This window comes from Protopterus annectens, chromosome 6.part0 (genome assembly GCF_019279795.1).
Source record: "Protopterus annectens isolate FY-2018-M chromosome 6.part0, PAN1.0, whole genome shotgun sequence".
Classification (NCBI taxonomy): Eukaryota; Metazoa; Chordata; order Ceratodontiformes; family Protopteridae; genus Protopterus; species Protopterus annectens.
Genome location: NC_056737.1, coordinates 1678514538 through 1678586626, shown reverse-complemented (window position 1 = coordinate 1678586626; position 72089 = coordinate 1678514538).

Below are 72089 nucleotides of genomic sequence, written 5' to 3'. Positions count from 1 at the left end.
GCATAAAGTACAAGTTCTACACAGCGGATGTCATGGAGGGAGGTGCAATAATGTGTGTACATGCAAGGTTAAGTGATGCAAAAGAAGTCAACCCTTGGATGAATGAAACAGACTGTCTTCTGAGATCATTGGGGATGAAAAAAGGTAACTGAAGTCAAACATACAGGATCTAGCTGTGTGCGATCTTTCATTTTGACAGATCTTTGACAAAGAAACTGTGTAGATAAAGCTCAAATGTTAGGCAATTATATGTGATAAATCCTACCAAATGAATTGAGTTAACAGTCACAGCTGTGGTATTATCTATTGCTTTGACTGATAGATTATTAGGCGGTTTTAAATGCTTTGCATAAAATATGACCTCAGAGTTACCTTAGCTCTTAACATATTTACTTATAAATCAGGTACAAAGTAAAAATTAATGTGGGGTGAAGACCCAAAATCAGAGATAATTTTTAAATATTACTCTAATTCACTTAAAATGTTAATAGAACAACAGAAAATAGGAAATCTTGCCTTAACTGGATGAATGAATGTCTTTTCAGCATCAAACGTTAATATAAAACAAGGTCCTTTTATTTGTTTGTGTCTTTCGGCTTTTCCCGGTTAGGGGGTCGCCACAGTGGAACTCCGGTCCGCTAATGATTGGCAGTAGATTTTTTACGTGCTGGCTTGCCGGGCCTAACGCACAACCTTCAACGAAGGAACGCCCATTTATTCTAATATTCTATCATCAGCAATGCTGTTCTAATTTGTCAAATGTTTGCCCCAGTTATACAAACCCATACTTTTCAGAATGGAAGATCTTAGGTTGTAGTTGCTGCATCTACAATATCCAGTCTGCAGAATAAATCTTATACTCAGCATCAAAGTGGGATATTGAGCTATAACATGGCATTTTCAGCTGGGGTGTACCTGGTTTAAGTATAACTACAGTGGCTGCATGCTACCATAATTCTGGTAATCTGTAAGCCTTCCATACACTTCTATAAGACACCAGTAAGTCCTTTTGTATTTATTTTCCCACAGATTTTAAAAAACATTGTTCCTAAATTATTTCAGTTTTGCAGTTTAGTTTCTTACTATTAGGGTACTACATCCATCCACAACCCCTTTTCCCATTTTTGCACACGGGGTTAGAGTATCACTTCAACAGTTACAATCATCTAGAGACAGGTTTACACCACTGGGTGGCTAGCCCTGCCATGCATGGTAGTTCTTCCACACCATATACTCACACACACACACACACACACACACACACACACACACACACACACACACACACACACACACACACACACACACACACACACACACACACACACACACACACACACACACACACACACACACTCTCTCTCACACCTATGGCCAATTTAGTGTCCCATCCACCTACTCTATGTCTTTGGAATGTGGGAGGAAAGCAGATAAAAAAATCTGCGTGATGCACATACGGCAGCTGCACGGCTCATAAATCAACACATCCAAAGCAAAGAAAAGCCAGCAGTAAAGGTGGAAACCCACAATTTAATGCATAAGATAAAAAATAAAAAAAATCACATAACAAGGTAGAGGGTGATAAGCCCAACTACCTGCTCCAAACCGGTTTCGGCTGTAATAGCTTTCTTCAGTGAGTAACCATGAGCAAACAAAAATCCACTCATATATATATATGGTAGTACATACAACAGTTCATTAGTGCAATCATAATTGGTCATTAAACCCAGGTGGGAACAAAGCCCCTAACTTAATAATCCATTTGCGTTCCTTGAAATTAAGTATATCATCCCATTCTGATTTGTCCCTACATTTACCTACAATACAATCTAGAACAGTAAAATAAAAAGATGCAATATTGTATTTGCACACATGTTTGTACAAAGCAGGACGGAAAGGTCTAGAAGTTTGCCCCACATAGAATGAGGATCATGAACAGGTGACTAAATAGACAACCCACTCTGTGCTACAGTTAGCCCAAAAATTAATGTTGAAAACTACTGATGTGTTGCGACTACGGAATTCCCTCATTTTCTGAACCCTATTGCAATGAGTACAATGACCACATGGCATGCAGCCTGTCAGTAGGCCACCTGTGAGTGTACATTGAGTGGGAACCATAGAACTAGGTCCCACCCTCTTATAATGGCTAAAGGGGGAACCCAATGTACGTCCTCTCCTAAATGAAAAAGAGCATCTATCACCCAAAAAAGGGTGTAATCTCTCCACGACCATAAGAATGTTCCAATGTCTACTGATTATATTCATAAACCCCCGTGTATTGCATCCATATGTGGTCGCCAGATGAACCAAAGGATTAGAAAAACCTCTTGGTTTGTCCTTGTATTGTAGCAATTTAATTCTGTCTTGAATGGAAGCCCAGTGACAAGCAGTGCTAATTGTACCAGAAGGATAACCTCTCTCACGAAAATGTTGTATCATATCATCCTTAGTATCTTTAAATGTTTGCTGGCTTGAACAAATCCTTTTAATCCTGAGGAATTGTGATTTGGGGATATTCCAGATGATATGTTGGGGGTGGAAGCTAGTGGCATGCAAAAGTGAGTTATACTCGGGGAATTTCCTGAAAACCTGTGTGGCTAAGGTATCATCAGGATTCCTGCTAACCTCAACGTCAAGGAAAATAATTTTTGATATATGAAAATTCAGTTTAAACTCAATTCCCCATTTATTGTCATTGAGATAGCCAATAAACTCATGTAAGTATGATTCATCTGACCTCCACACCACTCAACAATCATCCAGATATCGCCTCCAAATATCTATTTCATCAATATATAAATTATGACTGGAGTCATAAATTATAACCTCCTCAATGCAGGCCATAAATAGGTCCATATAAATGGGTGCGAAAGAGGCACCCATTGCTGTACCCTTGACCTGCAAAAAACATTGGTCCTGGAAGTAGAATACATTCCTCATAAGAACATATTCAGCCAGGCATACTAAAAAAGTATTAAAGCCTGGTTGGTATAAACCAGATCTTCCCAACCAAAATTCCAAAGCCAGCAAACTTGCCCAGTGGGGAATATTCGTATAGAGAGAGGTTACATCGAAGGTACAAATCAGCTAATGAGGCTCCAATTGCATGTCAGATATAATATCCAAAAACTGAGTTGTATCCTGAATTCTGGCCCATACCATAGATAGTAGTGGTTTGAGATAATGTGTTAAATATTCAGAAAATGGTTCAGTGATGGATCCCCGCCCTGATTCTATTGGTCTACCAGGGGGACATCTAGCGTCCTTATGTATTTTAGGTAGTAAGTAAAAGTACTGTTTATTCGGGGATGAAACCAGCAACTGGTATCTAACAGAATCAGTAATAATGCCCTCTTCCTTGGCTTGAGTCAAAAAAGAATCAATCTTGGTCTTAAAATGACTGGTTGGATCCAATGGCATAGCCATATAATACCTGTTATCACCCAGTTGTCTTAATGCTTCTTCATTGTAATTAATCCAATCCTGAACCACTATCGCACCACCCTTATCTGCTGGTACAATGACACTTTCCTTGTTATTCTTAAGATCCTCTATACATTTACCTCCTCCTTGGAAAGATTGTTATAAGATTCCTGAAAATCCCTGAGGTTATAATGTAAATCTTTTAGGACATTGGCCTGAAAATTGGATACTATATGTGACATAGGTGGAGTAAAAGTAGACCTTTTAAGTCTAAACTCTGGAACTTCCTGAGTGGTATTATTTTCAAAAAACAATTTAAGATTAAGCAAACAACAAATTTGACCATATCCTATGATAAAGTATATTCTGGAACAAAAAAGCCGGGGACAAAATTAAGACCTTTATTTAAAACTTTAATTTGTAAATCGGAGAAGTGTACAGAGGAAATATTGTATACATTCATATAGTCAGCTAATGTTCGAACATCAGTTGTAACAGACCCTCCAAACCCTCTACCGGTTTGGCGTTTCTTGTGCTTCCTCCCCCCTCGTCTGTACCTGAACCGAAAGGGTGTGACAAACTCCTTCCTTTGGTATCAGGTGAGGTATCTGTGTGGTTACCCTCCCCTTTAGTATTAGAGGAAGTCTCATCCCCTGATGTGTAACTCAATGACTCTGAATTTCATTTCAAAATAGATTTGGGTCTCTTTGTCTTGGGGGCTAAGGGTTTATTATTCGGAAGACTGAAAGTGACATTCCTAGGCATATCAAATGGTTTGCCTCTTTCATAATCCCCTATGTCCCTTTGAAACTTTTTCAATTTTTTTATCCTTTAATATTTGTTCAAGCTTATACCGCAGTGGTGGTGCTGCGGTAGTGTTGTCGCCTCACAGTTAGATGTTGGCTGTTCGATTCTCAGTTGGAGTGTCTTCTGTGTGGCGACATGCATGAATGGGCATTTCTTCATTGAAGGTTGTGTGTTAGGCTTGGCAAGCCAGCACATAAAACTCTACTGCCAATCATTAGTGGACCAGAGTTCCGCTGTGGTGACCCCTAACCGGGAAAAGCCAAAAGACACAAACAAATATTTGTTCAAGCTTAAGTAACTCTGTGGTTAACTGGTTAACCCGAGAGGAAAAAGACCCGCTTGGCTCAAATTTATTGACCTCCACACAAAGTGTTTCCACCTCCTGAATCCCTTGTTTGACAGCGTGTTCATAAAAAACAGCTAAAGCATCCACAAATCCCATGGATGCAGATTGTTGAATCTGTGTCCATTCATCAGTTAACTGTTCATCAATATTATATGCCAGGGGCTGTACCTTCACCCTCAGACCCCATGGTGTGATCTTTTTAAGTTGATAAGCCTTGAGTAGGCATAAATGCCAAACAATGGTCCAGAGACCCTTCATGCTTTTACCCAACTTAAAAAACAAAGTTTCACATTGTGTGTCCGGGTCGTGAATCACCCCCGTGGCGTGGATTGGTTATTCACATCAGATAAACCTAAACCAGAAACAGATTCAAACTCCAAAGAACAATAGAATCCTGCACCAAGGCCTCTCCACCAAACAAGCACAAAGTATATCCAAAAAACTGGCAAGAGACTCCACGACAAAAGCAGAAGAGGCAAGACTTACTTAACCAGAATTTATTAAAATGCATACACAGTAAGCAGTTTCAGGCAAACATGCCCTTCATCAGACCCGAGGCCAAGCCTTTAATGACTGGAGTCAAGGCCATGTTGCAAAAAATATATATATAAAATAAAAAATAAAATAAACAATACTAAGGGACTAGTCAACTGTGCCTACAACAGTAATGAGACCAAAATCTCCAATCAAAAACAAACCATTTAAAAAAATATGTATATATAGTTTAGACACAAAAATAGGTCCAAAATAGATAACATAATACTCATGTTCTGTCAATTCCACAGGGTATAAAAGTGCACAGATTGTTTCATTGGTATATATATTGAGGCAAAAATAGACCACAAAGCTCCAAAAAAGAGCTTGATCCCTATAAGCCCCAGTGATACTGATGATACCTTAGCCACATGGGTTTTCAGGAAATTCCCTGAGTATAACTCACTTTTGCATGCCACTAGCTTCTACCCCCGACATATCATCCGGAATATCCCTAAATCACAATTCCTCAGGATTAAAAGGATTTGTTCAAGCCAGCAAACATTTGAAGATACTAGGGATGATTTGATAAAACGTTTTTGTGAGAGAGGTTACCCTTCTGGTACAATTAGCACTGCTTGTCACTGGGCTTCCATTCAAGACAGAACTAAATTGTTACAATACAAGGACAAACCAAGAAGTTTTTCTAATCCTTTGGTTCATCTGGTAACCACATATGGATGCAATACACGGGGGTTTATGAATATAATCGATAGACATTGGAACATTCTTATGGCCGAGGAGAGATTACACCCTTTTTTGGGTGATAGATGCTCTTTTCCATTCAGGAGAGGACGTACATTGGGTTTCCTCTTTAGCCATTATAAGAGGATGGGGCCTAGTTCTATGGTTCCCACTCAACATACACTCACAGGTGGCCCATTGATAGGCTGCATGCCATGTGGTCATTGTACTCATTGCAATAGGGTTGAGAAAACGAAGGAATTCAGTAATCACAACACATCAGTAGTTTTCAACATTAATTTTTGGGCTAACAGAGTGGGTTGTCTATTTAGTCACCTGTTCATGCTCCTCATTCTATGTGGGACAAACTTCTAGACCTTTCCGTCTCAGGATTGGGGAGTACCTTAGTGATATCAGGAATAAACGTCCTACTAATGCTTTGCACAAACATGTGTGCAAATACAATACTGCATCTTTTTATTTTACTGTTATAGATTGTATTGTAGGTAAATGCAGGGACAAATCAGGATGGCATGATATACTTAATTTCAAGGAACGCAAATGGAATATTAAGTTAGGGGCTTTGTTCCCACCTGGGCTTAATGACCAATTATGAATGCACTAATGAATTGTTGTATGTACTACCATATATATATATGAGTGGATTTTTGTTTGCTCATGTTTACTCACTGAAGAAGGCTATTATAGCCGAAACCGGTTTGGGGCAGCTAGTTGGGCTTATTACCCTCTACCTTGTTATGTGATTTTTTTTATTTTTTATCTTATGCATTAAATTGTGGGTTTCCACCTTTACTGCTGGCTTTTCTTTGCTTAGGAAAGCAGATCACCCTGAGGAAACCCACACAAACACAGAGAGGACATGCAGGCTCCACACAGAAGGCACACCAGCTAAGAATTGAACCAGGAACCTCTTGCTATGAGGCGATAACACTATGGAGCTACATCTGACTACCAAATTCTAAAACAGGTCTGTCTTATAAAACTTACACAAAGAAAGGTAATGCTTTAAATTGAATATACTGATAGTGTAATTTTGGGATGTTGATAAGTACATCAACATGGCATAAATCATGTTTAACTAACAGTACTCAGTACCAGTGTATATAGCATCAGTGATTAGGCCTTTCTCCTAAAAGATTTTTGCAATTCATCTATTGTAGATATGGCCATTATTGCAGAAGCATGGTGGAAGGATATAGTGTGGGCACTAGTTTTTGAGGGGTCTAATACTTTTCACTGTCAAAGGTGCATTACAGTGGGCACTGGTGAGGGATGTGTTATGATCCAGGTGGACTATTTTAAAATTATCAAGACACATAATTATGACAACATGGCAAACTTTACAGATTACATCTGCCTAACTTTATAAGTCAAAAGGGTTGTTACATCAACGGTAGACATTTACAGAACACCCATATCTAGAAATTAAGACCCTGAAGATGTGATCACTTTTATTTGTTCTGCAAATGTCCAGTACAGAATCATAGAATGTGATTGAAATGTATCATGATTAAGACAGGAAGTCATTAATAAATCATTCAGTCTGAAGAAAAATGTCAGCACTTTCTTTGAAAATAAAGCATGACACTTACTGGATAAACAAACCAGGCTCTGCATCATCCTAGAAATAATATTCTAGACAATATTAGGACAGATCTCTTTAGAATGCTTCTTCTGCAACAGGCATTGACCACTACACATCTGAAGTTTGAATTTAAACTTGTTGGATATATATAAAAGTTATTAGAATTGTAATTGTCGCATTATTTTTTTAATTTATAGTTAATTTTTGGGGAATGAATTCTCCCACCAAATGGGGAGACTATTAATAATTGGTTAAATAATTAAAAGTATGAAGAGATATGAATATACTTTAACATAATTTTGGGAAGGGACAGCATTATACAGCCTGGATGTGCAATATAAGAAAGGGATGCAAATATTTGTAAGGCTGACATTGAGACAGCAACAGGCAATGAATATTGTGTTGTTTTACTTTCTTTAACTACTCTAGCAACCTCCTCTGTTGATACTACTAGGCTATCTAAATATTTAATGGTCACAGATTATGAAAAGAAATATGGATTAAATGGTTAGCGTCTCATGGGGTCACTCTTTAAAGATAAAAGCATGCATGAAAAGTAGAATAGAAGAAAATAATATATTTACAAGTTTAATGCAATAACGACAAGTCAATTATTGGCAAAAAAATGTTTAATCCTAATAGAAACAGCAGCAGTAAGACTACAGCTATGAATAAACATAGCAGCACGTAATTAAACAGCTGGATAGTAGGAATTAATGCGTTTCTTTTAAATCTCAGATAATTACTTAGATAAGTAAATTAAATAGCAGCACATAATTAAAGAGATGGATAGTAGGAATTGATATGTTTTTAAAATCTAAAATGTTTACTTAGATAAGTAAATTAAAGTCAGTGCATACTGTTATCAGTGGATGAATTAAGAGAAATTGATAAGCAGTGCGAAGGATAACAAGAAGGCATTTTCAAATGCATACTTAAATGGAGAATTTCCAATTCATCGATAAAATATTTTACTGATGAGCACTAGATATGTTGTTAACTTTTATGATTCAAAGGCCAGTATTGCAATCTGCTTGGCAAAAGCAGAAAAGGTAGACTTTTTTATGGTCACTGGGGAAGAAGTTATATAGAAAATTAGACTCTGCAAAAGATTTAGGCAAGAATGGAATTACAAATAAAGACATGCCTGTTTTTCTTTTGTTTGGAGTAAGGATTGAATTTACTGGCATAACATGGCACGCATCACTTCCTGACATTATTTTTTTTTCTGCTAAGAGAGAGAATCCTCAAACAGTCCCATATAGATATATATATATATATATATATATATATATATATATATATATATATATATATACATATAATATATATATATACATACACACACACACACACACACACACACACACACACACACACACACACACACACACATATATATATATATATATATATGTATGGGATCTGGACACATGCTCGACTAGCATATGTCCGAATCACAAAACATTGAACAAACATACACGAAAGCGCTTAACATCGACAAATGCTTCCATGTATGTGTGCCTGTTTTGTAGATCGGACTAGAGTGCAGGTAAGGGAAAATTCCCTTTTCCCCTCTGTAGTGCGATCTCGGAGTGTGAATAATAAAGTAGGTGGTGTGGCGGGTGCCGGGGGGGGCAAAACCCCCCTGCAGAAACGTTGATTTTTTTTTTTGAACTACACATACATGGAAGTGCTTTTCGATGTTAAGCACTTTCGTGTATGTGTGTTCGATGTTTAGTGATTCGGACATATGCTAGTCGAGCATGTGTCCTAGACCTATATATATATATATATATATATATATATATATATATATATATATCTTAGATGTTCCTCCTACTATCCTAATAAATGCCTAGACTGCATCTTTAATCTGCTAAAGTCTCTAACTTCTCAACAAACTCCTGATATGTTTGACTTTGACTCTTGATAATTAAAGGGTGCAATATTAAGGCAGCACAGACTAGGAAGTGGGGCAGTAACAGACCAAGATTAACATACAAAGGGATATGATAGATCTGTATGTGCTGCATCAAATCCTTCGATCTTATAAACCAGTGACTCTAACAGTATAGCCTATCAGCTTTATTATATGCCTTAGCTGACTGTGAGCAGTATGTGTATAAATAAAGAAGATTGATCTGTAAGCCATAAATCCTCCACAATACTCTTCAGCAATGATATATAGCAATATATGTGAAGTATAATATTTAATGTTAATTTGTTAATACAGTTTAATTACTTTTGTATAAATGTAAATCTGCCTATGTCACAACTGATAATTCCATAAAGGTCTTTAAAAAAAACATTTGCAAGATGGCAGATTATCTTACACGACAATTAACATCGCTTCCAGAATTATATATCTTACTACTCAATTAATGAAACAACAATCAATCAATAAACTCTGGAGCTGGACTCAGAGGAATATAAAGCGAGGTTATTATAACTCTTTCTCTATCTAAATAACTTAAATGACATCCAACAACCCATACCATCCAAAAAAACATTCAAAACTTTCTTATCAATTGACTGGGTGTCCAAAATTCCTACCCTACTCAACTTGTCTAAAGAATATGACAAAGTACTATCACTTTATTTTGCAGACAGATTCAATGGAGTTTAGTGTAATTCTTGATATAACTACAACAAACTTTTGCTTCTTCTTCTGTACGAGAGTCTGGTTTCCTTTTATGGGACTTCTAAAACCCTTGCTAACAATTACTGAGTAATTTCTGTACAGAGAAAGAAGAAAGGTAATTGCATTATATCCCCAAATGCAGCAAGCAATTACTCATTGAAGATGATCTGGGCAGCGTGCAAACTGACAAGAACCATAAATACTTTGAACTATAAAAAATCAAGGAAACTATTTAAATGTGGATGGACGTTGATATACAGACTTTATTAATGACAACACAGTAATAAAAAGCTTAAATAAACCAGTAAAATTATATACAAGTCTATGTACAAATAAAGCTTATACTTTTTATTTAGGGGTCCAAAACTCACACATTGTCAGCCCACACAGAAAGAGAGGAATGGCTCATATAAACTCTGAACTAGAATCTCCCTTGGGACTACAGAAGGATATTACTTCCCCCAAAAAAGCATTCAGTCATCAGCAACTTACATCAATCAACCTGTGTTTATAGGTTCATAGGTTCATAGGTAGGTACTAGGCTATTGGCCCTAGGGCCTATATAAGCCTAGCCAAAAAATGTACCCTGGCTTTCGCCACCCAAGAAAATTATTTTCCTGTGCCCCTGTCGAGCAGAGCCACAGAAGTGATCCCTGGGGTGAATTTCCCATTTCCCATCCAATCATCAAAATTTTTCTTGAAGAGTGCTAATGAGGAGCTCTGTTTGACGTAGATAGGTAGTCTGTTCCAGCATATGGGAAGCCTCTGGGACAGGACTCTATCCCTCCAGCATGTTCTGTTTATTGTGGTGACAAGGTTTTGGTCCCTAGAGCATGTAGCTCAGAGGGATTGGGATTTCTTTAAGTGGAGCATGTCCAACAGCTCTGGGTTTTACATAGCTTTGTGTGTTAGGCAGAGATTGCCCCCGAGTAGGTGATATGTGATGGAGTAAAGCTGTAGTTTTTTGAGAAGGTCTGCGTAGGACATCTGTTTGAGGCCTGTAATCCTCTTTGTGAGGTATTTCTGTGGTCTTTCCAGTTGTTGTAGATGTCTTGTGAGGTACATAACAAAAGGAGCGTTGTACTCTATAATGGGTCTAATGAGTGATGAGGAGAGGGGAACAATGACCTCTTTTTTTCTGGATGAGAATCCTTTTGTGATGAGATGAGCCACGTAGAAGGATTTCCTGACCACTGTGGCGATGTGATTATCAAAGGAGAGACTACTGTCCACTTGTGTCCCAAGGTCTCTTAATACATTTTCGGCATTAAGTAGACTACCAGCTATGTGGTAGTTCATGGGTACAGAGTTTTTACCAAAGGGGATGACAATACACTTTTTGGCATTGAGCTTCAGGCCATGGCTTTGACACCAGGTATCTGTCTCAGTGAGGCCCTTTTGTAGTTTGTCCACATCATTAGGAGTTTCGAATATAGCTCCTAGTTTGCAGTCATATGCAAACTTTGTTAGCCAAAGACCTTCTGTGTTAGCCTGCACTTCAGAGAAGTAGATACCAAACAGGCGAGGACCCAGGACTGAACCCTGTGGTACTCCACTTGTCACTGGTCTGAAGTCGGATTTGGAATCCGCTACTTTCATAGTGTGGGTTCTGTCTGTGAGCCAGTTGGCAACCCATCTTGTGACAAAGGGATTTATACCTAGTTTAGTGAGCTTATCTATAATTCCAGAGTGGGGGATGGTGTTGAAAGCCTTGGCGAGATTCTAGATAAGCTGTGTGAACCATTTTACCCTCATCTATGACTTTGGTGACTGCTTCAAAGAAGTCAGTCAGGTTTAGGAGACATGATCTGCCTTTTACAAATCCAAACTGGGTAGGGTCCAGAGTTTGGAGATTACCAATGTCTTTGTTTGGCTCGTCAGGCTAATGGGGCGGTAGTTCCTGGGGTTTGTCGTGGCTCCCCCTTTGTGGAGTGGGATAACCATCACGGTGCGCCATTCAGTGGGTACAAAGCCTGAGATGAGGCTATGATTGAACATGGTACTTAGGTAGGGTACCAGTTCATTCTGTAGTTCGTGTAGAACGCAGCCTGGGATATTGTCAGGTCCCATGGATGCTGTGTTCTTGGCTTTGGAGAGTGTGTTTTTTACCTGTGCAGCCGTGATTATAGGAACTTTGCATTCTTCCGGTATAGAGATGGGCCAAATAGACTTTCTATGTGTTTACTGTTGTGCCCCCTCTTCCCTGCCTCTATATACCTTATATATTTATATATTAGCAACTTAAAATGTTGCTTCTCCATCTGCTAGTCTGGACAATGATCAGGAAAGGGGTCTAAGTATTTATATGTGATGCAATTAATACGTTTACAGCTATAACCCCAAATGCCCATGTATGTTGCCTCCTTCAGGTTTGACTAAATGGTGGGTAACTACTGTGGATATCCCCCCGCTATCACTTAACTCAGCCCTGGACCAACCTGTTATGACATTCTTGCCTACAAAGCTGATTTTGCTATGTTCTACTCTTTGGTCACAGTACTGCTTACATGGGCTGCATTTTCCCTACCACACCTGCAGGTCATCAAAGTCTAACCACATACAACACTTAATTCAATGCAGCTTAAATATGAGAACATGATTTAACTGAAAAAGTAAAGCAAAAGCTGCTCTACTTGTTAAGTATTTTTAAGCTTACAATTTATTATGTCTAACCTCCAGGCAAAAGGTGTTCCTCAGCAAGTACAGATAAACTTAACACCTCATAGCTGTGAGTACTTATAGGAAAGTGTTAATTATAGAGTGAATATAGTGATGTCCCAGCAAAAAAAAAAAAACAAAAAACACACACACATATATATATATATATATATATATATATATATATATATATATATCCTGAAATGTAACTATCTTGCCATTACATACTGAAGGTTTCCCTGTAAAAAGTGTACAATAACAGTATGTGACTGAAACATAAACATTTCAGAAGTGCAGTATTGAACGACATGAAGACCATTCTGCATGATTTAATTGCACTGTGAGTGAGACGTGCATTTGACAAAGGAGATTAGGACATCTTCACTATGAGCACTAAAACTGTTTCCCGGTGTCAGAATTAATGTTTCAAACTCATGCTCATAGATATATTGTTTAAGAATAACATCTAGTTTTGGACCCCCCCCCATACTTCTATGCCATATAAAAATGATTCAACCACCGTTGCTATTGATCTAGCTTCTTACTGTATTAGTGATAGCATACTTAGCCCTCTGTGATCATCTGTTGTTGTAGCATAGTGTCTTAATAACCTTGTAACCTGTTGTGAAAACGTCTTTCTCATTTAAATGTGTGACTGACTCTCAAGAGGCATCTCAATAGACAGGTCATGATGTAAAATTCTGTAACAGCTGGATAGCAAATCACTCAAGCCACACAAATTCCCTGATTCAGGGCAAGTCATGGTAAAAAGAGTGACTATTTGTGCATAGTCCTGCACATATAATTGGAAATTTGACCTAAACCGAAGCAGCCTAATAGACTACAATAACTGTAAGAGAGAGAAGTCCTCACACAAATATACTTTTATGTTAAAAATACATACTCGGCTGAAATTGCTATCACATGGCTTTTTAAATAGCTATAGGGCTCAAACAATAAACCACCTTGCCGTCCCAAAAGGTTTAGTCAGTACACTGCACTGCTGTCTTCTTTTCAGTAAATCTGTGCTTACCATGCATTTTATGAACTACTTCTGCATTTGTATTTAGTGTAAGAAGAATGGAGCAGCTGTCCTCTACCTCAGTGCCTCTTACATGTCCTTGCCTTGGTAAAATCTTCTCATGACATGTTGGGAAAAGTAACATTTTGAATTCCAGTATGTACGTTGTTACCAATAACACATGATAGTATGAAATAGAACATTTCATCTTATTTTTCTTCAGCATCTGTAAGGGAGGTCTAAATCATTTCCTGTGCTTCCTCACTAACTCTGATAGGGATAGTTTAGACTTCTTCACAACAATGAAGAAGTTTCCCATGCTGTGTTAAGTATTTCATTTTTTTTCCCAAAAAGACAAAAATCTGGCTACAACTAGTTGAGAAACCATACAGTTGGTTTGATTAGGGCTTATATTTCTGCATGTATTCTATATGGATTTGCCCCAGGGGATTTCTTCATGAACTTTTTGAGCATTTCCAGAATAAGTAACACCATTTTCTTCCCACCACTGACAATTGGTAGTCCAAATATTTAGAAACTGGAGTACCTCAGTCCATTTTCTATATCGTCTAATGCTTGCAAAAATAATTGATTTTATATTATAGAAGTCATTTCTGGTTCTATGTCTTCTGGCCTCCTCTCATGCTCCACATCCCCAATCACTCAGTTCTGCTTAGCCAGGAATACTTCAATTTCTCTGTGTTGAACTAATGTCTACAACTTGAAATGTAAAAATGTTTCATGTTTCGCCATTGTTAAGCTGAGATCTGCCAGCAGTAATGTCCTCTACTTTGAAAACACAGCGATGTTACTAGCTTCAGCTACTTTCCTATGTACTTTTTAACAACGTGATAGATGTTAGAATTATTCTTCCTCCATTTCAGATAACAGCATATTTCTATTGCTCTTGAAAGTGGAAGAATGAATAAAATGAGTATTTTTCTGTTTTAATTTACTTTGAATTACTCAATTAATTTCTTAACTGTATACATGAACTGGTAATCATAGACCCTTTTCAACCATGACTTGAACCATAATGGTAGGGATAAATACAGTATTTATGGCTCCTTGAAAGCAGTCTGTCAGCATAAGAACACCAGCGCTGACATGGGAAAAGTATACAAACTCCACAGAAACAGTGACTTGAGATAATGATTGAACCCTGAAGCTGTGAAACAGCGCTCTTAACCTGTAACCTGCTGTGTTCTTTTATTTTCTTACTTGTATGGCACTGTTTTCTTTCCTTCTTTCTTTCATCAAATGGTAATGCTCCTTTCATTTTGTATCATCTGTGAGATTCATGAACACTATATGATATTTATGTGTTAGTGAGATGTGCAGCAGTGCTAATTACGTATGCATGCCGTGCATCACTCGTACATGAATACAAGCACGTTTTCATGGCCAACAACAGTGTTGGTGGCCAGGAAAATGTGCTGAGCAGCACGAGCGCACACAGCAAACAAACAAACTTGGCTCTGGGCAAACCTGTTAAGCTTGCAGACAGCAAGTAGAGCTACATAGGGCAAGTAATGAAAACTGTACACTGTGCACCTTAATCAAACATATCAATACAGTAATAAGCAAGATGAGAGGGGAAACGGCAAGGGCAACTACAATACATGGGTTATCAGACAGAACATGTGTACCGTGGACGATGTGCACAATAATCAAAATGATATATACAGAAATATGCAAGAGAGGAGGGTAAATGTTTAAATCTAGTAAGATATTTAATGTGAAGGTGCTTGTGTCACAAAAATACTTTAGTAATAATAAAATTGTGCAATGCATGTGTCATAATAATTAATGGTGGTCACACTTCCTGAGCAAATGTGGATATTATAGGATGTGACGATTACACAAATTAACATACATTGTAACAGAAGGGAATTACATTACATATGAATGTCATTAACATGCTGAGTTGAGATGACAGTTTGCAAGGACAGTACATACATTATGGCATATTTATTTATTATTTATTTATTTATTTTACATTTGTTTACTGGGAAAGTCCCACTTGGAACTAAGCCAATTTTCAGCAGAGGCCCAGGGAGAAATGCTCCAATTGCATGTTTTTGTAATATAACATGTTGGAAAATAGGAATGTCTCAGAAGCCACAATCTTCTTTTGCAAGAATTGAGCCATTCCTATTTTCCAGCATGTTATATTGATGAAATGCACACTGTGCAAATATCCCATAATGTATGTACTGTCCTTGCAAACTGTCATATTAATACTGACCTGTGCATTAACTCTGTATGCCACAGATGTAAACCTAATACATGTATGAGGAGAATCACATTTGAAGGGAATTGTGCACTTTGATATTCTAATGGTTATGTATCCTACATGTAGGTGTGTGTGTGGTGTTACAAATGTGGGAATAGAATGTGACATACGTAATACTCTTGCCTAAGGCACTCCTGCCTGATACAGTTATTATGCCAACAAATAACAACAGATGCAAATCCCACAACAGAGCTGCATATTGTTGGAATCTGCCACATGAGGTGGGTATTGTAACAAACAAATTATAATGTGTGAAGTAAAAAAGATCCCTGAAAATGAATGTCATTTCAGCATGTCAGACTGATGGCAATGAAATGAGCATGCTCATGTACACACATTTGTGATCAGTCCTATATCACTGTTCTGTGGTCAATGAAGGCTTCTCTGTATGCTTGTACACATACCACACAAGAACTGGTACACACTTGTCTACACCACAGTACACAATGAATGTACCAAAGTAGCACTCTCACCATGACATTTGCAGAACAAATGACTACAGCCATGAAAATAAAGGTATGTTCACATGTGTTCATACAACATATCAAGGGAAAAGACTGATGTGATGTAATGGTTGTTATGTGATGTCAGTACATTCACACAAAATTAATTCCTATGCTAGAACTGAATATCAAGCTGTACAAGTCCTCCAAAGAGCAATATGGCTATTAATCACATTCACCACAGTGGAAGTGTTATCACAGCTGTTGAACTCCACCGATATGAAGTCATTCAGTCAGCTGTACTTTATATAACTGTGATGACTGGGGAGAGATGGGCGAAGGCTGCCAGCCTAGTCAAATAGAATTTGATATATAATTCTGGCATTTGTAAATAAATGTAAATTACAGGCATGTTTTCTTGAGTGTAAAAGAATACTGTGAAATGTGGAACTGCAAAATATGTGACAACAATGCACTCTACTGGCCCAGTGAAGCATGTTGTGACCCTTTCATGTTAGAATTTGGCTCCAGTGCATCTGAATGAAGGTTGCCCATTGTTTTAAGGCTAAATTTTATGACCAGAATTTAGATGATGAATGTGCTTTATTGCTCTGGTTTCTGTTAGAGTATACATGTGAAATGACTTATACTGTTGTAAGTTTCTGAGCAGGTGTTAGATTGCTAAATAATGCAGTTTGTGGCCTGAGAACTCCAGACTAAGTGTCAAAAATTATGTAATTTGGGAGGGCCTTAGAGACATGTTTGTTAGTAATGTTTAAATAGTATTTCTCACTAGAGACTGAGAGCATTTTGATCTTGGATATGTAACTCAGCACTCTGCCTAAGCTCACATGTAAGTTTCTAGCACTGTGATTTCTTGTAGGAATAGTTAAAGCTAGTAAAGATTAATTGGGTATTTTTCTTTGAAATCAGACCTGTCCTACTGCATTATTTTAAGTTTCTGTGTGATCTTTGAACTCTTAGATATCTCTGTGGTGTAGTAGCTTTGTCTTGTGTTTTAATTATTTATTATTAAATATTTTTAAAACCTTTACTTGTGGCTGGTTTATGTAGAGATAAATTATGCTTTAGAGTGCATTATATATTTATAGAGTTTACTGTCTAAGCCCTTCCATTAAGCCTAGACTGAATAGTCACATTACCATTGGATAATAATATTGCACAGTAATAATTGGACACCCTTTTAAGGGCCTTTTAGTAGTTGATATTATTAGCTGGGTGATGGCAGGGATTACTACCATATGGTCTGTGTAAAGGGGCACAGCTGGAGAATCTGTGTCAGCCTTTCCCAGGAGTGTCTGTGAAGTTGTATAAATACTTATCTCAAAGTGTGTGTATGTTGTGTCAGCTACTTAGCAGGGACACAAAGCACTAGTTGGAAAGAGAGGCTACTGGAGATTTTAGCTTGCCCAGCTAGGCTGAGACCTGGACCCTATAGTTGTGCCAGTGGGGAGTCTTATTGGGGACCTGGTAAGCAAGGGAGCAACCAGCTCCAGAGTGACTGTGATCTCTGTGTGCACTTAAGGGAAATTGTACTTTACTGCGTGTATTAGTTATACTTTCTTCTCTTCTAGGAGACAACCTTCCTGATGTTAGTGGTGAGGATTGAGGCTCCTTGATTGCTGGGCCAGGGCACAGTCATCACAATAACTATAATTTTTATCTGCTACAATTGATGGGGAAGGTCTCTGCCACTCTATACGTGCAAAGTATAATTTAGGGGGATGTCTTTCTTGCAGAATTGTTAAGGACACAAATACTTGCAGTCATTCAATGCTGGTTTGGAACACTTGCCTAAGCATTGAGAAGATCAACACCATAGTAGGATCAATGAATGTGCCATGGTATACGTGCATTGCCAGTTGTCATATGTGTGGTTCATAGGTTCATAGAAGGTTACTAGAGAAATCTGACACACTCTGGCTAGGCTTATAAATGCCCTCAGGCAGATAGCCTAGTACCTACCTATGAACCTATGGACAGCCTTTGAGCCCTTACAAGCCTAGTCATATATGTAAGTCCTTCTGTAATTCTGCTTTTATTATAATAGGTATAACATGACCCTGACTATCCCACTTAAGCTGAGGTTATAAAATCTCTGTATTGTTTGGCGCTTTTCTCCCCAGGCCTCCACTGAAAATGGGTCCTATAACCCAGTGGACTTTCACGGTCAGCAAATGTCAATAAATAAATATTTATCCCAAGTAGCCCTAATTGTCAGTAGTTAGGTGAGTGAAGTTCACAGATGTAATGGTCTGTGGTAGTTAATAATGACTTCCCCTGTCCAGGAGGGACATGGGTGCCAAGCCAGTAGTGAATTTGTGGTCACCCATCCATTGATATAGGTTGCATTTGAGGAGGGTCAGGAAGGGGCTCTATTCCACATGAACTGGAAGCTTGTTCCAGAGAAATGCCAGTCTCTAGGAGATGTCTCTAGCATGACCTGTTCATGTCAGAGGCTAGATTAATATCCCTGGAGCAAGTGACCCTCATGCAGCTTGATTTACGAATGTGTAGTATTTCCATCAGGGCTGGGTCAGAGACTGCCATGTAAGCCAGGCACAGGCCACCCCTTAGCAACCTGTAGTAGACAGAATACAGTGACAGGGGATGTCAATCTTTCTGCATAAGACTTGTTTTGTGTACTCTGTAATTTCTTGGTGAGAAACCTCTGTGGTCTCTCCATTTGTTGCAGGTGTCTGGTGCGGTACATGCAAAAGGGAGCATTGTACCCAATTAGTGGTCTGGTGAGGACCAAGTATAATGGAATTGTAACAACCTTAGATCAAGATGCAAAACTTTTACTTATAAGATGTGACAGATAAAAAAGATTTCCTTACTACTGTGGATACATGATGGTCAAAGTTCAGATTCCTATCAACCTGAGTACCCAGATCACAAACCACCGGGTCTACACTTGTGTGTGTGCTGTCTATATTGTAATTATGAGGGATGTCCTCCTTCCCAAAGTGAATAATAATGTTTTTTCTTTTTTTTTTTTTCATTTAGCTTTAATCCGTGGCATGGGCACTAGTCATCTGTCTGTATTAACCCTGTCCGCAGTACGTTAACATTGTTGGGGGACTCGGTGATTGCTGCCAGTTTGCAATCATCAGCGAACTTGATCTGCCACAGGCCATCCAAGTTTTCTTGGAAGTCTGAGAAATAAATTCTGAACACTAAGGGACCCAGCACAGAACCCGGTGGTACACCATTGGTGACTGGTCTTTTGTTAGTGGTGAAGTCACCCACTTTGATAGTATGTATCCTGTTGGTGAGCCAGTTGGCTACCTATCTGGAAATGTAGGGGTCAATTCTCAATTGGGAGAGTTTCTCTATAATATCTGAGTTGGGAATTGTGTCAGATGCCTTGGCTAGGTCAAGATAGGTGGTATGCACTGTCTTTCCCTCATCCACGGCCGTAGTGACTTTCTCAAAGTATCAACCATGTTTAACAGGCATGATGTACCTTTAATGAATCCGAACTGGATTAGGTCCAGAGTTTGGAGATTACCTAAGTCCTTGTTAATAAGGCCCACAATGATTCTTTCCACGACATTGCAGATTAGGCTAGTTAAGCTTATGGGTTTATAATTCACAGGATCAGTTGATGGTCCCCCTTTGTAAAGAGGGATTACTGTTGCTGTCCTCCATTCTACCGGAACATAGCCAGTTCACAGGCTATGGTTAAACAAGGATCCAAGTGGGTCTGCTAGGTCATGTCTTAAGTTGTTTAAAAGGCAACCTGGGATGTTATCTGGTCCCATTGATGCCATGCTTTTGGCCTTGGTACCTCTCAATCTCTTAGAGCAAAAAATCTGGACAAAGCCTAAAATTATGAGGGGATAAATAGAGACAGATTTTAAATATTGCTCTTACAAACTTAGAAAATTGATAGAATAATAGGTTTTGCATTAGCATGAATTTTCTGAAGGATGTGGAGTCTTAATCTCAAATGTTTGTCATTATTTAATTACTTCAATCCTCAGCTGTTTGACAGAAAAGTACAGATTTTAGGAGGAACACACCAAAAATAGGAGGCAAAAATATGTACAGTTGAGAGGTATGCAGTTGAATAGTGATGACATGGCCTGCTCTCTTGAGATAATAGGCTGAGGAATGGTGGCAGGTATACTTTGAGGGATGACTGGAGGGGACAGGGGAGTGACATTTTCTCCAAATCAGTCAGCTAGAAGGTTGGCTATTGCCTGCCGTTGAGTATGGGTGGTTCTATCCACAACCAGTTCAGAGCATAGCTGGGTATTCCCTTTTAGATTTTGGATGTAGTTAAAGAATGCCTTATGATTATCCTTAGCTAGGGAGGTTATTTTTGCTTCATAATTAGCTTTGGAGGACTTTACAAGATCTCCAATTTCTTTGTTTAAACTACAGAGGGATTTCTTAATCTGCTGAGCCAGTTCCTTCTTGTTCTTGGATATTAGTTTCTTTCTCTTGTTGTATAGCCTTTTTATACTAGGGGTCCACCAGGGTGGTTTGTTTTTTTGTCAAGACCTGGTTTTAATCCAGCTAGGTACAGTTGATTCTATACAACTGTTTATGTGGTTATACAGGGCACTAGTGTACACCTCTGCTTATGAGTCCATGTTGTCTGCATTCAAGGTGGCTTTGAAACTTCTTATACCATCACTTAGTAAGAGGAAATTTGGCTTTGAAAAATTCTTAAACATTTTTGAGCTTGATGGAGTATCTGGTCTTATAATTACATTGAATGAGACTGATGTATGGTCCAATCTTACCAGGAAGGACTTCACAAGGGGGAGGGGTGCAATGATCTTCCATGTTAGTGAGTACTATGTCCAGGACATTTGAGCCTCTTTTGGGTGTGGTGACTAGCTGTTCCAGAGCATTTGCACTGACAAAGTCCAAGAACTTCTGAGCCAGCATGGTTGTGCTTATGTATGTTTCCCAATCAATGGTAGGTTAATTAAAATCACCCATGAGTAAGGTGTTGGGTTGTATGGCAAGTGACTCTAGTAAGTCCAGGTATGTGGTATGCTTTTTCTGTTTCATGGTGGGAGACCTAGAGCTAGCTATGATGTGGTAAGGGACTTTGCCTATAGTTAATTAGGCATGAAGTAGCTCAAGAAATTCATACTGTTTGACTAGTCTCGAGGTGTACTTATCCTTAATGAAGATGGATACACCTCCTCCTTTGGGTCTTTCATGCTCAGTTTGTGGTCTGAATTTATGGAAGGCACTGTAGTCCTGAACTGCTAGGGTGTTTTCCTTGCCTTTGAACCATGCCTAGGTGACTGCTCAGACATCAGCATGTTCCAAAGTGAGGATTGCTTCCAGGGAGTGCAGTTTCTTGTGTAGACTCCTACCATTAAGAAGCGCTACCTTGGTTATGTGAAAACATTACATCATGTGTATGAATCAATGAATATATATCACTGTAATTACTTAGAAAGAGTCTTGCTGTATGTCAGACCAAATTGCCTCATACTAGGTATACCCAAACACACCTGTAGCCCCCTGCTGTTGTCACTGTGATGGTAGAATAACAATTATGTATAATGTGGATACAATCCCAAACTGGAACACATGCCTTAATTAGGCATTAACATACATTACATCATCTCATGTCCTTAGTCCTGAGAATGTGTTTTACAATAAGTGTGATGGAACAACAGTCTAGTCCAATGACAGCATCAGCCTTAAATACAGCCTTTCCAAAGGAACTGTAGAATAAACTCTTGTAAGAGCAAACGACATCTACACAAGAACATAGCACATGTGGGAGACAACACTGTTAACAACATGTACACTGACGTAAGCAGTGATGTTGGGATTTGAATTATATAGCTAACATCACAGGCTAATGAAGGTTTGCTGAAACACAAGCACTACTACAGATTTATTTGATGACTGTGACACTGCACATTTCAATGGATGACATCACCATTGTGTATTACCTTCATGTTTCTGCTAAAAAGTGGTTACATAGCACAATCACACTGTATAGCTATACCTCATATATGTATTTGCAGCCTGTTCTGCACAGTAAGAGGAAAAAAAACACACTTGCAAATAATAGTCATTTCTGTATTCAAACTCCCTATTTATGTACTGAAACAATCTATATGCAAGTGTATTATATGTACATGCCACAAGAGAAATCTGACTGCATGTAAGCCACACTGCATCTCTGAAAGGATGACATCAGCTGTGTCACGCAAAGGAGATGTGTGTGCAAAAATGCCTTCTTCAACTATGTGAGATTCTAAATGTTGTCACTTCTAAGAGGTGTAACACACTCTTACATCAATTTACATTCAACTATACACAAACACAGAAGAGTCAGGAAAGTCTCACTGCAATATTTGAACTTCCTACCTATCAAATGGCACAATCTCCAAACAAGTATGTTATACACGTGCCATAGAAGAAGTCTTATTGCATGTTAGCCACATTGCGTCTTTGAAAGGATGACATCAGCTGTGTCATGCAAAGGAGACTGAATGCAAAAATGACTTCTACAGTTATGTGAAATTCAAAATGTCAATACTAAAAGGTAACTCACACACACATGCACACACACACACACACACACACACACACACACACACACACACACGAGAATCTCACTGCTGTATCTGAACTTTCTACCTATCGACTAACACAATTTACACACAATGTAATATACACATGAACAATAGGAGAGGTTTGACTTTAGTTGTGTGAGAGTGCATTATTGAAATGCTGACCTCATCAGTAGTTGGAGAGAGTATGTGTTCATGGATAGAGTGAAAAGGGGATGTGAATTTGACCATGTAAGTGCTTCTCAAGAGTAAGAGTTAAATGAGCACACCTGTTGATTTAATCCTCCAGTGATACAATGGACTCACCACCTCATGTATACAATTTAATCATATGAGAATAGAATCCCCTACCTAGCCCGTTATATAATCTAGAAGACACAGTACTTAACACAAGAACCACTGTAGAAGTTTGAGTTTGTTAGTGTGAGTACACATTACAGAGAATAGTATCAGTGTTGTGCTGCTGAAAAGCTGATGCTGGGAGAAGGGTCTGATTTTGATGTGGACTCACCCTGCTGTGTAAAATTTACTCCAGGCTACTATTTTATTGAGGACAGCAGTAGTTAAAGTCATATTTACACAATTCTATAAACATGCATGTTGATAGCTGGGAGATTAGAATCCCCTACCTATCTAATCTACAGGCCATAGCACTTAAAGTACCCCTGTAAAAGTTAGACTTTACAGTGTGAGAGTGCACTTTATAGAGAATGAGCACTGTGTTGCAGAAAATATGATGTTGGGATAAGAGTTTGACACTTATGTGGACTCACTCTGCGGTGTAGAATTAACTCTACTTTACTGAGGTTAGCAGTAGTTAAGTTCATACTTCTTCTTCTTTCAGCTTTTCCCAGTTAGGGGTCACCACAGTGAATCACCTGTCCGCACATGATTGGCAGTGGAGTTTTACGGTGTCGAGTTGCCAGCCCGATGCCCAACCTTCCACAGAAGGCACACACATGCACTCATGCCTAGGGCCAATTTAGAGTGTCCAGTCCACCTACAGCATGTATTTGGGATGTGGGAGAAAACTAGAGCACCCGGAGGAAACCTAAGTGACCACAGGGAGGACATGCAGACTCCGCACAGAAGGCACCCCAGCTGATGATCGAACTGGAGAACCTCTTGCTGTGAGGTGGCAATGCTAACCGCTGCACCACTGCAAGCCACCCAGTTAAGTTCATACTTACATGACTCTATACACAAGCAGACACACATACACACAAGTTGACTGCTGTGAAGGTAGAACACCCTAAGTATCTCTCAGCACAGTTTAGAGGACACAGCACGTAATGCAAGTGCAATTGCAGAAATTTGACTTTTACACTGTGGTAGCATTGTCGCCTCACAGTAAGACGTTGTCCTGTTCAATTCTCAGCTAGAGCGTCTTCTGTGTACAGCCATGCGTGAATGGGTATACCTTCATTGAAGGTTGTGCGTCAGAGCTGGCAACTCAGCACGTAAAAATCTGCTGCCAATCATTAGCGGACCGGAGTTCCACTGTGACGACCTCTAACTGGGAAAAGCCGAAAGACACAACAACAACTGTGACTTTGCAGTGTACATAGGATTAGCTTTTCATTCTGTGTCAGAAAAGATATTCTGATGTTGAAAGTTTTGTGCAAATCCATATTTGCTGACATGATGGAATGAGGGCAATGTTATAATCAATAATATGCTTACTGCTGACTTATGTCAACTATGCTGTCATTAATGTATACTGCAGAACTGAGACTGACATCAACCTACTTATCTTCCGTATATGAGACACAGACACTTGTGAAACACAGGATAGACAATGAATCATTCTTGGTTCATCAGATTATGATGATGGTATGTAAAACTTAATGAATGATACTGATATTAGCAGTAATATATTCTCAGGCAATCTGGGCTGTCAGTACTAAGCAATACTTGATGTTCCAATGCAGGAGGGATAAAACAATGATGATTTATATGAGTCAAGGTTGTATGTGGTTACATATCATTTGCAAGTGTCGGTACTGCAGCGCAGACCCAACTTCTCATAATGAAGTGGTCAGTTAACCACCCAGTTCACTTCATGTCACGTGACTATATTAAACAACTTTCATGTAATGAACTAACATAATTAAGTAGCAATAATTATTATTGTTCCAAATCCCTCCCTAAAGTGCAATGCTGAGAAACATGTTTGTGCAGTGTTGGCAAAGTGTTGCTGCATGTGTCATGATACTTTGATGTGTTGAAATGGGACTGTAAAGTGCCAGTGTTTAGTGGTTGTGACAACCCACCACTGCCAACCAATATGTGATGTGGATATCCCACCTCTAGACCAGTAATCAAGGAGCCTCAATCCTCACCACTGCCACCTATGGGGGGATGTTCACTGGGAGGATAACAGGTACACACACAGTCTTTCCAGATGAAGCTCTTTCCATCAAGTACAATTTCCCTTAAAAACACACAGACACCACAGTCAGTCCAGGGCTGGTTCCTCTCTCTTTCTCCAGATCCCAACTAAGACTCCACACTGGCACAGTTATAGGGTTGAGATCTCAGCTGAGTTACCTGGCCAAGACCTCCAACACCCTCTCTGTCCAACCAGTGCTTTGTGTCCCTGCACACATAGCTGACACACACACTCTTTGATATTTGATTTACACACACACACCTGGGAAAAGCTGGCACGTTTACTAACTATGCCCCCTTCTGCCCAGAATACAAGGTAGTTACCACTGCTACCCCTGCCAGCCACCTTGAGGTCTTTACAAGGGTACCCAATATACTAAGTGGAATTAATATTAATACAAATGGTAGTTTGACCAAGAGCAAGGCAGTTAGGAGTGGCCCATACTGTGTCATCAAATAAATATGCCAGTACTTTCAAAACTTAAATATCTCTACAAAGATCAGCAACAATGAAAGGTTTAAATATATTTAATAATAAATAATAGAAGAACAAGAAAATACTAAGTGTATATTCACAGTGACATCAGAGTTCAAAACCAAAGGAAATATTTAAAACATTGAAGGACTGTCTCAGCAAATAAAGAAAATAATATCTAAACTAAGCTTCACTGTATTCCTGACTGAATCTAAGAGAATTATACTATTCCCTAGTAACTTACTTAATAAAGCAAGGCAGATGATGTGGTGAATAGTTCTTCTTGTTGTCAGGCCCAAGACAGAATACAGAATGCTCTGTATCAATAAGAGATTTCTCAAAATAATATCTAAAATATTACTGCTGGGATAGCTAGCAGAATGACATCACTTCTTGTCATCTGACTTCTAGTTTGCAGGCAAAACCCCCATTGCTGGCAGCTGGCAGGACTTTGCACTTACCTGTAAAAATACACACACAATGGCATTTTCTCAGATCTCTGGCAGGTGCTGGAAGTCATAAAACAATTGCATTCCTTCATGCTTTCAGAGTAGTAATTAGTTCACCCCAAAGACAATACAGAAAGCTTCCTAGTACAGACTTTGTGTCTCTGGCTGAATTGAAACATGTGAGATAGCATCTTTATGCCCTAAATCAGTCCAGTTTGCTGGACTGAGGTTAACCCTCCAGTTTTCTCTGTTAAAACATATACATTTAAACAATTACAATAGTGCATGTATATTTCTGTTCTCCTTCAATAGAGCACACTGTGGATACATTTTAAACACAAGCACTTTACAAATACCTTTCCAACACAAACATCTGAACAAAGCAGTCTGATATACACATGACACACAGTTCTAATACATTTTTAACCCAAGCATCTTGTATAAATTAGTTTAATATTCACAAATGACATATAATTATTTACAAAATCCCAGTTAGCTGTGCTGGCAGTACCTCCTTTTGACAAAGTGGTTTTCAGTGGTGCTCCTCGTGTTATATTATACCTTTCCATGTTAGCTCCAAAGCTTAATTAAAAATGAAGTGTTCTGCTTGCCTTCTCCATTAGCACAACAGTACACTGTGAGCAAGCAGAGTTTTCTGCCGAAGGAAAAAGTGAACATTTTTGCCTTGCCTTTTATAGCACAAACAGGCTTAGTGGCAATGCCTGGCCATCAGCACTCTGGATAGTACTTAGTGGAAAAAATCCATTTGTCAACATAACTTTACAACTTCCTCTACAACAACCAAGTTCCTGGGCCTTCACATCTCAGATGACCTCTTCTGGACTGTTGATACCAACCATATAGTCAAGAATGCTCAACAGAGGCTTCACCTCCTGAGAAAGCTCAAAAAGGCCAGGCTCCCACTGTCTGCTCTTACCATTTTTTACAGGGGAGCTATCAAGAGCACCCTTACTAGCAACTTCATAGCACAATTTGGCAACTGCACAGTTGCTGAGAAGAAATTACAGAGGGTGGTGAGGGTGGCTGATAAAATCTTGGGCACAAACCTCCCTTCTATTCAAAAGCTTTTCTTTACAAGAGCAAGAAAAAGAACATACAAAATACTATCTGATTCGACCCATCCATCCCACAACAGGTTCTCACAACTTGAGCCTGGAAGGAAGTACCACAGCTTCTGCTGTAGGACTACCAGATTCAGGAACAGTTTGTATCATAGGTTCATATGTTAATAGGTAGGTATTAGGTTATTGGCCCTAGGGCCTATATAAGCCTAGCCAAAAAGGTACCCTGGCTTTTGCCATCCAAGAAAATAATTTTCCTGTGCCCCTGTTGAGCAGAGCCACAGAGGTGATCCCAGGGTTGATTTCCTATTTCCCATCCAATCATCAAGATTTTTCTTGAAGAATGCTAATGAGAAGCTTTGTTTGATATAGATAGGTAGTATGTTCCAGAGTATGGGACATCTCTGGGACAGGAATCTATCCCTCCAGCATGTTTTGTTTATTGAGGTGACAAGGTTTAGGTCCCTAGAGCGTGCAGCTCGGAGGTATTGGGATTTCTTTAAGTGGAGCATGTCCAACAGCTCTGGGTTTGACATAGATTTGTATGTTAGGCAGAGATCGCCTCTGAGTAGGCGATATGCAATGGAGTAAAGCTGGAGTTTTTTGAGACAGTCTGTGTAGGGCATCTGTTTGAGGCCAGTAATCCTCTTTGTGAGGTATTTCTGTGGCCTTTCCAGTTACTGCAGATGTCTTGTGAGGTACATACCAAAAGGGGCATAGTACTCTATAATGGATCTAATGAGTGATGAGTAGAGGGGAACAATGACCTCTTTTTTCCTGGATGAGAAACCTTTTGTGATGAGGTGTGCCACATAGAAGGATTTTCTGACTACCGTGGTGATGTGATTATCAAAGGAAAGACTACTATCCACCTGTGTCCCAAGGTCTCTTATCACACTTTCGGTGTTAGGTAGACTACCACCTATGTGGTAGCTCATGGGTACAGAGTTTTTACCAAAGGGGATGACAATGCACTTTTTGGCATTAAGCTTGAGGCCATGGCTTTGACACCAGGCATCTGTCTCAGTGAGGCCCTTTTTTACGATGTCCACATTGTTAGGAGTTTTTATTATGGCTCCTAGTTTGCAGTTATCTGCAAACTTCATTAGCCAAAGACCTTCTGTGTTAGCCTGTTCTTCAGAAAAGTAGACACCAAAAAGGAGAGGACCCAGGACTGAACCTTGTTGTACTCCACTTGCCACTGGTCTGAAGTCGGATTTGGAGTCTGCTACTTTCACAGTGTGGCTTCTGTCAGTGAGCCAGCTGGCAACCGATCTTGTGACATAGGGATTTATACCTAGTTTGGTGAGTTTATCTATAATTCTAGAGTGAGGGATGGTGTCAAAAGCCTTGGCAACATCTAGATAGGCTGTGTGAACCACCTTACCCTTGTCTACTGCTTTGGTGACTACTTCAAAGAAGTCTATCAAGTTTAGGAAACATGATCTGCCTTTTACAAACCCAAACTGGGTGGGGTCCAGAGTTTGGAGATTACCAATGTCTTTGTTTTTAAGTTCCATAATGATACGTTCCATGGCCTTGCAGACTAGGCTCATTAGGATAATGGGGTGGTAGTTCCTGGGGTCCGTGGTGGCTCCCCCTTTGTGGAGTGGGATAACCATCGCTGTCCGCCATTCAGTGGGCACAAAGCCTGAGAACACGGTGCTTAGGTGGGGTGCCAGTTCATTCTGTAGTTCATGTAGAACGCAACCTGGGATGTTGTCAGGTCCCATGGATGCTGTGTTCTTGGCTTTGGAGAGTGTGGGTTTCATCTGTGCAGCCGTGATTACAGGAACTTTGCATTCGTCCGGTATAGTGATGGGCCATTTAGGGGGTGAGAGGAGGGTAAAGTTAGTACTGAACCTATCTGCCAGGATGTTGGCAATATCAATTGGTTCTGTATATTTAGTGCCATTGTGCTGTAACTCAGAGCAGATTTGAGTGTTGCCATTGAGATTCTTGACACAGCTATAGAATGCTTTAGGGTTGTCTTTAGAATCAGTGGTGATTTTGTTTTCGTAACTACCTTTGGAGGATTTTATGAGGGATCTCAGCTTCTTACTGAGGCTGACCAGGGAGTTTCTCCAATCATGGGATTTTACTCTTTTTTGCAACAGTTTCTTTCTTCTGTTGTAGGGTTTGTTTGTGGCAGGGGACCACCAGATCGGCTTCCTTTTTTTGGAGGATAGCATCTTGGTTCTGTTAGGGATAGCACAATCCATGCACTTGTGTAAGTGCTTATAAAGTGCATTTGTGTAGGATTCAGCAGTCATACCTCTATTGTCCGTCTGCATGGGTGTCGTAAAGTATGCCACTTCTGTCTTAATAAGTGTGAAGTTGGCTTTGGAGAAATTTTTTACGATAGTTTCCCTAATGGGGAGTGGGTCGGGATGTGGATGTCTAGGGTGATTAGCTTGTGGTCGGATCTGACCAATGAGGAATTGACCTCTGGTGTGGAACACCGATCGCCCATGTTGTTAATGACCAGGTCTAGGATATTACTGCCCCTGGTGGGGGTGTGGATAAGTTGATCCAAGGCATTAGAATTTATGAATTCCAGAAAACGCTGAGCAAAAGACTTGGTACATGAGTAGTTTTCCCAGTTAATGGTGGGGTAGTTGAAATCACCCATTATGAGGGTGTTGGGTTGTATGCTAATATTTTTCAGTGTATCAAGAAATGAGGAGTGGGAATCCAGGGGCATGGCGGGGAATCTGTAGCAAGTTACAATTTGGATTGCGGTCTTGCCCAGAGTTGGTTGCACTTGGATCCTACAGCTGTGAGACTAATTAACTCAGATATCAACCATAATACCTGATAAATTAAAGCCTCTTTTTTCATTTAATCCTGCTGCTCTGAGCAATTACCTCCAGTATTACTATTATGCAATATGATGTTTATACTGAGTCACGTCTAAGGTTAACAAGTGCAATACGGTAACTAAACAGCTACTATTCATTAGTCTCTATTTATTCCCTATATTAACAGTGAAGGGGTTTGGTGGCAGATATTTATTTATTATTTATCATTGGATAATGGATATTGAGTGTGTTTATGTAATGTGAACTACCTCTTGCATGTTATACGTGTTATTTTCTTTCTTATGCTATTCTCTGATACCGCTGTATATATGTTATTTGCACTGCATTTCTCTTGTGAGCTATTTTAATTTCATTTAGGCTGCTCTTGTGTGGTCCTAAATGACAATAAAGTTTCTTTGAATCTTTCTCTGTGCCACAAGGTGTAAACTCTCTGAGCTACATGATGAAAGCAGAGCTGAGACATGGTTTGACTCCAGTATGCAGATCATTTTACAAAGAGTGTCAGAATGTGGTTATAGTTACTCTGTATCACGACTTTAAGAATACCTAGGAATGACTATTATAAATATGTTGCCAGGCCAAAATCTGCACGTGTGTAATAGCTACTGAAATAATCTTTTATACCTACTACATTTGAGATATGCTTCAAGGGAAATCACAGTTTAACTGCGTGTACAATTCAGTGTAAGGCAAATACTCACCGCATTTTGCAGTAACACCTGAAATGCCATTTAGCATAACATTCTATAGTTGCTCATTACCAGACCTCACACAAATGCTGAGGACTACAACTTATCAAACAGAAGGAACTTAAACAGATACATAGTCAACTCATTCACAGGAAGGACACTTATAAAAAAGGCAGTAAAAGATTCACTTAATGCTGGATTCAAACCGTTGTCAAGATGAAAAATTAATTTTAAAGACGATCAATAACTCAGCACCACACTAAGGAAATCTTACATCAGAAAAGTCAAAATAACACCTTTGACTGGACAGTGATAGCACATTCTGCCAATGGAAGATGTAGGTATTATTCTTTAGTGAAGTAATGCCAATCTGAAAATGCAAGAACATGGCATTTACATCCATCGGCCTAATAACTGTCTATATTACAAAAGGGTGAGAGATAAATGGTAAAGATAGAGACAGATATACAGATTCCTAAGAAAGGTGGTGTTAACAGTCATTAATGCATATCTTTATGGTGTGTCCTTAGTATTTATCTGCTATGCTATGTATACGAAAATCATGGCTCTGGGGATCATGAAGTTGTAGGACAGGCAAAACCAGATGAAGACATGAGTAGAGTAAGGGTGGTTTACTAAGTCTTCCTTATGGTCATAGATGTGTTGGTAAATGTCTAATTGGATTAAAAGTTAAATAAGTGTCATGAAACATATCATAGAAGTATAATATCATAGTAAGAAATAATATGACAACCATCTGGAATCGAACCCTTGATGCTATGATCAAAAATGAAACTTCAGACAGCTGATTTATTTCAGCACACTACAGAGGATGCTACACTTCAGTACATCCAACAGTCAAAAAACTGTAATGATTTCCTTTACTCTGCCTTTACTCTGTATTCTCATAGTGCAGCACATTTAAGCACCTTTTTACAAGAGGATAACCAGACTACTTCAGATGATGGAAACAATTGACCAGGTTTTGCCATGGTACATGAACAGTCCTTCACTCATCATTAGTGCATGACACCACAGCTCATCACTGGTGCATGATAACAAAGTTCATGCAAATGCTGAGGGAAAAAAAGTGAAGGGTTTCTTATGGACCATTTCTAGTGGAGTGCTGTGTGTGATTCTATTTTTTCTGACTTTTTTTACTACATTAACATGTAACATGTAAAAATGGGGTTCACAGGGAAAGTGGTGAAATTGAGAGGGAACCAAGCAGAGGGGAGGACACACGGGAAAGAACTGAGGAATTTGTAGGAAGGTAGTAGGAGAGAACCATGGCTATCCACTTCTTCAAAACATAAATGTAGATGTGTAGACAGAATTTGCTGAATTTGGACTGCCACCACACCAAGGGTAAGTGTCAACCACATAATAACGTTGTACAGCCATTTGTACCAAATCAAGTGTGTCAACATAACATATAGATGAAGTGGAGAGCTATATATGCCTAATTATGTTTTTGTGGGACAGCTGTCCATTTTTACTTTTTTAACTTTCAAAGAGAGAGGAACGTTGGCAAAGGTGCTAAGGAATGTGACAGCCAGATATGAAGGTTAGGTGAGGAAGCAGGTGCAGACATACAGGACAGACAAGACAGACAAGGATGGTGATGGACACAAAGGGTTGGGGAATAGCATGATTTGAGATAGGTAGAGGGCTTTGGAGGCACACCCATGTCAAGCCTGAAAATAGTAAAAACCTAGTTCTCACCCTTAGGAACTGTCATCACTGTCTTGTGTCTCAGATTCCTGTGCCAGTGCTAAATGTGGAATCATCTTGGCAATTTGATGAAGCACCTTTTCTATGCATCCAATTTGGGCACACATGCCTCTTTCCTTTATACCCTCCAAAACCTGTTAGCTCTTGGTGGGTAACAAAATCACTGCCTCCACTAATACTATTCCCAGAGAGTACCAGTTGCTGGGAAAGAGCTACTTGATTCAGAAGGAGCAGGTAAGGCAGGATTTGTGGAGGCAGTGTGCTGACAGCTTGGGACCCTGAAATGCTGGGTGTCACTGATGCAACTTGTGGAGGGTTGGTGGGCTGATCCACAGTGGTCGGTTTACCTCTATGTGCTGCATGTCGGTTTTTGTAAGGAGACATGGATGACAACAGAACATTTTTAAGCCATATAAAATATCCCCCAAAAAACATGTGAGAGAAGGGGTGGGGTGAGATAAAAAAAGAGAGAGAATTAGATCCATGGCATATCACATGACTATATATGTTGTTGTTTGTCTTTTGGCTTTATCCCGGTAAGGGGTCACCACAGCGGAACTCTGGTCTGTTAATGATTGGCAGTAGATTTTTATGAAACACCGAGGTGCCAGCTCGACGCCCAACCTTCAACGAAGGCACACCCATTTCTGCATGCATGTCTTCCGAATGCTACCCAACCGCGGGGAGGACATGCAGACTCCACACAGAAGGCCCTCCCAAGCCAAGCCAAGAATCGAATGGGAGAACCTCTTGCTGGGAGGTAACAACGCTACCGCCGTACCAATGCGGCATGCTATCACATGACTATATATATATTCAGAAAATAAACATTTATGATTATTGTCAAAAGAAAAATATACTTTAAAAATGATCAATACACGGTAGGTTCAGGTTAAGGCACTTTAATCTTGCAGCAAGGAGACAAAAACATGCTAATACAGAGTTTGTCTAACTAGAATCAGGAAATGCAGGCATTTTTATACATTTTCTAATAAGACATTGCCTACCAAGCTAACGTAGTGAATCACAAGTTTTGTCATCATCATTTCGTAGTGATTGTTTTTACAATATTCTGCTGGTACTATCAATTTTTGTGAGAAACATCCTAAGAAAAACAACGTGGCCTTGGCTACCACTGGTTAGATATATGCAATGTTACCATCCAAGGTACTATGGCTAATTCGAGCACAAAGCAAGTGTATAGATTGCAGTTCATTTCTCTAACAGTCCTTTGTCTATGTTATCTCTAACTTCTGCAGCTGTACATGTTCTCATACTTCGAACAGAGCTGATTGTTTAAAATCATTACATTACAGAATATAGCATTGTTCATTCATTTCTTCCTGACCTAGCAGATAATCACCTGCTTCTCAAGTACATTTCCAAAAGGCATAAACATGAATATTGCTGTGCTAGCAATTACTAGGTCAGAGGGCATCTTGCAAGTTTCAGAAAGCACACTGCATTTTCAGAAAGCATCTTTTAGTCTCATATGAAACTCAACTGTATATAAAATAGTGCATATAAAATAGAATGAAAAACGTGTTAACTTGTTTAGTTTCTAATCAGCATTAAGCACACACATTAATTACATATTTTTCTGACATTTCCCCCCTGTTAATGCTTTTTAATTCTATTTTCAAAAGAATAAACAGTTTGCTTCTTCTCCTAACCTCTTCCATTCAGGATTTGCAGTTAAGAGAGTCATTCAGTTTAAACTTATGAAAGTGTTTCACATTCTAACAATTCTTCAATTTCAGTACTTTGATACAAAGTCTCAGAAACTGATATATCTATAAATTCTTTGATTAACTTTTTCATGCAGGGAATACCACAACAAATACATGGTCCTAATAGGAGTATTCCCACACAAATAGCAATCAGGATGTTCATTAGGATGGAACCCCACACCCCAAACAAATTCTGGAAAAAGTCCGTCAGAGGGTTTGGGCCTGGTTTGGTCATGGCCGACACTTGCTGTATCACCTCAAGGTGGTCGTTTATCTCATGTTGATGATCAGGTATATACGCACAACACTCTTCTTTGATTAAAGCGCACGTACCACCTCTCACCGCTGGGGTGAAGTCAAGAGCCATACAGTTCTGGAGCACTACAGTTCTCATAGCATTCAGTTCATCAGTTATCAATTCAAGAGCAGAAAAAGTTGCATTACTCATTACTTCGAGAAGTTTAGACAGTTTTCGCAGCTCCCAAATCGATTTCATTGCACCATATGCAGGTAATATGCCTGCCCACGATATGACAGCATCACTCAAATCCATGTGCGTCAGCTTGGTACCCATGGTATGATGGTCTTTCCAGCCCGCCTCAATCCGACCCTCTGGATTTTCAGGCTTCCTGACAGCTTTCTTGGCTACATCTTGGGTATTTCGAATATTTCCCTGAGGCAAAACTGCAGTGTGTTGTATGGCCGGAACCAGGTATCCCAAAAAACAACTGCCGGACCAATTCTCAGGTAACCATTTATATGCTTTCTTACCACACACAAAATAACAATCCTCTACCTTAGTAGTTACTTTGCTATGAAATGGCTGCCCTGCATGAAACATTTTCCTATCTATTACAGACAGTTGCTTAAAAAGTACAGGATTATGTTGTACTTCATCAATAGTCTTATGCATAGACTCAAGAAATGAGTCATAATTCGAATTACAAATTGTATCCATTCTGTTTGCTTTGGTATAACATTTGTAATGTACAGTCACATTGCACCTGCTCCAACCCACTTGAATTGTGTCATTCTTATAAAAACATACAATTCCCTTTTGTGTCACAGGCAAATACAGTGCTACCTTATCATGTGCTTTGATAGCTACGGTGTCATAAACCAAATTTTCCCAGGTCTCATTGACCTCTAGGGGGACTGCAGTCATTAATAACCCCCCGTATGCTGTTGGTATGGCTGTGCAAATCCAGCAATTCGAAAAATTAAAAGTCTCAGCATACACACGTGTAATTGCCTGATAAGTATTAAAGTTCAGGTGCCAGTCTATGGTCGGCTCATCACGTTTGATCAGTTCAACTTTTGTGGCTGGGAAAAGGAAAGGCCACAACAAAAAAAATCAATGTTATCAGTATAGCTATCAGAATAATTATGCAAGTTTTCTGAGGTTGTTCTGCATCTCTGTTTGCTCTACACCTGGTCATTTTGTTCTCGTTGTACAACAGTAACAAGGTTTTTGTCCAGTTCAAAGTTCTTAACCAGTTTACAGTGTGTCAAATGAATCCAGGACGCTTGCTGCGTGATCTTGACTGCAGTGGGTGTCGACAGTAGTACCTGGTATGGCCCTTCCCACTTCGGAGAACTCCAATTCTTTTTCTTCACCACCTTCACCCAGACCCATGTGCCTGGGGCTACTGCTGCTTCCGATGGTCTGGTTTGCTCTTTATCTGAAACAGAATTTAACTGCAAAATTTGTTATTCAAAAATCGCCTCATATACCCTGCAAGTGAACTGTCAGCCTCCTGCTCTGCAGGCATGAGAGGTTTCCACTGAGGTGTATAATATGCCCTCCCAAACAGAACTTCAAAAGGAGTTAACCCTTTTGCAATTGGAACAGTTCTCATGCTCAACAGTGCCAGAGGTAAACAGTGCACCCAGTTCTTTTGTGTCTCACTAATCAATTTTCTAAGCTTGTTTTTCAAAACCCCATTATGCCTCTCTACTAATCCTGCAGATTGGAGGTGGTATGCACAATGATTTTTCAGAGAAATTCCGAAATAACGGCTAAGTTGTTGTATAGTTTGATTTACAAAGTGTGTGCCATTGTCACTATAAATCTTTTCCAGTATGCCAAATCTAGGAATAATTTCTTTAACGAGGACTTTTGCAACAGTAGCTGCATCTGGATTTTTAGTTGGAAAAGCTTCCACCCATTTGGAAAACATATCTATAATGACAAGGCAGTACTTCTTATTTTCGCATTTGTTCAGCTCTATAAAATCCATACAAATAGTATGGAATGGATACGGTGGCGTAGGGAAACTCCCTTGCTTAGGTTTTAATGCCCCTTGTGCATGATGCTTGTTACAAACATGGCATGCTGCACAAAACTTTTTGTGTAGTTTGTAAATCCATACGTCGTAAACACTCGATTCACTAACTGTACCATCCCCCCTGTTGAGACATGGCACTGCCCATGGCTCAACAAAGCTGCATATCTAAACAAGTTAGATGGTAAAATCGGTTTCTTTTCTTTGGAGATGTACAGTCCCTTCTCAAGGATTGCTCCTCGTTTTATCCACTTTTGTTTTTCTACATTTGTAGTAAGTGTCTGCATTGTTTTTAACATTTCTAGGTCTAAAATCTCAGATGGTTGTAATTCCTCACTCAAAAGAAAAACTTCTGAAGCTGAAGCTGCTTGTTTTGCAGCTGTATCAGCCCTCGCATTACCTTTTGAAATTCTATCCTGTTGCTTGGTATGAGCTACGCATTTGCAAATAGCTACTTTCTGAGGTAACTGAATAGAGTCTAACAAGTCTAAAATAAATTGCGCATGGTTAATTGGTTTACCAGTAGATGTTATCATTCCTCTATTTTTCCACTGCTGCGCAAAAACATGTACAGTAGAAAAAGCATACTGGCTGTCAGTAAAAATGTTCACTCTTTTACCTTTTGCCAAGGTACATGCCCTTGTCAAAGCAATCAATTCTGCTGCTTGTGCAGATAAGTTGTGTGGTAAAGACTTTGCTTCTAAAATCTCGGTATCAGAAACTACTGCATACCCCACTAGATTCGGTCCTGTAGGACCCCTCCTGCACGAGCCGTCCACATAATATGTCACCTCGGCATCATCCAAGGGAACATCTGTGAGATCTTTTCTAGGTAGTGTCTTTTGCTCAATCTCCTGCAGGCAGCAGTGTGGTTTGCCATCTGCAGGGGTTGGGAGCGAGGTCAACAGATTCAAAGTTGTGCATCGTTCAATTGTCATATGGGGTTGGCTCAACAGTATAGTCATACAGGAAAAATGTCTGGCAGGAGAAAGATATGCTACTTTTTCTTGCAGTAAAATAATCGCGACTGCATGAGGCACTGTCAATGTGAGAGGGTGGAACAATACTACTGAGGCTGAAGCCTGCACTGCCATTGCAGCTGCGACTACTGCTTGTACACAGTGGGGCAAGGATCGTGCCACTGGGTCGAGCTGTGATGAATAATAAGCTATGGGGCGTTGTTTGTCCCCATGCTGTTGTGTTACCACTGATGTCATATAACCTTGCTTACAGTCTACAGTTTGGAAAAATCGTTTATGATAGTTTGGTAATCCTAAAACTAAGGAAGAAGCTATCAGTTGTTTCAGTTTACAGAACGCTGATTCTGCTTCTGGTGTCCACTGTAATAAATCTTGTGCTGCCATCAGCTTTTTGAATATCAAGTTAGTCAGTGGAGCAGATTCCAAGGCATAGTTTGGAATCCAACTCCGACAAAAGTTAGTAGTACCCAGGAAGGACATAATTTCCTTCTTGGTAGTTGGTTTAGGTGCTTGTAATATTGCTGTTTTTCCATCTTCATCTAATATCCTGCCTTCTTTGGATATTACATATCCCAGGTATTTGACCTGTTTTTTCCAAAGTTGCAGTTTGTTTTTGTTTACCTTGTGTCCTTGAGTGGCTAAAAATTGTACTAATGCTATGGTATCCTATCTGCATTCTTGCTGGGTGGGGGCTGCTAGCAGAATGTCGTCCACATAAAGTAGAATCTGACTGCCTTTCGGTGGGATAAATCCCACCAGGTTACTTGCCATTTCTTGTGCGAATATTGTTGGACTTTCACAATATCCCTGTGGTAGTCTCGTATATGTATATCGTTTCCCCTAAAATGTAAATGCAAACCAATATTGGCTGTCAGGGTGTATCGGTATTGAGAAAAATGCATTGCTAATATCTACCACAGAAAAATACTTTTGTTGAGGTTTCAAATCATTCAATAAAGTGTGTGGATCTGGCACCGTAGGTGCCCTGGGTATAACTGCATCATTTACAGCATGTAAATCTTGGACCATACGCCATTCTCCGTTTGCTTTCCTAACAGGAAATAAGGGTGTATTACATGGTGAATCAGGAGATTCTATTAAGACTCCTTCCTTAAGTAAGACTGCTATTATAGGTTTGATTCCTATTTCTGCATCCTTTCTTAAGGGATACTGTCTCTTTTGAGGTCTAAATGCTGATTTTTGGCGTGATAGTAACTGGTCCTGCTGTACGAATAAGTCCTACATCTGATTTCCCTGTTGACCAGAGAGTCTCTGGTATGTCTCGTAAGGCTTTTTCCTCTTCCTCTAGTAAGAGTGCTACTCAGCTATCCTCACTTGCCTGTGAGTGTACAGCTGGGTGTGTCTGCATTATCCAATTTAATTTCTGCTTTTGTACTCCTTGTTCGGAAAGTTCTAACTCTGTCTGCTTTTCCCACCTTGTGACTTTTTCTCCTAGGTCTGCCCACTTCAAATTTCTATCTTTAGTTAAACTTACATGTGGTAATAGATTAGATTTGTAAAGTGCTAGGAATTCCTGGGGCAATGAACAGCTTACTACACTGTTTCCTTCTGTGTCCCAGTACAAATTTCGTAATACTAATCTGTTAGCATGGTTTCTAAACAGTTCTTGCTCATATTCTTTATCAGGTCCTGGCCTGTTACAGTAATATAGAGTGCAATGCAAAAATGCTGTTTATCAGTGTCAAGAGAAGGGGATTTACTGATGGCTACGTTCATCAGTTCATCGGTTACTGCCCCTGGACCAGTCGTAACTAAGTCCTGGCTGTACCAATAAAACGTTTCGCCCTCCGGTCGGACCACAAAAGTATCCATTTGTCGCTGTGCTTCCATACCCTGCATAGTTGGAACTAAGGCTATGCCAAATTTCTGCATTAGGTCTCTGCCCAAGAGATTCACTGGGCATTTTGCAGAAACAACAATTTTGCTTTTCTGGGTCATCCCTGAAACTGGGTCAGTTATCGCTATGTTGTGGGAGAGTGGCTCCCGATACAGCTGTCCATTAGCTGCTTTCACTAATATGTAGTCAAGTGATTCTGAATTTTCTGGTAGTTTGGAAGGATGTATCAGGGTCTGTGAAGCCCCTGAGTCACACAGGAATTTAACTTTCCTTCCTTCTACCAGAAGTGTAACTTCCGGTTTTGTGTCTGCTAAGTAGAGCTCTAAGCTCAATAATGCTAAGTCCAAAATTTCATTTTCTTCATTATCTGTGATTTCATTTACATCCTCTATTTCTTCTGTCACATCCTCTACCCCTTCTATCACATTTGCACTTGTCTTTTCTTGTTTATTCCTATCCAGTGATTCTTGACTATCATATAGTCATTCCTCACCCTCCTTATCTTCTGTGGTTACCTTCTTATTTTGCCTGCAATCCCTTGCTAAATGTCCCTTTTTCCCACATTTAAAACATTCACCCCTTTTCTTTCTCTCTTCTAAGTCTTCTGATCATTTATCAGATTGTTTGTTTCCCTGGGTATTTTTCTTACCCTTCTTCCCAGTTTGTACTACAAAGACTTCTGATCCGTCTTCTACTGCAAATACTTGAGTTTTCTTTTTCTTTTTGCTATTAAAATGCCTTTCGGCATGTCTTGCATATTCAAGTAATGACTGTAATCTACTTGTACGATGATCTACCATGTGCTTTGTAATAAAGCTGCTAATGGGTGCTATACTGCCTTTTAAAAATGCATTCTTTAACTGTTGCTCATATGGGGAATCATGTGTTTGGTCTTCAGGTACCTGCATTCCACAATGGTTATTAAAACATTCTAATAATCTGGCATAATATCTATCAACAGTTTCACCTTCTTGTTGTATGCAATGATTAATGCAAGTCCAATCAGCCCTAGGCTTCCATTTCTCAGAGATTCGGTCTGTCAGACCTTTCACTCTGTTGTCCAGTTCTGCGTTACTATGTAGGAGTGGTCTAAGCTCTGCGTCACAGGGATTCCAGTTGCCACTGATCATGTGCCAATCTGGACCTATGATTTGTCTAACTACTTTCTCTACTTCCTCTCCATTCAAATGGTAACTTAACCTCATGCCTTGTAAGTCTTCTAAGAATTTTCTAAAATTAACTTTTGGATGGGGAATTCCCTCTGTGGCTTTCCGGATGTCTTCCGGTGTCCACGGTCTATACACTAGAAGAGTTGGATCCTGTCCTGCCTGTCCTGCCTGCGGATTTGGTACTTCTATGAGTGGACATATCTCTTCTTCACTCATAGCTTGTGAATTTTTATTCATTTCATATAATTCAATATCCCCTCTTAAGTTGCGTGTTCGAGACCTGGTCTCGATAGGATCTCTAACAAACGGTTTTGGTTTTGCAGGAACAGCTGGGTATAGCGGAGGTGGATCAGCTTGTCCACTCGCTTCATATTCTGGTAAGGGAAGCGGAGGGGGCAGAGGAATGGCTGTTGCTATTACCAAGTTCTTGTCTTCTTTATCTAAGAACATTGCTTTTGAATTTTTAATCTTTTGTTCCCTGCGGTTTGCTTCCTCAAGCCACCTGTGTGGCTGAGGGACTCCTAATTGTCGTTACTTTTTTAGCTGACCTTTTGCATCTGTTTTAAGTTGTCTAACAAGTTTAATAAGTGAAGGTTTATCTAAATTACTGTCAAATTTGTATTTATCAACCCATTTTGTATAATACCTAATATTATCGGCACGTTGTAATTGCATATATTTCGCGTCTTCAGTTAAGGGCTGGTCTCGGGAACTTTTCATGCACTGATTTCCCATGTTGCCTTAGCTAAGTTAGAAATTGTTACGTAACCCTTTTTATCACGTGGTACCACGATTTTACACCTTTTCACAGTTTATCTAGAATAACTGCCTACCTATTCTGTTTCCCTGATCTATGACAAGACAGCAATCTTTTTGTCCCTGATCTGCACATGCAAATCTCCCTGACAAAACAATACTGTAACAAGTCCCTGATCTAAAACAGAAAAAAGGTAAATTCCTCCTTACCTGACCCACCGTGTGTTGATCCACCAGAATGTTGACTCGTCCTCCAATCCCAGATCAGAAACAGTGGCTGGCTTCTTTCGAACGACAATTCAGTCGGAGGTCTTTCAAAGCAGAAGAGCCGATGTGGCCACTTCTCTGTACAGGTACATGCCACCGGGCCCAATTCTGACCTGAGCCTAGAGTGAGAGATATTTCCAGTCCGAAGGACCAAACTGTCAAAGGAAAAATATACTTTAAAAATTATCAATACACGGTAGGTTCAGGTTAAGGCACTTTAATCTTGCAGCAAGGAGACAAAAACATGCTAATACAGAGTTTGTCTAACTAGAATCAGGAAATGCAGGCATTTTTATACATTTTCTAATAAGACATTGCCTACCAAGCTGACGTAGTGAATCACAAGTTTTGTCATCATCATTTTGTAGTGATTGTTTTTACAATATTCTGCTGGTACTATCAATTTTTGTGAGAAACTTCCTAAGAAAAACAACGTGGCCTTGGCTACCACCGGTTAGATATATGCAATTTTACCATTCAAGGTACAATGGCCAATTCGAGCACAAAGCAAGTGTATAGATTGCAGTTCATTTCTCTAACAGTCCTTTGTCTATGTTATCTCTAACTTCTGCAGCTGTGCATGTTCTCATACTTCGAACAGAGCTGATTGTTTAAAATCATTACATTACAGAATATAGCATTGTTCATTCATTTCTTCCTGACCTAGCAGATAATCACCTGCTTCTCAAGTACATTTCCAAAAGGCATAAACATGAATATTGCTGTACTAGCAATTACTAGGTCAGAGGGCATCTTGCAAGTTTCAGAAAGCACACTGCAGTTTCAAAAAGCATCTTTTAGTCTCTTATGAAACTCAACTGTATATAAAATAGTGCATATAAAATAGAATGAAAAACGTGTTAACTTATTTAGTTTCTAATCAGCATTAAGCACACACATTAATACATATTTTTCTGACAATTATCCAGTCTATACATCTTTGCTACATCCAGGTATGATGGGAAGGTCTTACTCTGTTGTACCATTAATCAATTACACTGCTATGATACCATAAATACAAGTATTTATTTCAGTATTGCCATACTGTGTACAATTACAATACTTAGACTTACAGTAATGCCTGATGCATATGTACACCATGCTTCTCTGAGATGAGTTAACCTCTGTTGGTATGCCACTCAGTTTGCTGCAATGTCTTCAGTAGATGTACAAGAAGAGAAGAGAAGAGCAGACATGAAAGCATATTGAATAACAGTCTTGGCTGTGTCCTGAATTTTGTATCATTTTATACTGATGGGCCAGTATACTTACACAACTGAGGGATGTCAGCAGTTTTAATCTCATCCTCCCATCAGATAAGGAGGCTCTTTGTGCATCATTTCAGGTCACTATAGTGATGATGACAATTTTCTCTAGTCCATGGGATGCCATTTGCACTGGAGACAGCATTGGCTAAGCCGTTCCAAGTTTCAGTCTTATACTGAGACCCAGTGTAGTCCCCATTCAGCAGCTAACAGCTGTAATGTTTCATGAGGAGTGCCACAAAAATCCTGGACTCCTCAACATCCCACCTCTGTGCTCTAAATTCAGTACCATCATCTCCTGTATCAGCCATTCTGCAGTAGTCAAGTAGCAACTCTAATTCTGAGTTGGCGCCAAATTCTAATCTAGCTTTTAACAGTTAGTGCTCAAACACACACAACTATCCCAACTGCATTTGCATGATGGAAAGCACAGTGAGGCATTTGAAACAAAGAAGGTATTTTATCAAAAAGCAATGAAGGTGTGAAACATAGCCGTGAGATTTGCCATGTCTGATGCACAACCTATTCACAGTTTTTTTCAGATGCTGAACACTGACAGGCTCAATGGCTTTGATATTCTTGGGTGTTTTGCAGGTTAAATAGAATGACTTGGCACATAAATTGTTGGAATTACACACTGTAAAACATTGGATGACCAATGTGAGAATCAATCCTAAGTAAGAAATAATGCATACATTTTAAGCAAGGTGATTATTTGCCAGTGTTCCAAGAGAACATCTTTTCAACCATCTTCATTACAGATCAACTGCATTCAGTATGAATGAAGATATACTTCAGATAGGCCTGTATGTTAGATCAACTACATTCAATATGAATGGAGATATACTTCCATTACACACACATTCAGCTGTGATTCATAAGTAAATCATTTATTAAATATGCTATTTAGAAAACTGTATTAATCAAAGCATTGAGTCATTTCTTGCAATAAGCATAATTATGATAGCCATTAGTATGTAGTGTTACCTTCCTAATCAATGTGTTGTTCGAAACTGCATTCCAACATCCTTTGTAAAAATAAGTGCTATCTGGATATGAATCCGGGATTACCAGTGCTCTGTCTTTAAATTCAGTCCACATAGCACCTTGTACCACAGAGACAGTTACACAGCAGAAGGATGTTCTCCACTCAGTTCTGTCCAGAGTGCTGATGTCCGCACAATGCTGCTAAGCTTATTTGCACTACAGAAGGATTCCCAAATAAAATGTTTCACTTTTTTCCTTAAGCAGGTAAGCATGCTTGCAGATAGGTCAACAGTGAGCAACTGCACAAGACAAGAAACAGGAAAAAAAGCATATGAAGTTCTAATAAAAGTAAGTCATACATCTGGAGTAATAATTCCCTCATTCCCTTCATACTGTATGGATTTAAACCCCAAAGAAACTCTGTTAAGGGACCAGAGTCACTGCATTTACAGCTTTTGCCCCAGAAACAGGTATATCACATGTGCACATCCTCATTCATTACTAATACTGTGCAGCATTGACCAAGCTGCGCTAATGAACATTACAGAAATTAAAATGTTCACTCTTTTTTCCACTTTGAGCCCTGTTTGCACTCTGCTAAGAAGTGCTGCGATTACACAAGCAAAAAACATGTATAGCAAGTTTTATTCCACACAACAAAACACAAGCTGCATTTTCATATCTGCTACAAACATTCCAAGCAGCACATGGCTTCAAGCTGAATTCAAACCCTGCATCCACTTTCCTGTTTCTTTAAATTCATTTCATTCCACCTGTGTGCTACAATAATAGTTAGACATGATGTAGAATTTATTTTTTTACTGCTGTTCAGAGTGATGCAGCACTGTGCCACTCTAAAATGTGCTACTGATGGCATGCCAATTTAAATTTCTCAGTTTGTACCATGGGCGGTAGACTCGTTGACTGCTTTAAAATGTGCCAGTCAACAGTGCACTTTTCTAAAACACACACAAATGAGGAACACACAAAAAATTGTCAGTATTAACAAACATCAGGAAATAATAATAATAAAAAGGCAGGATTGTGAAGTTTCCTAGATCTGTGTGTGGTATAACCTGAGCATACGCTCGGAAAACATGCATTAACTCTGTCAGACAGCACAGTATCTGAAAATGAACCCTCAAGTCAGTACAATTACAACACGCTCTGTTGTGTTTCTTATCTTTCTTTGCCACTAAAACAGGACCAGCAAATATTATTTTCTCATTTCCTTGTACATGTCCAGATCAATGTGATATTTACAAATACTTTACACTAATAATAGCCATTATAGCATAGCATTAATGTCAGGTTGCCAACCCTGCCAGCTATTTCTTCTCTCTCTATTTTCTGAGCACACACCCCCCCCCCCAGCAAACTACAGAAATGCAATGCTGTGGCCATTTATTTGCATCTTTATTTCAATGTGTAATATATAGATGATCAGCACTCCAGACAGATTTTAAGCAGAGGATAAAGAGTGTGCTCTTAGTACAAAGATATCAGTGTTGTTAAGGTTGTTCTCATAGCTCTCAAGGTTTATTTTAAGTCTTTGTTGCATGATACAACCACTTGAGAGAGGAGCCACTTCAGTATTTCTTGCTGTTGTCGTCAGAGTAATCAGTAACACTTGGAAGCTATTAGCAGCTAACACTTTCATTGCTCCTCCCTGCAGTCCTAGGGCATGTGCATGCAGTCATGTATTTGTTTATACCATGTTTATATCCCCTACACCAAGTGATTTTTTTGGTATTCAGGAATTCTAATGATTTCGCACCTAATTTGCATCTTCACAGGTACTGGTGTGACTATGGAAGTGGAAGGAAAGGAGTTTGATTATATACAGACAGACCATTGGATACAATGTATGCAATGTCTTTTATATTATAGTAGTTGAGACGAAGCTCAACTACTTATAAAACCAATTGGCAATATTTTTCTGAGAGCAGCTATTGATGTGTGTACCTTTTTGTTACACTCTTCTTTTCTCGATGTGACTACAGGTCAGACATTGACATTCGTATATTTCATGATCATTGGTTTGTAGGCAATTCTTAATGCACAGCAACCTCAAGTTTATTTTCATATCCTCAGAAGATGCTTCAGATATGGTGATTTCATATCCATTTTGAAAAACATTGTATGTTATTATTATCTGGTACAAACATTTTCTATTGTTTTTTAGGTTTTAATACCTTGTAGATATGAGTGGCACAATGGACTTAAAAGGTATCCTACAAGGGTTATCTGCAGACAAAAATAATCTGGAAGTTTTTGGTTTAAACCTATCCAGTCTTAATGATCCCAATACCAACAAAGGGGATGTCAAATATCTCTATGGCACATTGTTCCAAAAAATAACTAGAAATATGAGAAGTTTAAGAGACAATATCTGGCATCTTAAGTTATTTAAGGCATATACATTGAAAAATATCACACCTCGGGGGTTAAGAATTCACATTCAACCTCTAGTGGGTTTGATTGATCAACAGCTGTCCAAAGACTGGGCAGAAACCCAACATCAAGCCTCTATGTTATTTGTTGATACCCTTATTTCTTATTATGAATGTATGATTGATTCACAGACTGTAGAAATTTACAACAACTGTCTGGAGGCTCAAGTTTTTGAGTCTGAAGACTTTTATAACAACCACTTAACAAATTTGGCCAAATATTTAGCTACATTGGAGGAGCAACTAATCAAAAAAAACACACAAATTTCAACGTGATATGGCTGACTTTGAAAAAGGGAAACCTTTTGTTACTCAGAAAAGTTTTGATTTTTTGACTCTAATAATAAAGTTAACAACAAGAGAAAAAGGCCTAGGTCTATACTTAGAAAAAATACTCAAACAACAAGTGGCACTTCAGAAGATGATACATCTTCTGCCATAGATTATGACTGCCCTTCCAACCAGGAGTCCCCAGTGGCAAAAAGAAAACAATCAACAGACCCTTTAGACTCAGGACACATAGAGGTAGTAGAAAACACATGAAAAAGTACACACAGTCTGCAACTGTTGTTACAGAAAATTGTGAGTCAATAAATAATGTGCATAACATATCTTCATTTGAATTGTCATCTGTCCACAATAAATTACTCAATAAGGGTCTAAATTTTGTGCCGACATCTTTTGTCCCCGAACACATATTGGTCAATGAACTTAATGATTTTTGTAGATTGATTAACCTTAAAATATTTTTTTCAGATACTGATGAGTCTCAAAGATCTACTGGGTTCCAATTTGGGAGATCAGACTTTCAACCTCCCATGGACAAGCATGTAGCCATATTTAAAGCTGATGAGACACAATTTAACTCTTCAAGAACAACAAGCGCTACAGGAACTCAGTTCCAATCACAACATAGTCATTGTACCAGTTGATAAGGGGGGAGGCATTGTAATAATGGACTGGTCGATGTATCAAGCAGAAGCCCACAAACAATTGTCCAATGCCCGGTTTTACATACATATGGCGGTGGATCCAACACCTAATTTCAAAATACATATTGATTCCTTTTTGGATTTGGCCACGGAGGAAGGTATTAATGATACACATACATGCAAACAACTCAAAGTTTCAGATCCTATCGCTCAATATCTATATTTGCTTCCAAAGATCCATAAACATCCAACATGCCCACCCGGTAGGCCTATTGTTTCTGGGAAAGGATCCCTCACTGAACCATTATCAGCATTTCTTACATATTATTTAAAGCCATTACTATCTATGGTCAGATCCAGGTTGCAAGATACCACAGAATTTTTAAATATTGTTCAAGATACACAATTGGAATCAGATTGGTGGCTATGTACATTGGACGTCACTTCCCTTTATACCAGCATCTCACATGATGCTGGGTTATCAGCTATTGCATATTGGTTAGATAGATCACAATTATATACTCTGGGATTCAACAATTTTCTAATCAAATTGACTCAATATGTGTTAACCAAGAACATTTTCTACTTTGAAGGACAAGCATATTGGCAAGTAAGAGGCACAGCTATGGGAGCATCTTTTGCTCCCATATATGCAGATTTGTTCATGGGATTTTTTTAAAGAACAATTTATATATGATTCTCATAATAATATCTATATGGAGGAATTAGATATTTGGAGAAGATATCTAGATGATTGTTGGATGGTGTGGCGGAGTGATTCGAGCTTAGTACATGAGTTTGTAAAATATTTGAATAACAACACATGGGATATTCAGTTCATTTTAACTATACAACATCAATAAATAGTTTTTTTGGATGTATTAGTCTCTCGACAGGCTGATCATACTCTGGCAACTCGTGTACATAGGAAATTTCCACAATACAACACACTTTTGCATGCATCTAGTTATCATCCCCGCCACATCATCATCAATAACATCCCCAAATCTCAATTTTTACGTATGAAATGTATCTGTTCTTCTCAAGAATCCCACTTAGAATATGAAAAAATCTGACTGACAGATTGATAAGCAGAGGGTATCACAGACATCGCATTACCCAAACTATCAAACAAGTTAAAGAGATGCCCAGATCACAACTCTTACAATATAAACATTCACATGATAGACCCAAGACAGTAACATCTCAACCCATTAGGTTTGTCATTACATTTGGTAGTAACACATCCCCATTTAGAGACATTATTAATAATCATTGGGAGATTTTGTGGGCTCATGAACATTTGAATGAGATATTACCTGAAAGATGTGCTTTTTCCTATCGTAGGGGTCGAACTATCAACTCCTATTTCACACATTACAAAAGGTATAATCCATCCACACCTATTCAGACAACCCTATTTGGTGATCCATTGATAGGCTGTTTTCCTTGTGGTCATTGCAGTGCATGCAGACATATCTTGAAGACCAAAGAATTTACTAGTTGTAATACCTCTAGGGTATACCAGATAAAAACTTTTGGTAACTGCAGTACTGATTGGGTGATCTATTTGGCCATCTGTACATGTTTTTCATTTTATGTAGGCCAAACTTCAAGATCACTTAGACATCGGATAAGTGAACACCTCAGCGCCATTAGAAATCATAAAATCTCTAATGCCCTATATAAACATACCATGATTCACCAAACAGCACAATTTAAATTCACTATTATTGATAAAATTGATATGCATAGAAACCTTAAAGCAGGCTGGCATGACAGATTAAATAATATGGAATCCTCATGGATTACCAGGTTAGGAGCTCTATTCAAACCTAGTTTAAATGAAACAATTTAGTTATTTGGTGTCAGCTTATGACTTTATGGATTTTTTTAATTTTTGTTTAAATTAATGGATTGATTTCTTCAGGTTAAAAGTTATACATACATATTTATTTCATACTTTTTACTTTTGAAATGTGTGTGTGTATATATATTGTTTTCAAAGTGTATACACCTTTAATAGTCTTGGATATATAAGGAATAACCAGGATATGCTATTTAGATTTTTTATTGCACTGAGGAAGGCTGGATATATAGCCGAAACCGGTTTGCAGTATACAATTTCCAGATATTGCCACAATAAAATAAAATTTAGGTACTTTTGTCACTTGTGCTGGTTCGTTTTTGGTTTACTTGGATGTTCTTGGTTTGAACCGTGCACTTGTTCCACCTTGCATGTATTTGGTTTGTTCCAGACCGTTGGATACAGACAGACTATTACTGCTAATTACATGGAGGATATTGTTCTACAAGTTACTACACTATTTCATAAGTTATATTTGCCCTCTTCAGAAACTGCTCATATTTTGAATGTATTTCAATATGCAATGGAAAAAAGAATTTTGATATGTATACAGTTTTAAAAAATCACTGCTGGTATACTGCACGTATGTCAATTCCTGTTGTGCTTTCCAAGTTAGAAAGGATTATGATGATGTGAGGTATTGCCAGCTATGGCAGGAGAAGCAGGGCAGTGCATGTGTAACATATGCCAGCACAGCTAGCTAGAATTTGCTAAAGAATTATATGTTATTTGAATATTTTATTTATTTATTTTATGTATTATTTATTTGATATTTGTTTACCAGGGTGGTTTGACTGGGTCTACAGAACCGGTTTTCAGCAGAGGCCCGGGGAGAAAAGCTCCACATACAGTACGATAAAAATACAGTATAATCTAATACAGTACAAATCACATTAGAAATACTATACAAAATAAGTTGAAAGAACAAACTATGTTACAAGATGTTGCAATATATTACTACACATCCAGATGATTCTATAGAGTTAAAACATTAGCGGTAATAATAGTCACTCTCACCACACATGATATAGATAGTGTCCAAAAAAACATAGTATGCAGGTAGTGCAATGTGTGACATTAACATTCTGTTTTTCACGTACTATCATAGTCAGTTTCAGTTAGGAAAATAGCAGCCAAAAATTTAGTGATGCAGATAGAGAGTGCAACAGAGTTAAGAAGAATAGAAGCAATAAAGCCTGAGCAGTAGCTTAAGGATATGGTATAGAAACACAGGAGGAGTTAGAAGAGCCTTATGATCTTGCAGTTTGTGAGGGATTGAAATGTGACAGAAGAGGATGATGAGGCTAGTATGGAAGAAGAGGAAGACCTGAGTATTAGACAGGCTTTATGCAGGAGCAGAGCCATATATTTTTGAGATGATTTTTTTAAAGAGGCTTTGAAATGGGTTAGGCCAGGCATAGACCTGGTAGCTAGAGATAGTGAATTCTAAAGCATAGAGGCAGGGTATGAATACAGACAGTGGCCTGGTTTTTTTGTGGGTTTTGAGATAGCTAAGAGACTTTTGCCTTCTGATCATAGGGATCTATTTGGTGTGTAAGGTGCGACTAGATTGGCTAGTGCAGGGCAGGTAGTAGGCTTGAAAATAAGGTTGTGCAAGGTGGATAGCTGAATAAAGGCAACTTGATTGAGGAGTTCATGCCAGTTTAATTCTAGGAGTGATTTACAGTGGTGTCTGTGATATTTAGAGTTTGTGGCAAACTTTGCATCTTTGTTGTAGCACTATTCCATCTTGCTTAGGGTAGAAGTTTGTAAGTTAGTTACGATATGGGCACCATAAAGAAGGGAGGGAAGTAAAAATGTTTTTGCAAGGGTAAAGTTGGTTGCTGCAGTAAAGAAATATTTGTTTCTATATAAGAGTCCCATTTTTATGAGTTTTCTTTATATTTTGCAGTATATGGGGGTCAAATGAGAGTTTATTGTCAATTATAACACCTAGAAGTTTGGTTTCCTGCACTATTTCTGTGACGGTGTTGTTAGATGCAAGGATGTTGAAATGATCAGTGACAGGGGAAATGTTCTTGGGATGATAGAGTACTAGTTTTGTCTTCTTTGGATTAAGAAAGAGTTGGGCATTTCTTAGCCAGGATTCGACTGCAGTAAAGGACTGTTGAGTTTCTCAAAATAGTTCTGGTACTGATTGAGCAGTGCAGATCATGGTGGAATCATCAGCTTACTGAATGGGTGCCCAAGGGTCAGAGGCAGTGTGAAGGTTTTTTGTGAAAATGTTGAAGAGTAGGGGTCTTAGGATGGAGCCTTGAGGGACTCTAGTAGGGTTGTGGAGAAAGGGTTAGAGTTCATTAGACTATTTCAATGCTTGTTTACGATCCTTGAGGTAGCTCTGAAACTATTTTACTGTGCTATGTGAGAAGCCTAAGTTAGTGTGTTCAAAAGTAAGGGGTGAGATACTGTGTCAAAGGCCTTGGAGAGATCTAGGAATACTGAGGCTGTATAGCATCCTGCATCTCTGGCCTTGTTCACAGTGTCTGTAAAAGATAATAGGGCTGTAGCTGTGTTGTGGCTAGGTCACAAGCCATGTTGGGTTTTGGTTAAAAAAATTGTTTTGCAATAAATATTGCATTACCTGCTGATGGATACCTCTCTCGAGAATTTTGGATATGGCTGACAAGATGGATATAGGACGGAAATTAGATGGATCAAAAGAGTTGCCTCCTTTGTGGATGGTGGTGATGTGAGATTGTTTCCATATGGTAGGTACGTCTGATTTGGATAAAGACCCATTTATAAGGATACTGATTGGGTAGGCGACTGAGTTAGCAGTCAGTTTGAGGTAGTATGGTGGGAGATTGTCAGCTGAGGTAGAGCAGGGTTTTAGTTTCTGTAGCAGTTTCTTAATGGTGTCAGTGGGTGTGGGTATGGGCTGAAATGAGAATGGGGTTTGTATGACATTTTGTTGAGTAAGGGGGTTAATAATGACATAATAACGAGGGTTAGAAATAATTGATTTTCTGGGGTTGGTGTCTGAATAGGTTGAAGGGCGGGGGGTCTAGCATTAAGGGTGATAGTAAGTCCAAAATTGGTTTTATGAAGTGCTTGTTAAAGTTTTCAGCTATTTGTGATGGAGGGGTATCATGTGATAGGGTGTGCTCTCCATTTCTTCCAGGATTAAATAGAGAAGATATGGAGTGCCAAAATTTACTGTGGTTGATTTTAAGTTGGAGTTGAAGCTGGGAATAATATAGAGGGTGGACCAGGATTAGGATGTATGTCCACATTTGAGTAGCTAGGTAATGAGGAATGCATACCATGGGAAGTGTTTTTTTACTCCTAGGTGATGGTAGTGGTGTAAAGTGTGGTTTCTTAAAAGGTGAGGAGACCAGTTTGTGGCTTGAATAATATGTGAGGGTATAAGGAAAAAGCTGGGAGGAGATACGTGAGAAGTTGTGTTGTTTATTGGGGAGAGAGTTGGAGGAGGTTGTTTATGTGCATTGGTGTGTGGGGGTTATGCCAAGATATAGCTGTAGTGAAGTTGAGAATTAAGAGTAAAGAGGTTAGACAAGTTAGGAGGAGCATGTCAACTGTGATAGTGGGTTTAAAAATAGTAAAAGTGGTATTTGTGTGCTTGAATGTAATATCAGGTGTAAATAGAGATTATGTTATTATGTGATATGTGTGCAGATGAAGGTAAGGTTGGAAATGTTTTGTAGTTAGGTGTTTTGCCTTGTAGTTTGTGATAAGGAGGGGTGGGGGAGATGTGATTGTTCAGTAGTAAAATTATGGTGCAATGTTAGTTTTTGTGTATAGTAGAAGAGAAGGTGGTAAGCCTGGAGTTAATGTAAAATCGTTGGAGGTAGTGATTGTATTGTGATGGTAGAGTAGAGTAGGATGCAAAAAGTTATAGTTGAGGGCATGTGAATTCAAGGTGATGGATGTAAGGGAGAGCAGATAAGTTTGGCTAAATAAAAGAAAGTAAGAACCCCTCCCGGATGGTTTACCACCATAAACAATCAGTGATGTATAATGTTCATGGAATCAAAAAACAAGTTGCCTGAACTCTAAATACTTGACTCGAGTCACAGCATCTAGTTTTATAGTTATGGGCTTTTCAATGTCTTTCCAGGGATATATTACACTGCTAAAAGTAAAATATGCTGAAGTGTTAATGTAGCTTCACCTTCAGCAGTAAAAGGCCTGTGAGTGGGGGTGGGGATAACCTTCCAGCAGATTCAACCAACACTACAAAACAATACACACCAGACTTAACAAATTAAGTTATTAGTTTGAGTCTTAAGTTATTAATTTGAGTCTTGGAAATTGCCTTACATAGATTTAACTCTGTATTTGTTTCTTGTGCACTTTTGCCAACTGCAGTTGAAATTCAGCTGTACAAGTTCTTTAGGCAGTGGGATATGGTAACATTTGCAGTAGCAGTCAGAGTTAGATGTGCCTGTTTCACTGGGAGAGAGAGAAAAAAGTTAAGGATTTCTTAATGGTTGAACTAGTTAGGTACAGTATTATGTGTCTATAGTCATCCACATTAAGTAATGTTTGGCAAACGAGTAGTGCACTATATTTCACAGTTGACATTTCAGCTTTCTAGCCTTTAAACAGGACAATAAGCTTACAGGAGATAAGTGTAGATATGCAAGTTTGGGATTACTAAAAACAAAAATGGTGTCTTCCACAGTATAGGACAGAAGAAAATAAACTAAACTAACAGCAGATATGTGTTTGCATGCAAGTGTGGGGTTACTGAGATATAGGTTTACAGATGTTAGAGGGACAGGTAGTAAACCTGTTAGTTCCTATTCTTTGCTACACAACATACAGTTTGTAAATCTGATATTTAAGCACTTAGAAAAGGCAGCCAGTAGCAACCCTAGTCAATAACAAAACTCCTCACAAACAGAAACTGTCATATATTAACAATTGCCTACATTATCCAGTAACTGTACTGTTCATACAAACATAAAATAAGGTATTACAATAGAAGCCTTCAGTACAAGTGAGTTGAAACATATATACATTACATAAACATATGCACTACAGATTAGTAGGGAGAAAAAACACTTAGTTAGATGGCAACAGACTACAACTACTTGATGTAACTGCAGTCCAAAAAAATGATGATTTCACTGAATCCTACTGTAAAACATACAGCCAGTAGAAACTTGCTAATACAATTGCTACACATTAACAGCAGAAAAGACAAGTAAGTAGACATATGCTAATATATTTACAACACATTAACAGCAAAAGACACAACACTTATCCAGAAATAAACACAGCAAAATCTTAGTTGTATTTTTCTAGTACAAGTTTGAACCAAAATGAAATAAACCATAATGATTAAGAAAATACAAGCATCCACTGCACCTTTTTGTAGTGTTAAGTAGCTGGATGGAGAGAACACTTGGGATATGGGGTAGTGAAGTGACTGAATTTGGAACCACAAGGGAAAAAGTAGTGGGAGAAACAAGCTGAGATGCATGGAGGAGCAGTCAGTTCCTTGAGTGGAAAGCAGTTACTCCCCCGCTGAGGGATGGTTTACCACCATAAACAATCAATGAGGTAGAATGCTCATGGATACAGAGACAAGTTGTCTGAACTCTAAATACTTGACTCAAGTCACAGCATATAATTTTATAGTTATGGGATTTTCAATGTCTTTCCAGGGATATATTACACTGCTAAGAGTGAAATATGCTGAAGTGTTAATGTAGCTTCACCTTCAGCAGTAAAAGGCCTGTGAGTGTGGGTAAGTGGGGGTGGGAATATCCTTCCAGCAGATTCAATACTACAAAACAATACACACCAGATTTAACAAATTAAGATATTAGTTTGAGTCTTGGAAATTGCCTTACATAGATTTAACTATGTATTTGTTTCTTGTGTACTTTTGCCAACTGCAGGTGAAATTCAGTTGTGCAAGTTCTTTAGGCAGTGGGATATGATAACATTTGCAGCAGCAGTCAGACTTACATGTGCTTGTTTCAATAGATTTAACTCTGTATTTGTTTCTTGTGCACTTTTGCCAACTGCAGGTGAAATTCAGCTGTGCAAGTTCTTTGGGCAGTGGGATATGATACCATTTGCAGCAGCAGTCAGACTTACATGTGCTTGTTTCATTTTTTGTAAAGTGAAGCAGCTGGATGGAGAGAACTCTTGGGACATGGGGTAGTGAATATATTAAAAATGTGTCAACAGCATGTCCTGCTGGACAGAGGAAGAAATATACATTGTAACCGTTGAAACGTATATATTGTAACAAAGGATACTGGAAGAAAAGGGGTTAATCTCAGTTCAGCTAACTTTGAAAATAGTTTGAAGTTAAAATACTTGGCTTAGGCCATAAAGATTGTATCTTATAGTCCTCAATGCAGCCAGAGACAAAAAGTCTGTACTAGGAAGCTTTCTGTATTGTCTTTGAGGTAAACTAATTGCTACACTGGAAGGGTGGAGGTTTGAAATTGTTTTTTGACTTCCAGAAGCTGAAACAGATCTTAGCAAGCTTTATGTGTGTGTTCTTGACACATATGTGCTAAACCCTAGCATCTTCTAGCCAAGGGGGTAGCATGGGAACCAGAAGTCAGATGACCACATGTATGCAATGTCATTCTGTAATCCATCACTAAAATGCTGCTTTAATACTAGGTGAGACTGAAGTCTCAGAGCAGTCTGTTTTTGTAACCTGACAAGGAAGGACCCCTCACCTTCTTCATCTTGCCTTGCTCTAGTAAGTGATTCAGGGAATAGTAATTCTTTAGATCAGTCAGGAAAATATAGTGAGATTAGTTAAGTACTATTTCTCTTTATCTGTGTGAATCTATTCATCTGTGTTATTTTAATATTTCCTAGGATTGAAACTCTGGTGTTTATTGTAAACAGTATTTAGTATTTTCATGTTCTTTTATTAATTATTATTAAACACATTTAAACTTTTTATTGTGGCTGGTTCTTTAGAGAATATTTTAAACTTAGAAAGTACTTATATCTATTTGGTGACTCTGTGGCCACTCCTGAAAGCCTTACTACATTGGTCAAACAATACCCTCTGTCTTAATATTAATTTCACTCAGTATAATTGAGTACCCTTGTAAGAGTCTTAGAATAGCTGGCTTTGGAGTGTCTGGTGGCAGTAACAACCTTATAGTCTGGGTAGGGGGGAATAGCTAGTAAACTTGTGCCAGCTTTTCCTAGGTGTGTGTGTGTGTGTGTGTGTGTGTGTGTGTGTGTGTGTGTGTGTGTGTGTGTGTGTGTGTGTGTGTGTGTGTGTGTGTGTGTGTGTGTGTGTGTGTGTGTGTGTGTGTGTGTGTGTGTGTGTGTGTGTGTCAGAGAGAGAGAGAGTGCTGGAGGACTTGGCTTGGATACTTGGCTGAGGACTCAACTCTATAGTTGTGCCAGTGGGAAGTCTTAATGGGGACCTGGAGGGAGACAGAGAGAGAAATCCAGACCCCAGAATGAGTGTGTTCCCTGTGTGCTCTTAAGGGAAATTGCACTTGATGCAGAGAGATACATCTGTAAATACTGAGTGTATCTATTTTTGTTCCAAATGAACATCTCGCTCCAGTGTCAGTGGTGAGTATTCAGCCACCTTTATTACTGGCTCAGAGATGGGATGTCACAAAGTTACATCACCACTTTCTGTTATTATTTTCTACTGTGTGATTGCCTCAACCATGTGGGTGACTCACTGGATAGGATGAGTGACACACTGGATCAGGCAGTGTCTGTGATGGAATGTCTGCTGGGGTAGGGCTGGCATCCATGTCTTTGTAGAGGCACAACATGCTCTGGTGTTAGCCAACATGGCTGTGCCAATTCCCCCTCCCATACTGGTTCTACTTTCACGGTTCTATCATTGATTGAGGTGTCCACACCCAGACATAGTAGGGCTCATGGTCATGCTGCTAGAAGCAGTTGTGAAGAGAGCTGGTCCAGCAGATATCACTCATGTTCAGGTACCACCCTTACTTTGAACTATGGATGTGGAAGTGGCAGTGCAACTCTTGGTAGAAGCAGTTTGCATGGTCAGAAGTAATGGCATTAAACTGACAACTGTACTATGCATGGCTCACACCTATCTGACATGGCAGGATGCAGTGCTAGTAAAGGACTTGATGGTGTTCATGCAGACACACATGCAATTCACAAAAAGTACCTATACCAAACCACATATATGCAAAAAATCTTAGTGTTGATTGGGATTTATCTCCTGTTAGTGGCCCTGAGTTATTTTATATTTTAATAAATATTCTGTGTTTCTTACTCATACACACTCTCCACTTTGGTGTTAACATTGGCCTACTGCCCCCCACCCCCTGCAAATTCTGATGACTGTACCATGGACTTTGTTTGGGTTTGACTTAGGGTTACAGTAGATAAGTAAAAAACTGACAGTATGCAGGTAGTTTATCTTCTTACACATTTGTTCATATAATATAAGTTATGCACTTACCTTGACATTACTGCAGTTATGAGTTGTGTGCTTTGGGGCTGTGTCAATCTGATGCTATCCATACAGAGATATTATGTGGGTATGCAATGTTTATGGCATTGGATGGCATCACTTTTAATATTTGTATATGCTTAGGTTGTGTTGTATTCCTTTGGTGGTGAGTGTGTGTGTAATCATTTGCCTTTTATGCGATAAGTAGGTGTATTATCCTTTGCCTCTTAGCCAGGGCAAGGGCATATTGTGCATGTTTATATCAGCTGGCCAATTCTGCCTCTGGAGATTCTCCCTCAGAATCCTCATCTGTATATGCTGAAGGTGCTGCCCTGCCTGTGGTCCACAAATGTGTGGTCCTGGTCCTTGTCCTTGCTGTCCCTGTTGCAACTGTTTCCTCAAGATGATATTGTGCAACATGACACAGACTGTTAAACTTTCTGCACAGGTGCCTGGGCTGTACTGCAGGGCACCCTCTGATGTGTTTAGGCAGTGGAACTTGACTTCATGCAAGCCAAACACTATAATATTTCTAGTTTTAGACTTGGCATTGTTATATCCTTCCCACATGGGTGTGTGTGCATTTCTGATGAGTGTCATGAACCACGGTTCCAGTACATAAGCTGTATCACCCAGTAGGTGGCCTTGTGGAACATCACCCCTAGAAAACCTTGTGTAAAGCTGGGAGGTGTGGCATATGTGTGATTCATGGTAACTGCCTGGGTTCTCCCAACAGACACTGAGGATGATCCCTTGGGCATTACAAATAACCTGACAGTTGGTTGAGTGGAACCCTTCCTGTTGATATAAGTCCTCCCCTGTTCACCAGGCAGTGCTTTATTTCTGTGTGAGTACAGTCACCAAGACTTCAGAGAAATGTGCTACATCATAAAATTCCTGCATTGTTCTTGTTCTCTCCTTTGGTATGCATGGGAAATAGATGTACTCCATTCTATGTTCCAGCATAGCATTAAGACATTGGTGAAATATTATGGAGGCTGAGGCATAAGACACCCCTAGTATATCCCCTGTAGGTCTCTTTAATGTACCAGTAGCTAATATCCTTAATTCTGCGCATACCTTAGTTTACATTGGTATAGGCTCTCCTCAACTTCCCTTAGGTCTGAGGTAGGAGTGGCAGAGGGTACAGAGTTCCTGTAGTGTTTTCCTATCAGCCTTGTATCACTCTACTATTTCAGTATCATGCAGCCTATGATATGTTAAACAGGGATCTGAACACCCTTGTTCTCCTTGGATGAAGTCTATCAGCAGCAGCATAGATTTTAGCCTGTTGTACATAGACATGCAAGAGAGCAGCAACAGCCCCCAAGACTGCTTTTTTTCTAAATGTGATGGTGGCTGTATTCCAATAAGTTTTTGTGTTCATAGCACAGGGCTACACCATCACTTCATGGTTGCTTTGTAGCTTCCTGAATGGCTCTGCCATCTTGGATTGGTTAATTATCATGTGATTTGACTGCTTATGCTTTCATTAGCATACTGAGTTGTTTATTGTTGTTTGCTAGGTCTATAAAAATATCTCATTATTATGTATAATGTTGTGATGTCCACATAACAGCAGCATGAAAATTAGCCATTCATTAGTCTGGACCCATGTTCTTGATGTGCTCTGCTCAGTGAAATTACTGGATATAAGAACACTTGTTTTCATAAATAATGTTCTCAAGGTATGGCTGAAATAGCAGGTAATTTCATAATAAGAAAAGATAACTGCTTGCATTGATTTAGCTATTTTAGACGGATTTATTAAATTGGTACTGTTCAACAAGAAATGTTTTACAACTTTAATTTATACTCTTTGCTGTGCAATAAAATAAACCCTTTTACTGAATAGCCACATTGGCTACCCATTCATATTGCAAGAATCATAACTCTGATTCTTGGAGTAGTGAATTTGAATGTGTAAAAATAAGGGGAAAGTCCAAGATTGCAGTATTTCAGAAAGCATTCCACTTACTATGAGGTACAGTGATCTTGAAGGTAGTAAATATAAATATCACAGGTATGGGGGCAGAGCCCATCACTCTGGAGCTTAAAGGGATGATGCACCCTATACAAAAAAATATTTAAAAGTACAACAGTGAGCAGTAGTGGATTAAGAATACCTGAGTGTTTTTCAAGCCATGTGCCCATACAAACTTTTTTTAGGGGAGAACAAAGCATAAATTCACATGCTCATTTTGATTCCATTACCTAATTTAAGATTAATCAAACTGCTTCCATTATAATTCACCAATGTCCATACCCACCAGTTACAATTGCCTATGTACATTTCAAATGTCCAATAGAGTAAAGTTGCCAGAGTAACAGCTCAACATGCTTTACAGAAATACACACTAGACCTGCAAAGCCAGACTGATGACAAACTTGATCTTGACAGCAGGGTAAGCCATTCTCATTCACAAACAGCCCCCATACTTTGCAATCATAGCCCCATAGCTAGCTGTGTATATCCCAGATGTATGATTGTGGTAGAAATAATAATAATGGACACAGTAACGTATTTTATTTTAAGTATGCTTCACACAAACACATAGTAGTCCACGTATTCCAACTTATTTCACATAAATGTACATTAGTCCTGCAAAAGCAGATTGTTTAAACTTATCAAGCAACAAGATGCTAAGTTACTTTCATCCACAGCCACCCCCACACCCACCCAGTAGTTATAGCCACTTTGCCATGTACATCTCAGCTGACTGTGGTAAAAAAGTATCTGTTAACCTCTTAGGACAACGCCAAAAAATAATAAGGGACAAAGGCCCTGAACTGTGGAAAGATTTTAAATATTACTCATATCTGCTTAAAGTGGCTAGACTAAAAAAATGCATTAGCATAAATTTTCTGTTAAACATAAAAATGGCAATTGAAATTTTGTCCTTATTTACTGACTGCAATCCTCAACAATTTGCCAGAAACACAACAGTATGTAAACAGATCAAAAAATGAGACAAAATCAGGGACATTCTGCAAAAGCAGGGACAGTTTCAACTTGGTTTCACACAAACAGTACCCAAAGCTTGTTTCATATAAACACATACCAGTCATGTAAAGCAAACAAATAAGAGTGTAAAATACAGTCATCCACAAGCAGCCCCATCCCCAATTAGTGACTATAATCCTCAATAAAGATGGACAGCACAGTAGTACAGCAGTAGCGTTATTGCCTAACAGCAAGAAGTTCTCCAGTTTGATTCTCGGCTGGGGTGTCTTCTGTGTGGAGTCTGCATGTCCTCCCTGTGTTTGTGTGGATTTCCTCCGAGTGCTCCGGTTTCCTCCCACATTACAAAGACATACATCTGGAGCATTTCTCCCTGGGCCTCCACTCAAAATTGGCTTTGTTCCAAGTCAGACTTTCCCACTTAATAAAAGTTAAATAAATAAATCAATGAGTGGTCAAAAAACATGTATTTTATGAGGTACAGTCCAAAATATTAGACAGTCAGGGACATTCTGTAAAATCATGAACAATATTACATCTTGTTTTAATACAAACAGCACCCAGAGAGTAAATATTCCAGCTTATTTCATACAAATGCCCACCAGACCTATAAAGCTGGACTGTAAGCTGAGTAAATAATAAGAAGGTAACTTGCAGACCAAAAATAAATTTCCTACTTCCCATCCACTGGTTTAGGTTGTGCTTTAATTGGGTAATAGACAAACTCAGATTCACATGGATGGGAAGCCTGTTCCATGGGAGGGGCAGTCACTGGGCTACAAAAATATCTCTTCAGCATGTTCTGTGTAAGTCATAGACAAAATTCAGGTCCCTAGACCTTATATTTCTGGTACTGTTTGACTTATAAATATGCAGGAGATTCATAAGTCTGGGGCTCATGGATGCCTTGTAAGTCAGGCATAGATCACCCCTCAGCAATTTTTAGGAGACTGAGTAGAGGGAAAGGGCTGCATAAGGCAGGTTGGTTATGCCTTGTATTCTTTTTGTAAGAAACATCTGAGGTTGCCCTAGTTGCTGCTGCATATTCCTGGTCAGGTACATATTGAAGGCAGCATTGCACTCTATGACTGGTCTGATAAGGGTGGAGTACAGTGAGATAATGATCTCTTTGGACCTAGATGCCATGCCCTTACTTATAAAATGCACAACATAAAATGATTTCCTCATCACTGTGGCCACATGGTGGTCAAAGGTAAGGATACTGTCTATATGCGTACCCAGATTCCTGACAAATCAACTGTTAGAGATGTATAATCAACAGTAATTACCCAGGATGGTTTAATTCCCAAAGGGTACAATTATAGATTTCTTATCACTGAAGTTAAGACCATGGCTTTGGCATCATTTGTTAGTCAGAGATAGGCCTTCTTGAAGAATGCTAGTGTGTTCAGGGGAGTCGATGATAACCCCCAGCTTGCAATGATCTGCAAACTTAGTCAGCCATAAACCTTCAACATGTGCTTCCACTTCAGAGAAATAGTTGGCAAAAGGAGCAGGCCTGGTACTGACCCCTGGGGGACTCTACTAGTAACTGTCCTCTTGATAGAGGCGGCCTCACCTATTTTGACCTCCTGGGTCCTATCAGTGAGCCAGGTGGCTATCCAGTAGGTGATAAAAGGGTTTATACCTAATTTAGTGAGTTCGTCTATAATGCCCAACTGGCATATTATATCAAATGCCTTGGTCAGATTGAGGTAAGCTGTATGCACAGTTTTGCCTTCATTCATAGCTTTGGTGGCCCTCTCAATGAAGTCCACCAGATTTAATAGGCACGACTTTTTTTAACAAAACTGAACTGTGGTGGGTCTTGCATTTATCATCTCCATGATGATTCTTTCCATGCTTATGTATGAGACTGGTCAGACTTATGGGCCTGTAGTTATCCAAATCAATGATTGGACCTCCGTTGTGCAGGGGAATAACTGTAGCCATCTTTCAGTCCTTGGGCACAAAACTTGACTGCAGGCTCCAGCTGAAAAGTAATTCAAGTGGACCATAGAAGTCATGTTTCATCCTATTTAGTAAACATCCTGGGATGTTAGCAGGGCCCATCAATGCAGTGCTTTGGGACTGGAAAGTTCATTGATGGCCTGTTCTGTAGTAATGGCGGGGGGATTGTGGCATGTGGTATTTCCTTTCAACTATCAGGGGAGGGTAAGAAATTTGAGCTTAATCTGTCAATCAAAAGGTTGTCAAGGGCCTCTAGTTCAGTGTTTATCAGTTTGGCATTGCTGAAAAAAGGCACTATGGTGGTGGAAAATGTCTTTGCCAATATCCAAAAGCCTAGAGAGGATAAATGCAGACTATCCCTGGCAAAGAAACATGGTCTTTCAACCATGTCCTCCTACATTCTCAAATATTGTACCCCCTTGGATTGACACCAGAACCCAAGCCAATTGTTAAAATCAATCATTTTCTGTTGGTAATGTGACATCATCCATGGAGACTGTAGTTGGCTGCTCATTGCTAGGCTCATACCTGCCTGAGAAACATAATTAGTGAGCTTGATCTTCTTTCACTTCATATAGTCAAGGGAGGTACATCTCAGGTCATTAATACATTGTGGAGTATAACAGAGTCATACTGGTACCCGTGGTTCAATGTCCTGAGTGCCTGTGTGACTTGATGGATCCTAGCCCCAGAAAGGCTCTCCTTTCTTGGTCTAGTGAGGAGGACATCTGTGTATATCACTATAGAATCACCAGTGACTAGGACATTTGGCTGTGTGCTGGTTTGCCTTAAGGGCTTAGCAGTAGAGGCACTGGCTACAGTGTTACCAGGGGCAGCTGTAGGTAGTGTTTTAATGGAGTGTTTACATGATGGCTGAAGACTCTTTTTTGATTATGCTGCATGGGTGCTTTGAGTGTTTTATGAAGGTTACCTGTGCAATAAGTTCCAATGATTTCACACAAAATGCAAACTAAGACTTAATGCCAAACTTTAAACAGACAAATGAAGATGGAAGGTTGCTTCATTAACAGAATAGCTAAGTCACCCAAAAAAGAAAGAATAAATAGTTGTGTTTATTTCACACATGTGCACAAAAGTCCAGTGCTTAATTGCAGGATTTAAATTGAGCAAATAAAGAGGGCAAGTTACTTGTATCCACAGCACAGCTCTCCACCAAAAAGAAATAACAAATATTCTAATTTGTTTTACACAAATGCACCCTGGCTTCCTCTAATGCTAGACCTTAAACTGTACAAATGAAGAGGGAAAAATTGCTTTCATCCACAGCACAGACAGACACACCCTCCAAAAAAGCACAGGATAAATATTCTAGTCTATTTCACACAAGTGCACACTAGCCATGCTCTTAGTGACAGACTTTAAACTGAGTAAATAAAAAGGTCAAGTTATTTTAATCCACAGCACAGCTAGCTCCCCGGCTGGTTGGTTGCTAGCATATTTAAAAGAGAAAGCGAGTAAATATTCTAAATTATTTCTCACAAATTAACATTAGCCACTAACACTGGACTTTAAACTGAACAAATGAAGGCAAGTTGCTTTCATCCACAGCACAGATAGCCACTCCTTCATAAAGCAGAGAGTAAATATTCCAATTTATGTCAAAGACAAATTAGCACAGCCCGTAATGTCAAACTTTAAACTGAGTAAATAAAGAAGGCAAGTTACTTCCATTCACAAAAAAGATAAATATTCCAGTTTATTTCACACAAATGCAAACTAGCTCTTTATGCCAAGCTTTAAACCAAGCAAATGAAGAGAGCAAGTTACTTTCATCCACAGCACTTCTAACACCCTCCCAGCATCTTGTTGTCTGCCAGCATATTTAGAAAAAAAGTATTATTCCAATTAATTTCATGCAAATGAACACTATCCCTTATACCCTAAATTAAACTTAGCAAACAATTGTGGTAAATTACTTTCATTCACATCACAGCTGCCTCCCCACCATTCCAAAAAACTCTTGTTGCCTACCATCATTTAATAATCAACTTGCCTTCAAGTTGACAATCTACTGATACCCTTGCTGCAAACTGACAGATAAACATTTTAATATACAAGCAGGTTTTCTGTTTACTGCTATAAAAATTAATCATGGGACAACAATGAAGAAAAAACTGCAGCTAGGGTTGCTGTAGCTGCAGGCATTATTTGTAATTTAAGAATTTCTTTACTTAAAAAAATCAATAAAAAGCACCCTAACTGAAGATCTTCACTGACTTCTACTATGTATGAGCAAATGGCAAGCACCATGAGCATATAGTGGTAAATATTAATTGTGCTTATCATCAAACATAAAAAATAAAGATTTATTTTACCAAGTGATTTATTTTTTTTATGTTCAGAATATAATTTAAGCAAAATGAGTTAGCATGTGAGTTAACAAAATGAGTTAGCTCACATGCTGAGCATAAGGAAATGTTTAAAAAAACATTTTCTTGACTGACCATGGACCAACCTGGAGCTGTAAGCCTTAGCCAACCACTTGAAAATTCACTATTATAATCTGCCACCAAAAAGCAAGTTTTAAAATTCTCCATTATTTCTTTAGGTTGATACCAACATAAGGTTTTGAAAATCACAATTTTTGTCTGAATTTTACAAAGGCTATTTCACTTAGAGCCAGAGAAAATTGAGGTCCTTTTCAAAGAGATTGCTCTGATCAGGTTGTTCCAGAATGGGTATGTTTGGTCCCTAACTGTGAGCAATGGTCTTAATGGTGATAGGTTATTCATTTATTTAGTTATTTATTTATTTATTGACATTTGTTGACAGCGAAAGTCCACTGGATCAAAGATCCATTTTCAGTAGAGGCCCGGTGAGAAAAGTTCCTAACGATGCAGTTACCAAGTGAACAAAGTTCAAAAATTACACAGTTTACAAAAGAATTTTTTTTTACATAATTGCATATTTAGAAGATGAAAGCAAAAACAACAAACAATATAAGCAGAGCTTCAGTCAATTCAGTCTAATATACTTTTATGAATCGTACAGTGTAAACAAATGTTTAACCATCTTTACGTTTTTGCATCAAATTGTGAGATGATGTTGGATAAGCTATTTAATTTAATTTTTTTTTTTTTTTTTATTTTGTTTTTTTATGGAGGTTTGTTCAAGTGATTACAGGTACATGTAAGGTTGTTAAGGTAGCGTTCTTTTAGTGCTGATTTAAAAGTTTTTGTAGCATCTAGTTGAGTAATAAAGGGTGGCAGAGCATTCCAGAGCTTGGCTACTGTATGGGAGTAAAGGCATTGCCCAGCTCTCTTGTTGGGTTTAGTTATGGTTAGGAGTAGTTTATTAGAATACCTAAGATTTCGGGTTGGGGTATATGTGTGGACCATATCTTGAAGAGAAGGGCAGTAATTTGGGTTATATAGCAGTTTATAAGTAAGAGTTGGGTGGGTGTAATATAGGTAGTGGGGAAATTCAAGCCAGTTTAAAGTTTTAATGGGTAGGCAGTGATGTGTGTGTGTGTTGACATGTTGGTGGCAAATTTTGCTATTTAGAAGTAGCATGATTGTAATTTAGTCATGGGTGATGTGTGTAGGTTAGTGAAAATGGGACTACCATAGAGGAGAGAAGGGAGAAGTAGACTGTTTGCTAGCTTTGTTTTGGTAGACATATCTAAAAAGAGCTTATGCCTATAGAGCTTACTTAGCTTGAAATGTGCCTTTTTGATTGCGCTGAGTATATAATTCTCAAAGGAGAGTTTCTCATCACTCATAATGCCTAGTAGTTTAGACATTTTAACAAGCTCAATTTCAGTATTGTTTCATGAGAATATCTTAAAGTCAAGAGTTACAGGTTTAGAAGACAACAGTAAAAGTTTTGTTTTTTTGAGATTAAGTAGCAGTTGAGCCTCACTTAACCATGATTCTATAGATGTAAATGCTTTTTGAGTTAAGGTATGGAGTTCTGAGAAGTTGTTAGAGGATGTGATTATGGTTGAATCGTCTGTGTATTGGATAGGAATACTTTGTTGGGATGTTTTATGGAAATTAACTAATATATTAAATAGCAGAGGCCCAAGAATAGACCCTTGATGAACTCCTGTATTGTTGGTAAGGTATTCAGATTGTTTATTTTGCCATTTGACAGATTGTTTTCTATTGTGAAGGCAGTTTTGAAACCAAGTAATTGTGTGTGGGGAGCAGTTTACAGACTCAAATTATAACAGTAGTTTAAGGTGTGACACTGTAGGAAAAGCCTTTGATAGGTCATGCAAAATAACTGAAGTTAATAGACCAGCATCAAAAGTTTTGTTTAAAGTATTGGTAAATGATAGTAAGGCTATGGTTGTGCTGTGTGCTGTCCAAAAGCTGTGTTGTGTGGGTGACATTAAGTTATTGTTAGTAAAATGTTTAAGCAATTGATAGTGTATACACTTTTCCAGGAATTTAGAGAGGGGAGAAAGAATAGAGATAGGTTGGTAGTTAGAGAGGTCATTGGTGTTGCCACCCTTATGCAGGGGAGTTATAATAAAGTTTTTCCAGAGTTGTAGGATGTATGATTCAGAGATAGAGTGATTAATAAGAATGCTGACAGGGTAGGCTATAGCACTGGCAACAAATTTTAGGTAATCTTCTGGAAGGCCATCAGAAGAGGGGGAGGAAGGCTTTAGTTTTTTTAGCAGTTTGTGCACTATGGTGGTGGATACAAGTTGTATAGTAAAAGAAGGAAGGGTTGGAATGGTATTAGAGGAAGCATATGCAGTGGGGGAGTTGGAGGATGACTGAAAGTGGGAATAGTTATTATTGCTTTTATTATGATTTAGATTTGTGTTGGCTTGTTGGGAGAACTCATTCACATGTTTTTGAATGGTATCAATAAAATGAGAGTTAAAAGCATGGGCAATCTCTTGTGGGTCTTTGTCAGGAGATGGTGTGGGGTTATGCTGAGTTCCAGGACTGAGAAGACAGATTTCCAAAATATTTTGGGGTTGTTCCCTTGGGTAGAAAGTTGTATGGAAAAGTATTTTTTTTTTGTCATGGATGACTGGTTTTTTGGCACTGTTGTGAAGTTGCTTAAATATGAGTTTGTTTTCTGGAGTTCTATTTTTCTGCCCTTCTGTCCAAGCTTTATCCCTAGAAGTAAGTAATTGTTTAGTTTGGTTTGTTAACCAAGGGGCATGGTTGTGCTTAATACATAAGGGGGAAAGACTGTTAAGAGTGTCAAGAAAGACCTTGTTAAAGTAGTTAACTGCATCATCTATTGGTAGTACCTTGGTTGGGTACCAATTGTGGGCTTTTAGAGTATCTATAAATGTTTGTTGGTTTAAATGGGTAAATTTCCTAGATGTTCTAAGAGAATGTAATTTACTTATTTGTGCTGGGTTTCTATGTGTAAAGGCAGGTAAATGGTCACTAAAGACGTTAGGGAGGGGGATCCAGACTTGGCATATTTTTGAGGGTGAGAGACAAGTATCCAGTCTAAGGTTGACTCAGCTTGTTTATTAACCACACATGTTGGGTCTATGATAAGTTGAGTAAAGTTATTCAAGTTTATGCTATTTGAAGGGGAGTTAGAGATGAGAGTTAGCCAATTAATATTAGTATCACCAAGGATGATGGTTTCATTTGATATGTTATGGGACATCCAGGAAAGGAGATCTTCCAGAGTAGGTATGTTTTGACCACGGGGGGATGTAAAGTACAATGATACATAATTGTTTTTTGTTGTTAAAGTGTAGATTAGCTAATAGTAATTCCATATTTGCAAAGGTAGATATGGTTTTGAAATATGGTGTAACAGCTAAGGAGCCATGGTAGATTAAAGCGATGCCACCTTTTTTTTTGTGGAGCTAATCAAGTCTAAGAATATTGAATCCTGGTGGGATTATTTCAGTGTCAGATATATGGGGTTTTAACCAGGCGTCTGTAAGTGCTACAATGTCTGGGAAGTAGTGAGTAAGCCAGGCTTGGAATTCTGTTATTTTGTTACAGATGCTTCTCACATTAACTGTTGTTATACAAAGGTTTTTGGTGTTAGAAGAGTGATTGTTGGTTGACAAGTTAATTGGTCCAGGATTGGGGTGAATGTCACCACACCGAGAGAGGATCTGATAATAGTTAAATAGGATGTTATGCAATTTAATAATTCTGAAGAGCAGAGTGCTAAGAAGGAGTAACATTATGTTTTGTATTGTGAGGTAGTGAAAATTCTTTAGCAAGTCACAATGATGAGTTTGAGGGTTTGCTAGATACACATATAAAAAATATATATTTTCAGCATATTTTATTAGCTGACTGTTGCAACAGGAATAGAGAGCACTCATTAGTAATCCATAGTTCCATTACACCACAAGCACATTACTGGCTAGAGTTTGTTGTTTTGTTAATGAGAATAGCTTTGACAGTTTATAGCAGTATTTTAATTTGGAAGAACTTTGTTGATAGTGCTTTCTTTCAGTAACTTATATGGTAAACATGGATCAAAAAATGAGATCTCATTAATTGTGTTATCTACCTTTAGAATGAAGATATTTAATGAGTCAATAAGAAGAATAAGTAATGCATCATGCTTTTGGGAAGGCAAATATCACAACCCTGGAAGTAAGGGGATTTATGTTCAGTTTGTTGTTAGATGTTTTTCATAAATTTTCATAAAATTGTGTTTTTTTGTCAAATTAGTGGCAAATCATTAAAGACTGAAGTTAGAAAATAATGGCAGACATTTGAGTTTCAGATTTTATTCCCTTCAGAAAATTCATGCAAATGCAAGACCTACTACTATTTTATTATCTTTCTAAGTTTATAAGAGCAATATTTAAAAATTTCCTTATTTTTGGGCCTGTGTCCTACTTCTGTGTATGGCCCTGTCCAGATTTCTTGCTCTGAGGTTGAGAGGTATGAGTGTCAGAGCCATCACTGTCAGCCAGCGACATTTCAAATTGTGACATACTTGTTGCACCCCACTCGCCCATGTAGTGACTCTTGATGTGTCCAAGCAAGACAAGGAGCAATTATGCAGTGTAAGTGTGCAGAGTATTCCCCCATCCAAGGGGGACACAAGTACGGCAGTGGCTTTTCATCTGTCCCTGATTTTGCAGAATGTTCTGGTTTTCTTTCATATTTTTATACTGTTGATTTATGCTTCTTATTATTCAGAAAATGCATGTTGTTGCAGTGCCCTGTTGCTCTGTGTTTAGGTAGCAATGCTTTAATGACCATCAGGTAAGCTTGTCGGAGATTGTAAGATGCAACTAAGTTTTAATAAGCATACTGTTAAAGAATTAACAATATTGAAAGCCTTTTTTGTTGCCATGCAGAGAATATTTACATAACTAGATAACGTATAAGCCTTGGGTAATGAAATGCATATGGCAGTATTTGTAATAAAGGACAGGATTACAGTATTTTCAGAAGCTCATTACATTTTGTTGGAGACTTGCAGTCATCTTTGCAGGCTTCACCCATAAACTAAACAGAATGCTAATCTATTATGTGTGGTCCATAACTTGTGCAGTGATCCTTTAAGCAATTTATCTTGAGCTTGTTTCTTGTCTGTTGTTCATTTTTTACTTTGATCATGTCTTCCCCATGAAACAAGTAGATAGCTGTTGTCAGGCAGCAGGTATTTTTTTGGATAAGAAACATTTTTACAAGTGGAGGTATCACAGATTACTACTTTCAGCATGTTACTTGGTAATTTTACAAAGCTGAATATAAATTATAATTGGAACTGCACTGCAAGGAGAAGTGGTTTGACTTGAGTGCTGCTTATTTTTTTATACTTGATTTTGACTGGCATTCCAGTAATGTATTTAAAAAGTAATTTATGTTTTCATGCCTTACAACCTTTGTGTTTCCATCTAGATATTAAATAAGCTGTCATGTAGCCAATGCATTGAAATATTTTTTTCTTCTACACTTCATTTTGTCTTGATTGGACTCTCGTAATGATGGTTTGGCACCTAGGGCAGCTTAAAGTTCCAGTTGTTTTGATTTTGAGCATAGCTCCACCCCTTTCTAGTTGTCCCACCCCTTCCCATTGGCCCCACCCATTCAGCTGTCTTCTGCAGCCCCCCTTTAATTTGAAGTCACCAGCCGTCACTGCTATGAGGACATTAAGATCCTAACACAATGTCCTCAAAATACTGTCTGGTTGAAGTGACTTGCTCAAAGTCACACAGTAAGAAAATGGAGGCTGACAGAATCACTCCCTAGACAACATAAAGTAGCTTATTAACATCTCATCTCATATCTTTAATCCTCTGAGCTAACTGACAGAGTCAAAACAGTTTTCTGTTATTCATAGTTTATATCGAATGAGTCTCAGAGCTATATCACGTTTTCTCAAGAAAAGCAAGAAGTTCTTGGCCATTGGACTGGAGTCCAGTATTGTCCTGAACTTCAAGATAATTTTCCTTTGCAGTTTTACAGTTCTTTATCGAATAGAATGACAAGACATTTTAGGAAAACTAATAGGCAAACTGTGAGTTACCTGAGGCTGTATTTATAACACTGAATCACCTCTTTTTCACAAGAGCAGCAAGTTCAATTTTTATAACATCCAACTTAATAAACCAACATTTGCTGAACAGAATTTGTTGTACATCCATGTTACATTTGTTAATGAATTGTTAGAAAGGGAGAATACTAAACTCTTAAAGTATTCATTATCATCACTCTAAATGCCTCATGAACACACACACACACACACACACACACACACACACACACACACACACACACACACACACACACACACACACACACACACACACACACATATATGCACATGCTCCACACACCATGTGCACACATTCACACATTTATAGCAAATGCCAACATATCTCTAATACATGTGAAGATCTTTTTTCTATTACGTCAGGTGAAAGATGAACAAAGCTATTAATTCACAGCTATGAGAGTTTATCTGCAGCCCTCTGCACTTTTCTCCCAGGAACTCCACTGAATATGGCCCATAGCTGGAGATCCTGGTTACCAAAATATTGGGAGGTATTGCTGCAGCTAAAAGTTCACTATCTGGAGAAATGCTTTCCATTTCACCAATTATGATATTATTGGTGGAATCTATTCTATCATTGTTGTTATCAAGGATGTTGTCAAGCATACTCTTTGTACTCTGCTATGTACATTTTTTGAGCATCACTTAAAAACCTTGAAGCTTTTTCATGATATATTTTGTCTGCAACAGTCTAAATTAATACCTCCATAGTTTCATAGTTTCATAGTAGTGTACTAGGCTATCTGCCCGGGGGCATTTATAAGCCTAGCCAACAGTAATGTGGCTTTACACCACCCCATACTATATAGTTGCGCCTCTCTAGTAGTGACACATGTGGGACCCCATTATTTAGTAAACTATACCTCTGTCTAGTAGTGACACTGAGGTGATTCCCGGGGTAAACTTACGATCTCCCATCCATGCATCGAGATTTTTCTTGAACAGTGCCAATGAAGAGCTCTGTCTCACATGAACAGGGATTTTGTTCCAGAGTATGGGTA